Source organism: Vicia villosa, unplaced genomic scaffold (assembly GCF_029867415.1).
Source record: "Vicia villosa cultivar HV-30 ecotype Madison, WI unplaced genomic scaffold, Vvil1.0 ctg.003208F_1_1, whole genome shotgun sequence".
Taxonomy (NCBI): Eukaryota; Viridiplantae; Streptophyta; class Magnoliopsida; order Fabales; family Fabaceae; genus Vicia; species Vicia villosa.
The window spans coordinates 122,542-194,630 of record NW_026706142.1 but is presented as its reverse complement, the minus strand read 5'-3'; the positions used below and the strand labels follow the sequence as shown (position 1 = coordinate 194,630).

General features: G+C 36.9%; 1 protein-coding gene and 1 non-coding gene across 2 annotated transcripts; one reads left to right on the top strand and one right to left on the bottom strand.

Moving 5' to 3' along the window:
- Window positions 1-36,216: 36,216 nt before the first annotated feature.
- On the bottom strand, window positions 36,217-36,323 carry LOC131640580 (small nucleolar RNA R71). The gene has a single exon (XR_009295284.1). It is a non-coding gene; the product is annotated as a small nucleolar RNA R71 (small nucleolar RNA).
- Window positions 36,324-36,378: 55 nt separating this feature from the next.
- Window positions 36,379-37,973, top strand: LOC131640578 (uncharacterized). Its single transcript, XM_058910966.1, has 2 exons — window positions 36,379-36,646; window positions 37,156-37,973. The coding sequence occupies exons 1-2, from the start codon at window positions 36,379-36,381 to the stop codon at window positions 37,971-37,973; spliced, it is 1,086 nt and encodes a 361-aa protein (XP_058766949.1).
- The last annotated feature ends 34,116 nt before the right edge of the window (window positions 37,974-72,089 follow it).

The following is a 72,089-nucleotide window of genomic DNA, read 5'->3' as shown; positions in this document are numbered from 1 at the left end:
CTCACAAACGCCTGAAGGATAGAAAAACACTTAGAAAGGGGGGGTTGAATAAGTGTAGTTTTAAAACTCTTAAGATAAAAACAATTTGCACAATGATTTTTATCCTGGTTCGTTGTTAACTAAACTACTCTAGTCCACCCCCTTGGAGTGATTTACCTCACCCGAGGATTTAATCCACTAATCACACAAGATTACAATGGTTTTCCACTTAGATAACCTCTAAGTCTTCTAGAGTATTCTGATCACAACCTGATCACTCCAGGAACACAATGCTTAGATACCCTCTAAGACTTTCTAGAGAATCCGATCAAACTTGATCTCCTCTAGTTCTTTACAAATAAATGTAAACAAATTCTTACAAGAGTGTTACAATGCTTCTTAAAAGCTATAATCACAACTGTGATATTTCTCTTAAAGTTTAAGCTTAATCTCACTAAGATATTACAACAGTAATGAAGTGAGGTTGAAGATGAAGTTTGAGAGCTTTTTGAATTTAACAGCGTTTCTGTATGTTTGCGCAAAGTGTTGTGTTCAGCTTCTCATCAGAACTTCTATTTATAGGCGTTTAAGAAGATGACCGTTGGGAGCATTTATTGCGTTGCGTGATCCGTACAGCATTGCATTTAATGTTTCACTCTTTTGTCAACTACCTCGAGCCTTGCTTTTCCTGCATTAACTGACATTACCTCTAATAGCTTTTAACGTTTTTTTGTTAGTCAGTGTAGCCTGCCATCTTGTACTTGCTTCTGATCTGATGTTTGTATAAACAACGTTTGAATATCATCAGAGTCAAACAGCTTGGTGCAGAGCATCTTCTTGTCTTCTGACCTTGAAGTGCTTCTAGCGTGATACCATGAGAACTTCAGTGCTTCTGCTTCTGATCTCAAGTTCTTCTGATGCTTCAATAGACCATGTTCTGATTCTGCTTGACCATCTTCTGATGTCTTGCGAGAGCATGTTCTGATGTTGCATACTTGAACCTTCTGAATCAGTGCTTCTTGCGCTGATTTTGTGCATACTCTTTAAATGTTTCCTGAAATGGAAATTGCATAGTATTAGAGTACCACATTATCTCAAGCAAAATTCATATACATTGTTATCATCAAAACTAAGAATATTGATCAGAACAAATCTTGTTCTAACAATGTCATCTTGAATTAATTCAAAGGGAGGAAAAGGAGACAACCAATGATTACATGAAGTGATTAAGTCGATTGGTGAACCAAATCAAGCCGTGTGGATAAACTATTTATGAGAAAAATGTTGTGTCGAAGATCTTGCGTTCTTTGACGGCAAGATTTGATAACATTGTGGTGGCGATAGAGGAATAGAAATATCTAGCGACATTGACCAAATATGAACTTCAAATCTCTCTTGAGGCTCATGAAAAAATGATGGAGGAGAGAAATAACGATAAAAAAGGTGGAGATCGCTTTGTAAGCTCGGTTCAATGAGAAGAACAAAAAGTCGAAAGAAAAATGGCCTATGAGGAGTAAATGGATTTTTCATAACTTGGTGGAAAAAAGTCCCAAATTTCAAAGAATTCGACTTTTTAAAAGGGTGAGAGAAGCTGCAACAAAATGGTGGTCAAGGCAACTTTAAAGGCGGAAAAGGAAAGTTTGACATAAGCAAGGCACAATGTTATGATTGTCAAAAGTTCGGTCATTTCGCAAGAGAATGCAATGCGAAATAGAGGCAATCTCAAGGAGATGAAGCCAAGGTTTCTAGACAAGAGGTGGATGATGAAAATACACTCTTGGTCATGATCACGGAGTGTGAATCCAGTAGCAGTAGGCAGTCGGACAGCATCATCAGCAATTTCAGGAACGCTGCAGAAATGTTTGCGAATTTTTTTATGGTGAATGTTAGAGAAAGAGTCCAATGCAGTGAATAATGTTACTTTGATTCTCGTTGTTCTACGTATATGACTGGTAGGAAGCATTGGTTTATTGATTTTTCAAAATCAATCAAGCCACGGAGAATAAAGTAAAATTTGCGGATGACATCACTATAACGGCCAATGGGATCAATGATGTTTTGATCAAGAGAGGGGATGGTGGTCATTCCTTGATCAAAGATGTATTGTACATTCCTGTAATTAAATGTAACCTTCTAAGTATTGGCCAATTTCTTAAAAAATGTTACAAGATTTGCATGGAAGACAAGACTTTCCGTGTTATGGATGCAAACGGGGTTGTGGTCCTTAAGCCTCCTATGGTTGCTAATAGAAATTTCAAGATTGAGTTGAAGGTGATCGAGAATAGATGTCTTGCTACAACGGCAAGTCGATATGAGTGGTTGTGGCATTACCATCTTGAGCATCTCAATTTTTGAGATCTCAATGTGTTGCAAAGGAACATAATGGTAACTGGGTTTCCATCCATCAACATACCAAATGAGATTTATGAAGAGTGTGTGCAAGCAAAGAAACACAAGGGTAAATTCAACAAGGATGCATGTTGTAGAATCAAGCATCACCTTGAGGTGGTGTATGTGGGCCGATGTAAGTTGATTAATGTGGTGGCAATAGGTACTTTGTCACTTTTATCGACGATTATAGTAAAAATCTATGGAAATACCTAATAAAGAAAAAAGGATGAGGTATTTGAAGTGTTTATGAAGTTCAAGTCCATGGTTGAGTGACAAAGCGGTCACAAGCTCAAAGTTTTCAAAACGGGTGGTGAAGGCAAATATGTCTCAAATGACTTTGGGAAGTTTTGTGATGAATAAGGGATAATGCATGACGTAGTACCATCCTATACACCACATTAAAATGGTGTTTCCAAGAGAAAGAATCAATCGATTATGAACATGGAGATAAACATGTTAAAAGGGAAAAACTTGCCGAAAGAGTTATCGAGAGAAGTAGTTTCCACAGTTGCCTATTTGTTAAATAGGTGTCCTACGAAGAAACTTGAGAAGATAACACCAGAAGAAGCATGGTCTGGATTCAAGCCGAATCTAAAGCATTTGAGAGTTTTCGGTTTTGTGGATTATCGACATGTTCCGGGTCAACTTAGAAAGAAGTTGGATGACAAATGATGGATGATGATACTTGTGGGGTATCAACATATTAGAGGTTACAAGCTGTTTGATGTTGGAAACATAAGGACTGTGATTATCCAGGACATTTTGGTCGATAAATTAAAGCAGGTGGAACAGCCTGTAGTTGGTTACGCTCATTCGTTAACCGGTTACATGCAAGCTTTAACCGATTACAAGAAAATGTTAACTGGTTACACGCATGATTTTTTGGATTCTAGAGAATCTGAAATTACAGAATAGACATGAGTCGAAGCCATAACTGATGAAAATGTAAGACGACTGTGGTGGTCGTTTTCTTTAACTCCCCGTTTCACTTGGGAGGACGGCACGCTAAACCCTTCACGCGAAATTTGGAAGGAGAATGCGCCCGTGGTGGGATGAATTTTGTTTCAGTTCTTCCTACGATAACACACGAACTTTCTTATTGGTCCTACGAGTAGGAAAGGGAAAAAAAGATCTCAACTAAACCCTAGGAGTTTGCTAAGTGTGGGGATTCACCTAGACTAGAAATTCTGGAGTCCGGGAGGTCGGTTATACATAGAGAAGTGTTTAAACACCCTACATATCTGTAGTACTCTACAGGAACCTTCTCTGTGTCATTGTGATTGTGTTTGATGCTAATGATTGGGAAAGTTTCTCCTTTGTGTTAGGAGAAGGAATTGAATTGAATAAAAGAAAGACAGACAGATAGACAAACTGACTATTTTTGGTATTTTATTAGCTCGCTGAGATTCCTTGTGAACCTCATGCCTACATATCCCTAGTGGAAGTCAGAGCTTAATGTAGTTCGGGGAACTAACTAGGGAAATTAATTATTTTTGGTGCCTTGCTTGAAGCTCAAGGTTGAAGCTTTGAATTAAATCTCTGTTTACAGTAAAGAGACATGAAATCATCTTTACAGAGAGGTATTTGTACTATTCTACCACAAACATTTAAAGAGTGACAGAATAACTGAATTCATTTCATTCAAGAGGGGGACCTTACTTGTGTATGTGCAAGTATACCAGTCAAATGCCTCTTAAATGAAAGAAAGATGCTCATCCAAATTAGGGAAAGTTACCACATGTCTGGGTTTTACTGCCAGCTCATGCCTTTCAAAATCCTAAATGGGAGACTTGATTAAAATTGAAATTGAAATGTTTGTTTGTTTGAATTTGGTAGAGTAGTAAAAATATCTCTCTATAGAGATAAGCTATGTCTATCTACTGTATAAAAGATTTGACTTTAGCTGGCTTGTATGAGGCCCAAGCTTGAGGCTTTTTGATTGATTTATTAATATATTATTGACACTGGGAGATGACTCCACTGGGGATTAATTACAGGGTATTTTTGTGTTCTGTACAAAGCCCAGAATTGAGGCTGACTCTATTTGGAGAGTGTTTATTTGATGAATTTTTATTTGGTGTTCTGTACAAAGCCCAGAATTGAGGCTGACTCTACTTAGGGAGACTATATTTGTGTGCCTTGTACAAAGCCCAAGGTTGTGGCTGACTGCTGAAGATAACTGAATTTTTGAGACTATGAATGACTCTATTTTGTGTGCCTTGTACAAAGCCTAAGGTTGTGGCTGACTCTAGCTAGGGAAAACATTATTTTCTGCCTTGTACAAAGCCCAAGGTTGTGGCAGACTCTTTTAAATGAATGGAGTATGGATGACTCTATGGGGAAAAGATCCTAGGTGTTAGGAATCTTTGACACATGAAAGTATGGTTTAAATTGCCTTGTACAAAGCCCAAGGTTGTGGCTACTGAATGATGAAGAACTCACCGGGGGAGACTCTATTATCTGCCTTGTACAATGCCCAAGGTTGAGGCTGACTCTTGACATGGGAGTTTTATTGTTTGGTGCCTTGTATAAAGCCCAAGGTTGAGGCTAATTGTTTTTGTTGGTTTTGACTCTACTGAGGAGATTTTATTTATTAAAAGACTGTTTTTCTTTGGAAGCTAACCCTTTCCAGGGATTTTGACTCAGCTGGTGAATTTGTCTTTTAAAAGACTGACTTTATCATGTTTTTTGGAGGCTGACCCTTTCCAGGGGTTTTGACTCTTTTGGGGAAATTATCTCCTAAGAGAATGAATATTTGGTTTTGAAAGACTGATATTGGAGGCTAACCCTTTCCAGGGGTTTTTATTAAAATGATGGATTGATTTGGAAGCTAACCCTTTCCAGGGGTTTTTGTTAAAATGAAGGAATGTTTGGAGGCTAACCCTTTCCAGGGGTTTTTATTAAAATGATGAATGGCAGAAAGATTATCTAGTGGAGACTTCTTGTTTAAAGCCCAAGATGAAGGCTGACTCATGCTGAGGATAAGCAAATATGGATCCTAGACTCTGCTAAGGAAGATTGATGAAGATAAGGGTGACAGAGACTGTCCATGTCTCTCATTCCAAAAGGTGTACTCAATGCAAAATTGAGAGAAACTTGGCTCGTTAAAAGTCTGGTTTAAATTGGAAGAAAACTCACCAGGGTAAGCTAAAAGGTGACTAAAGACCTGTTCTTATGTTTATAAGAAACCTGATGGGTCCTTGTATACAAGCTCAAGAGGAAGCTGGAAATGCTTTTAAGAAGCCTGTGGGTCCTTGTACAAAGCCCAAGAGGAGGCTAGAAATGCTTTTAAGAAGCCTGTGGGTCCTTGTACAAAGCCCAAGAGGAGGCTAATCGAGGGTCCTTGTTATAGCACAAGAGAAAGCTATGTAGTTTTGAACTTATTTTGGCTCTAAGCAAATGGGTAAGAGGTTTCACCGGGAATAATTCCTCTTTGGGTGGATGTGTCCTATATTTTTGGATTCTAAGGTTTTTGCCAAGATGTTTCACCGGGAATAATTCATCTTGGGGGTTTGAACTACAGATCTCTAATTAGGAAAGAGCCTTCATCGGGAAGACATTCTCAATCCTAGGTCATATTCCTATAATATATATATAGTTTAACTGTCCTAAGGTTTATACTCAAACGTAGTTCTAAACTAATATATATGCACAGTTTATATTTTGACAGTAATTTAAATAAAGACTGTAAATTGAAAGCTTGTAAAGCCTAACCTGGATGGAGTGGAGGCCTTTGAAGAAGTATGTACAGAGCCTCAACAGTAATTGGTGGATAACAGTTGAATATATATATGATAAACAGTTAAGGGTTTTTGAAAACAGAAGAAGTGAAGATGGACAAAGGTCACATAGGTATCTGAAGAGTTTCACCGGGAATAATGCCCTTCAAATACCAGAAGAATGTTTTGAAAACAGAAAGAAGATTTTGAAAATACAGTTTTGAAAACAAGCTAAGAAGAGAAGGTGTTTGGGACTTACACTCTATTAGAGGCCTAGTACTTTATAGTACTGGTGTAAAATTAGTTTTGAAAAGGATTTGAAATAATATAAGGTTTTGTTGTTTGAAAACCTTAATTATTCGATTTATTCGGAGATTGAAAACAGTTTTGAAAATTGACAGAAAGTCAACTTAATTAAGGTAAAGAAAAAGGATCTATGCCTAATTAAGACCTAAGTAAATAGGGTTTTATCATAAAATTATTCACAAAGATAATTAGGTTAAAACAAAATGAATATATGCATTTAAAGTATTTAAGAAAACACTTAAAACACACTATTTTAAACCTAATAAAAATACATGAAATAAATAATATTTTTTATGATTTTTTGATTATTCACAAAATAGATATATTAAATAATAAGTGTGTGAAAAATGAGGTGAAAATAAATTAATTTGATAGGTTAAATAATTGGTTGAAGTTGTGAAGAAATCAAATGGGAAAAAGTGGTAAAAAATAGGGTTTTGTCACCAACCAGGTTTGAACCCACGCCCTTTATGTTACCAGTCCAAAACAACACCACTGAGCCAACGCGCGCTTAGTGACAATGACACGCACCCATTTGGTTATGTTTTAAAACAAGTGGTAAATTATTGAAAAATAAAAGAATCAAAAAGTCTGGGGCGAGGGGGATTCGAACCCCAGACCTTGGGCATGAGGAGACTAAGGGCGTATGTGAGGCCACTAGGGCAAACGATGAATTCGTTTGTAAAACGCATACTACTCAAAATAAAATAAACCCTGCCCTTGGATTTGAATTTTGCGCGCCACAGCCATGGTCGTCTTCTTCCTCAAGCTCTCAAATTCTCAAATTTCTAACTCTCTGGTTTCTCAACCATTTTAAATGATTCAAACATCAAACTTGCTCGTTTTCAAACGAGGAACATGATCATGATCTCAGAATTTATTTATTCTAAGTGTACTTAAAGAATTTCAGTATGAACACGAAGAACATATAAACCCTAAATTTAAAATTAAATGATGCACAAGATGAATAAATGAATGATGATAGAGGGTTTTCAATCCTCTGATGATGCTGAACAAGATAGAATCGAGCTTTATCACAAAGAGTGCTTAAATTAAAGAGGTGGAGTTCAGAAACTTACCTCTGAAAATGGAGGTCGTGAGGATGATAGAGAGCAACTGGGCTTGTATGAATGATCCCAAAAGCTTCCTTGGGACTCAGTGATGCTAACTGGATGCTTGTTGTGTCCTCAAACCTTCTGAATTGCTCTACTCGACTCCTTCAATTTGAGCTTCAAGTGAACATGGAGGATGATGAATCTGGAGTTACAGATGAGCTGCAGCCATCTGAACAGCTTCACTATGATCTGAGGAACGTGCCTGGATGCCTAACCTTGCTTGGAACCTCCTGAATTGTTCTGTGGTCCTCCAACTGCAAGTGCTCCAAATGAGAGGTGAAGATGATGATTCTCCACGCCCAGAAGTGTTCCAGAGGTTTGGATCACCTCTAAATGCCTCCCTCAATGTGTTTGAATACTTATTTTCAAAGAGAAAGCTTTGGTTTGAAGAATCCGAGTCTTCTTGCCAAAGGACCTTTGAAAAAACTAAGTATGAAGAAAGAAAAGAGAAAGCAAGAATTCTGTTGCTTTGGTGTGTTTTCTGAATGAGAAAGAGGCCTCTATTTATAGGCAAATGATGCTGAGCAATCGGAGATAGTAAGCTTGCTTAATGAAGTCACTTTGGTTTCTTAGCCATGAAGAAATTCAAAGAATATCCCAAGTGCAATGATGAGCTCTTTGATACCACTCCCTAGCCATCGGTTTTGCTTGATCTTAGGGGACAAATTTGCTGCAGAAATGAGCTCGAATTGGTTGGGAGAAGATTCCTTTGATGAATCACCAATTTGCCATAAATTCACAAATGTAATCATTACATAATCACATGTTCTTGTTTTTGAGAATATTCTCCAATCCTTATGCAATGATGGAAATTGATGTATAGCATGCTTGCAGATGTATTAGAGGTCGTGTAGCATCACTTAGTGAAGCAAAATGCACAAAATTGCAAAGTTCCAAATTGTACATGACCTATAATTTCACTTCATGAGGCCAACTTTGAACAAGCATAAATCTTAGCTCAAAATGAATTTGGAGAAGGTTGAACACAATTTGGAAAGCCCTAAACATCTACTTCAAATCATTAGTTTGGAGTTTCTTCAGAATCCTTTGGCAAATTTGTGAAAAATGAGGTCAAAGTTGGAAGAAAACTAGGTTAAAACACTTAGAAAAATTTCTAAGTGTTTATGACCTAAAACTCCAAAATTTCCAAAACTCTTAAATGATTGATCTTTTGAAAAAAGTTCCTTTGTAAGATGTTGTTTTATTTTGCAAGATCTACAACTTTCATGTTGGAAATTTTTTGAGTTGTGTAGGTGAAATTTTGAGTTCTCACCATGCCTTAAAAAACCCTAATTCCCGACTTTTTGCTCCTTGATGAATTTCTTTGAATTTCCTTGGTCAAATGACTTTATTATCCATATATTGATGATATTGATCCTTGAAAGTCATGGTTTGACCAAAAATCACAAAAGTCAATGGCGATCCCATACAGTTGACTTTTTCCAAATAAGGTGAGATTTTGGACTTTTGTGTAGAAACAAGATCTTCTCCTCAAATGAATGATGTAAAGGGATTATATTGAGGTAATAGAGACTCTTGGATCATGTCTTGAGTTTTAGATCCATGCCCTGATTAAAAGTCAACTATCTTGGGGAATTAGGTCAAAAACCCTAATTGTCGACCAGAGGACAATGATGACTGTAGACTTTGAATTGAGGTGTAATGTCTAGTGGATCTTGTCATATGAGTTATTTGAAGATGATTGATGTCTTTGAATGGTCCCCTAGGGCTTTTTAGGGTTTCCCAAAAGTGTTCCCTGATTTTAGTCCTTGATAAGGCTCCAAACCCTGGTCTGTTGATCCGAGTAATTCTGTACTTAGATGACTGGGTGTCTAATCAATCATAGGTGAAATAATGGAGCTCTTGAGTCTCATGATTGTGTTAGAGACTAATCCTCCTATTGATTGATCCTTTGCCTGAGTTTTCTTGTCTTTGAACATCCTCGATTGAATGTCAGACTGCTCTGGGTACTTGCTTTGACTTGATGAAAATCCTGAAGATGTGTCATCTCAGGGGGGTAAAAAATTAGGGTATGACAACGACCAACTAGGCAAAAAGGTGTGCCTCAAGGACTATAAGATTATGAGATTGTCATACCCCAAAATTTGCCCACTCAAGATCATTTGAAAATCAAAGTCTCAATACTCGACTGAGTATATACTCTCCTAATCAACTACCCTTCAAACTAGGGTTTTGTTCTTCTCAAAGAAAAGTCAGCTTCTGACACCTCAAGTGAACTTCGTGGATTCTTATATGCTTCAAAGAGATCCCATACCAAGTTTCAAGCCTCGATTCAAAAGATTGCTCATTCGATAGCCCAAACGATCAATAATCGACTAGTTGACCTAAAAGTCAAACTAGGGTCAAATCACAGTCAAAACTTCTGATTTTTGGTCAACATCCTCATTATGAAGTGTTATTCATCATTTGATCAAGTATTGATCATGATTCATCAAGGAAAGTTCAAAAATCAACAAAACCTAAAGTTCCTAAATTAGGGTTTTCTAGAAGAAAGTCAACCGAACTTTGACCGGCCATAACTTTCACATGGAGCATCAAAAATTTCCCATCCAAAGCTCAATTTGAAGGAGATTGAATTCTCTACAACTTTGGCTCTCACATGCCAGGTCCAAAAATGCTTCATTTGGAAGATATAAGCCAAAACATTACATGTCCTCCTAAAGGATCGCAAAAAAGACGTTTTGTCTCAAAGGACGGTAAATGAACATGGTAAGTTCAATGAAGGTGAAACCAAAAGTATCTTTTAGTAGACTCTTTGAGCTTTCTAAAATGTGCAAGAACACCTTCATGTGATAAAAAATGAGGGAGATACGATTGATACAAATTGGTCGATTTTCAAGAAAGGCGTGAAAACTTAAGTGAAGAACTTTGCATTTTTAAGTGATGGGCCATAATCTTTGCACCACCCACGAAATTTCAAGTTCATTAAAGGCCCATTTATCATTTGGTTATTTATTTTATTATTTTATTCATTTATTTTTGGATTTATTCATTTAAATTCACTATAAATCAAATAAAATCAAAATAAAATAAGATAAAATCACACCAAAACTTTCCATTTATGAAAATGTGTCCAAGTTCACCCAACAAGGCCAATTTGCACGTGAGAAAGTTGTGAAAAATAGATTGAAAACTTATTTGGAAAGTTTGCATATTCTTCTTAAAAAACAAATATTTTTCAATCAAACCAAATGATCTTTTCCAAGTTTGTAAACCCTAAAATGATCTCCTATATATTCCTAACAGTAGCAGCCTCATGGACGAAACCCTTGCCTCAAAGTGCCTCTCAAAAGTTCCAAAAAATCTCAAATAATACAAGTTTTCGTTTTCGGATTTATAGCATCCTTCAAGGCTAAGCAGTCATCCCAATCTCCTCTACAGGTAGTATGAAGTGATAATGGACCAATGATAAGGTCCCATAACATGCATAACGTTAATCTCATGTTCATATTACTCACATACTATTATTTTTCGTTTATCATGTTTTGACGTTTCTCCATTAAAACTAATGCTTTGTATGAGTTCATGGTATTGTTTAAGACAGGTTTGAGCCCTTTAACCGAAGCTATCACACGTGAATAAGGTTTGGCCATGGTTAGGGCATAACGAATCTCCCTCGTCGAATGCATATTTCCGTCCGTTTTTTGGACAAAATAACCCCATATTTGAATTCAGGACACGATTTTACATGGATCTGGGCTTTCACTTGTTTCAGTTAATATCGTTTATGCAGGTTTTGAGTTTCGAAGGATTTTTCGTAACAAAATCCGCAGCTAATTCCCTATGAGAATCCGCAGGAAAAAGGTAGGGGAAGATGAATAGTACCCCTGGAAAATTGACTAGCACGCGTGGCCAGTTCCGCTGTTGACTTTTCCCCATAACCATGTTTTTTTTTACTTATTTTCAGTGATGGTTATTTTTATTTCAATTAACACGTGCAGATGGGTTGGTTTGAGAAGGAAGTGGTAACCTTGGGGTGCTGGGTTCGATTCCCAGCGAGCCCCTTTTATTTTTCCAGATTTTTAACCTTTTCTTCCCTTGTTTTTTTCTTTTTATTTTCCAATTATCCAATATTAGCTAATTAACCATCTAATACTCAACTAATCCAAAATTAACATAAAAATTTTGATTAACAAATAACTGGTAGAATTAGGTTTTTGACAAAATATTTTTTTACCACTCATAATTTAATTATTATTGTCTCTTTTTTTTTTTTCTCACCATTTAAAAATAATTTAGTTGTTAATAAATATAACTTTTTTTTTTTTTTTTTTTTTTAATTTTTATTTAATAAGTCTAGGTTAGTTAATTTATCTAAATGACTTAATAATTAATTTTAAATTTAGGATTTTATTTTAACTAGTTAATTAACCATCAAATCTCAATTTTCTCCTGATTTCTTCTCTCATCTCAAAATCTCGTGTATGACGCATGTTTGATTTATTTTACTGCTCTTATTTTGACATTAGAATGTATATAGGACAAAAATGTAAATATCATAGTGAATATTTTTATGTTTCTGCACCTTTAAATTCCTGTATTTTTAATTATTATTATGCTTAGATGTATGTTAAATTAGGGTGTGTATGGCAAGATCGAATCAAACGTTAGCTCACTAAAAGATACAAGATAAACTATAATCGAATCCAACACACTTGCACGCACTCACCCTTAGGGTACGCCCCTCTTTGGTTGCCTTCGATTAAAAGGTCGAGCCCCTCGAAAGGTAGAGGTATCCATTGGCAAAGTCCCTCGATTAAAATCATTGCAAAGATCATAAGTCCCTCGATGACCCACGATGTTGCCTACGATAATATGACCTAGTCCCTCGGATGGTTGCCTACGAAACAATGATCGTCCCTTCGAATATTGCTAAAGGTACCTCTACTTGTTGCCTTCAAAACGACCTCGATGACCCGCACGTCCAATATAAACAAGGACTACCTACTTCTACATAGTATGGATAGTCCTAGGAACTTTAAAAAGCATAGAAAAAGACCAATTAGTTAGGGTAGTGCTCTTAATCTGCCTAGCTCAACAAAAATATCTTTTCAACACTCTTTCGACAAAACTAAGGCTACGCATTTACGCTAAAGTCCTTATGCCTCTTTTTCAACTCAAAACAAACAAACATGAGCTAAGCAAGTTAAGAGCCCGTAGATAACTACGGATGAAAAGGGTGCTTGCACCTTCCCTTTTCATAATCTACCCCCCGAGCCCGTTTCTTTTTAAAAGGTCTTTTTCTGTACTTTTTACCTTTCCTAAAATTGGACAAAATAAAAGTCGGTGGCGACTCATGCTTACTGCAACATTGTTGCTTATAAAAATAAAAGTCAGTTCACCGAGTTACAGAGATATTCCGCGACAATGAAATCAATGATGATGGTGATTCAGTCCATTTTACACTTATGGCTGAATCCAAGCTCGCTAACATGGAAGGGGCGTTTAGTGATCCAAAGTAGATTTGTGCTATGAAGGAGGAGCTGAAATCGATTGAGAAAAATAGTACTTGGGAGTTGGGTGATCTACCAAAAGGAAAAAAATTGATTGGTGTAAGATGGGTCTATAAGGTGAAGGAAAATCCCAAAGGTGAACTAATCAAGCATAAGGCTCGATTAGTTGCAAAGAGATTCTTGCAAAGAGAATGTATAGACTTTGATGAGGTATTTGCACCGGTTTCTAGGATCGAAACTATAAGACTAGTTGTTGGTATTTCGAATAGCAACAATTGGTCTATCTATCAAATGGATGTGAAGTTCACATTTTTGAACAGTCCGTTTGAAGAAGAAGTGTATGTAGAACAATCCCCTTGGTTTTATTGTGAAAAACCAAGAGGGAAGGTTCTACAATTTAAGAAAAGCACTATATGGTTTGAAGTAAGCTCCGAGAGCTTGGAACAAGAGAATACATGGTTTACTAGTTGAGGCTGGCTTCAAGAAATGAGTGTCTGAACATGGAGTTTATGTGAAGATGGATACGAGTGAAGGTGTGATCATTCATTGTCTATATGTAGATGACTTATTGATCACATGTAGAAACGAGAAGAGTATTTCTACATTCAAGAGTGAGCTTATGAAAGAATTCGAGATAAGTGACCTTGGTATCATGACATACTTCCTTGGCATAGAGTTCCACAAGTCCAAAAGAGGACTACTTATGTATCAAAAGAGATGTGCGCTTGAGATATTGAAGAAGTGTGATATGGAGCATTGTAATGCTGCCATTACATCAATTGAACCAAGGTTGTAGCTGTCCAAGAATGAGGATGAGCAGAATGTAGATCCTACTCAATATAGAAGGTTGATTGGATCATTACATTACTTGTGCAATACGCGGTCAGATTTGGCGTTTAGTGTCAGTATTGCGAGTAGATTCATGGAGAAATTAAATGTGTCTCACTTGGCAGTAGCCAAGAGAATCCTGAGATACATCAAAGGATCTATTGGCTGTGGAATTCTCTTTCCGACAGCAGATAGGGGTAGAAAATGCAATTTGCTTGGTTTTATCGATTTCTATTGGAAAAAAATTATCGGAAGTCTACAACTGGATACATCTTTATGTTAATCGGTTAAGGTTTGTGTTAACCGGTTACGCTCCCGACTTTTAGTTTTTTCTTGTACTTTAGTGAGTTGTTTTAGATTCCAATTGTTGTGTAACACTTTTATAAATGCCTTGAAGGCATCTTCATCTAAAAAGCTAGTGCAATTGTCCATTATCATCACCCTGAATTATCTCTCTCTAATTCTCTTCTCTCTTACTATCTTCTTCTCCACATACTTTAAAGACTTACTATTCATTAATTTTATGATTGTATGTTCAACAATTTTCACACCCTATAATACATTACCCTATGATTCATACATGTATTTGTCTAGTTCTCTTTTATAACATCAATCATGACACAAAACTAGTAAACAATATCAACTTTTATAGATGGGAACATTTTTGGCTAGGAGAAGACGATCTTGGGAGTGGTGGCCCTAGTAAGAAAATGATGGAAGCTTTGAAGAATCAACCTTTTCCCATTCGGTGGCTTTTCTCCGTTTCTCGACACACACTTGCTTCAATGTTTCAATTATATTCATTTCTTTTGATTATAAGAAATCTAGTTACTAACTCACACAATAACCATGTGTACCAATATAGATGGTGAAACTACTACGTTTTAGATTTTTGAAATGACTCTCTTAACATTAAATATCATTAATTCATCATATTAATATTTTTGGGTCAATTAGGCATATTAGTTATTTATAATTAATCTTTGAAATTGTTTGAATAAATTAATGTAACAAATAATTATTAATTTAAAAAAATGTTAACATAAAACATCAAATTATCAAATTTATAGGTCAAATTTGTAGGTGGAGTTATTAATGATGATTCTATTTTAAGCATTTTTTTGCATGTTTTTTTTTTTATCACAACAAAATCAATGTAATTCATTTATCAAAAGATGTTCAATACAATGAGGAGGCGACAATAACACACTACGTCGAGCCCAAGCATTTTTTTGCATGTTAAACTTTTATTTTGGTGTTACTCCACTCCATTACAAAGATGACTTTATGAGACGGTGGCATATCATGTGCTATTTTTGCCTTTGTCCACATGCCATAGTGCGTTAATTACCATAGAAGATATTAAAGTGTTAACAATGTTAGTGCGTTACCACAGAAGAAATTATATTTGCATGTTCGGAATCTTTTGCTTTGTTGATAGTTACAATTATTATGTTGATCAAATTGGTCAACTCATTACTATTATGGAAGTTGTTCTTGCTCAACCGAACTTGGGGTTGAGGATCATGCTAGCGATAGTAATGAACATAGATACGAATTATATGACAATGAAGGGTGAGAAAAGAGATGATAAGAAGGACGTAGGACCAATTTAAACTTGTTTTGGGATAATCCCTTATTCTTGTGCCAGGGTGGTAGTACTTAGTGTTTATTGATATTTATGGCAAATAATTGGTAGTTTTCAAAAATGTTACTTCCAGGGTCGGTTAGTAAATCCTAAGACATATTGTGCGTAAACTCTTAAAAAAGTATTTGGTTATTGTTGTAAAAATAGATATCGACAAGAAGTAAGAGAAAAGGCTAACAAGCTACTCTTCTAAAGTTTCCAGCTACTGAAACAATTTATAAAGTGTGAAAGCATAGAACTGAGAATATCTCTGGGCACAATATAAATAACATGAAGATAGAAGAGAAAATCATAGGTATTAGTGTATAAAGGGTGGCTAAATCATAAACTTAGGAAATATGTAACTAGGTTGATGGTGAATTAGCTTAGGATATTGTTTCCTTTCCTTGTCTTTTTGTATTGTTGATGGCTGGATCTGAGGTGATCGCCTTGTATATAGTATTTTTTGAATTAATAAAGTTTTCATTGATTAAAAAAAAGAGATCGAGTATAACTTTATAAAAAACAAAAATATAAGTTGCAAAGAAAAGAGACAAGGAGTTTCGACTGTGTCGAAATCTTTATAAAAGAGCAATGTAAATGGGAAAGTAAATTGCTGAGACGATAAATGAAAATTAAAGGGAAAGACTTTGCTTAAATATATAAAAACTGATGCGCAAAATCATACATGTTCGCTCACTGACTCGTTTCTGACTCTTGTTTGGGTACTTTGAGTTTTTTGGAGTTTTTGTAATGTTATTGCCACCATGAATTCTAACACTAGAATCTCTATATATACTACCACATAAGTATCTGCCTGCTGTAAGAACAAGATTGGTTATGCAGCTGGTCTTTAGTTTTCATGATAACTTTACATGTCATCTTAAAGAACAATTATGTACTCTAATGGTTTATGTCTAGTGTATAGATTTTCCTAAACAGATTCTGACTCTGGTAAGAAGGCGTGTGATGTCATCAGATTCTGAACTCAACACTTTGGAAGAATACCTGTAGTGTGTTACAAAGGAAGTCGAGATTCTAAATGCTACTTCTGCAACAGTTCTAAGGAACGTTAGTACAAGAGCTTCTGATTGTGCCTTTTGCAAAGAAACTTTGGAGGCCTTCTAAGGCTTTGCTTCTATTGTCCCAAGTTCAGAAGATGCTGAAGACAAGGTTCTCCTGAACAAATTTTGAAGATCTGAAGACATTACTTCTGTTGTCCCAAGTTCTGAAGATGCTGAAGACTAGGTTCTGTTGAACAGGTTCTGAGGATCTTAAAATATTACTTATGAAGACCAAGTGCTGAAGACTCTTAAGACAAGGTTCTGCTAAACAGGTTCTGAAGACTCGAAGACTTAGGTGAAGAAGACTCGAGTTTTATTCCTTCTACTACATGTTTCAATCAACATACAATCAGAAGCCTCTAAAGACATAGAAGACCAAGATCAAGAATGACTTGTGTGTGATGGTGAGCATAAAAGTACAAATGTAAACTGTGACCTCTACTCTTATAGGGTGGCATAAAAACAATCCTATATGTACTTGTTATCTACCATTCCCACCATGACCATTGGGGACTTTATAGCTAAATTTGTGATTCCCATTCTACCCTTCAAAGAATATATATTTTTAGCTATAAGAGGAAGAATTGGATGAATTTGAAATCAACTAACCAGTTCTACAAAACTACACCAAAGTGTTGCATAAACTCTTTTGAGATATCCTTTGTATAGTTTTATATTTTTAGCAAAGACTTTTTGTTCATATCTTGCTTTCAACACTTTTGTGTTGTTGTACTTAAACATTGTATAATCTGATTATTAGAAGCTTCTTTTTATACACACTTTATAATCAATGGTGGTTGATAGATGCTTTGGGGGACTAAGAGATAGTCAGAATTCTCAAGAAGACTTTGGCTGGAGTTAGAGTGGTTTGGCAATAAGGACCAGCTGAACTTATTGGGGTTGTTAACAAGGTTGATCAAAATTATTGTGGTTGTCTGTAATTGGTTGGATTATAGTGGATTAAGTCATTGTTGATAAGGCAAATCACCTTGGTGGATGGACGGGAGTAACTTCGTTAATAGTGAACCAAGATAAAAATAGCTATTTCATTTATTTTTGTTCACTTGCTAACTTTGTGTTTGAGTTGCGAAAAGATTACATTTGGTGCAACCTAATTCAAACCCCCCTTTCTTGTGTTTCTTACACCTTCACCTACAACGACTCTATTTCTAGTGATTTACACGTATCTTACTGCATGTTTTTTAATTCTCTAACTTGCTTCCATGCATTTTTACTGAATGGATAAGACTAAAAAACAATTATTCAATATGATCTCGTCGTTTCACTTCAACTTCCAATGTCGACCATCACCCTTGTCAGATCCATGAGAATACTATCTTCCATAGTCGGAAAAAATATGCTAAGTCCCAAGTCTTAGAGTTAACATAGAAATTTCGACACCCTAGGCCAACAATCATTCCTATCGAAACACAATCAACATCATCATTTCACTAAGTATTCTATTAGCTCCTTTCCCTTATGTCGAGTTTGTTAATTTGAAAATCCCATGATAACAGTAGGACCACCCATATGTTAGTGTGGTGGACTCTCAATGTTGGGGTTGAGGCACATGTTTATTTGAGACTTGACTCATAGCCTTCTATACTTATAGCATTCCATAACTTTCTAAGCATAAGGTATGCAATGGAGATTTTCCTATAATGGTGATAAGATATTGATGTTAATTCCTTTATTTTGTGCTAAGATATTTATTTTTTCCCTCTGCTTTCATTTTATAGTTTATAGTCTATGTAGAATGGTGATTCTAAAAAATATATACCATGTAGGGGAGGTTGTGATACCTCTTATTATAGACCAAGATTTTGCTGAAATGTGTTACTCCCAATTTAAGAAGCGTGTTGGGAATATGAATTGGAGTGGCTACTTTTGGGAGATTATAGGTTTTAGTAGCACTTCTAGTAGATATGATGCTTTAGGTGGATGAAGTGTGAGTAGTCATGAGAATAATTATGTAATAAGTTATGCTTTGTATTATTCATAATGCATTCATGATCTATTTGTGGCTCTCATGAGTGTTCTTCTAGTGATCATTATGAAGGATAGAAAAACACTTAGAAAGGGGGGGTTTGAATAAGTGTAGTCTAAAAACTTGAACGTTAAAAACAATATGCACAGTTATTTTTATCCTGGTTCGTTGTTAACTAAACTACTCCAGTCCACCCCCACGGAGTGATTTACCTCACCTGAGGATTTAATCCACTAATCGCAACAGATTACAATGGTTTTCCACTTAGTCCGCGACTAAGTCTTCTAGAGTATCCTGATCACAACCTGATCACTCCAGGAACAAATTCTTAGACACAAGCTAAGACTTTCTTAGAGTATCCTGACCACCACGTGATCACTCTAATTACAACTGCTTAGACACAAGCTAAGACTTCCTAGAGTATCCTGATCAACACTTGATCACTCTAGTTACTTACAAATTAATGTAATCAAATAAGAGTATTACAAATGCTTCTGAAAAGCTATAATCACAACAGTGATATTTCTCTTAACGTTTAAGCTTAATCTCACTAATATATTACAACAGCAATGTAGTGAGCTTTGATGAAGATGAAGTTTCTGAGCTTTGAGTTTGAACAGCATTTCAGCAAGTCTTTCATAATAATTTCGTTCAGAATTGGTAACCTTGCTTCTCATCAGAACTTCATATTTATAGGCGTTTGAGAAGATGACCGTTGAGCGCATTTAATGCTTTGCGTGTTCCGTACAGCTTTGCATTTAATGTTTCACGCTTTTGTCAACTACCTCGAGCCTTGTTCACGCTGCGTCTACTGACGTTGCCTTTAATAGCTTCCAACGTTCCTTTTGTCAGTCAGTGTAGCCTGCCACCTGTACTTTCTTCTGATATGATGTTTGTGAATAAAATATTTGAATATCATCAGAGTCAAACAGCTTGGTGCATAGCATCTTCTTGTCTTCTGACCTTGAAGTGCTTCTGAGCGTGATACCATGAGAACTTCAGTGCTTCTGCTTCTGATCTCAAGTTCTTCTGATGCTTCCATAGACCCATGTTCTGATTCTGCCTTGACCATCTTCTGATGTCTTGCCAGACCATGTTCTGATGTTGCATGCTGAACCTTCTGAGACAAAGCTTCTGAGCGCTGATTTGTGCATACTCTTTATATATTTCCTGAAAGGGAAATTGCAATGTATTAAAGTACCACATTATCTCACACAAAATTCATATCCTTGTTATCATCAAAACTAAGAATAGTGATCAGAACAAATCTTGTTCTAACAATCTCCCCCTTTTTGATGATGACAAAAACATATATAAATGATATGAATTTGCGATCAGAAAGAGCAGACGGCTAAAGACAAATTACACAGCTATAGCATAAGCATGTGAATATGTCTCCCCCTGAGATTAACAATCTCCCCCTGAGATGAATAATCTCCCCCTGAAATAAATACTCGAAGAACTTTAATAATAAAAGACTTCCCTGATTATTTCGGTAGAGACGATCACATAAGCTTCTGTCTTCTGATAATTCATAGCTTCTGACTTCTGCTTCCATTGGACAGCTTCAGAACTTGAATTTCTTTAGATCCCTAGAACACTCACAGCTTCTGATTCCTGCTTCCATTTAGGACAGCTTCAGAACTTGAATTTCTTTGATCTTCAGAACATTCACAGCTTCTGATTCATGCTTCCATTTAGGACAGCTTCAGAACTTGAATTTCTTTGATCTTCAGAACATTCACAGCTTCTGATTCATGCTTCCATTTAGGACAACTTCAGAACTTGAGTTTTCTGGATCTTTAGAACATTCACAGCTTCTGATTTCTGCTTCCCTCGGATAGCTTCAGAGCTTTGAATTTCTTCTTACATCACTTCATGCTAGATTGTATCAGAACATTGTTGAATGTACCAGAGCATCATCAGAGCATCTCTACATCCTGAAATGTTACAGAACAAAACTAAACGACAAAAGTCAGCATGAATGAGTTAGAACATAAAATGTGTATCAGAACACAAAATATATATCAGAGCCATATAAGCCATATAGAATATATCAGATCCAATAGACAATGTATCAGAGCAAATAGACAATGATTTGGATCATATTCAATTATCAGAATTTCTGATCATTCTTCCTTTTTGCTTCTGATTCTGAAGCTTCCTAGCACTCAGCTTGCTTCAAGAATCCAAGAGCTTGATTCATTTTGTTGCTTCTTATGTTGATCTTGAATCTTTGATTCCTGCAACAACACAACTTAAAAACATATAACTTTGCAAGTTCTGTTAGTAAAGCAACTAATTAAATCAAATCATTTATCACATATTTCTCCCCCTTTTTGTCATATCATCAAAAACATAAAAGATTCAGATAAAAACAAAAAGAAACACACGGAAGAAAAAGGATGATTTTCATTGAAGTTCACACAGACAAGTACAGAAGTACACACAGAGAAGGAAGACAAGATGCACAAAACAGATGCAGCAAAAGCAAAAACAAAACAACACAGACTCAATCTAAGACGACCCTAGCCTTGACAGGATCTTGGCCAGCATCTCTTGAACCCCATTGTTGTGCTCATTCTGCTTCTCTATGAAAGCTCTAAACTCATCCTGGTTCTTCTGAAGAACTTCCAGAGTCCTTGCAAGACGGGAAGGTTCATCAGAAGAAGCTTCACAGCTTCTATCCACAGGGATAGCATTGTGATCTGTAGCTTCCATAGATAGATCATTTGCAGAGATTTCCTCAACAGGAACTGATTCAGCAACATGATCTTCTACATCTGCTTCTTGCATAGAAGCATCTCCATATTCTGCAGCAGGAATTTCCGAATCTCCATTCTCAAGTGCCTGAAGAATGGCAGCAAGATTCCTGGGAGCAGAAGGACCTTCAACTTCTGGTGGGTCAACAACTTCTGGAATGACCAAGATTGGGTCTTTCTCAGAAGGGTTTGCCCTCAGAAAGTCAAAGAGGGTCTTGAAATCCCCAAGTAGAACAGGATATTGAGGTATCCAGACTACAATCTCCCTACAATGATTGGCTTCCAATGCAGCAGCGAGTCTTGCTACTTCCAATTCATCCACAAAGGGCTTCTCGTCAGTAGCAACACAATTTCTGAGAGGATGGTAGTATATACCATTATCATCCTCCAGAAGGTAACCAGGATAACCAGGGGCATCAGCCACTAGTCTTTTCTGTACTCCCATTGCTTCTACTTGAAAATCCTTGCGAAATCTTCTCCAGAGATTTCTTGTAGAAACATCATCCAGACCATTTAGAAATGCATCCTTCAGAAGATCTAGACTGCTAATCACCTCATGTCTGAAAAGTTCCAGGTAGGTATAGGGTTCAGGTTCAGGCGGATTGAAGGTGAATTTGTAGTCAGGGTAGAGAAGACAGTAAGGTTTGGATTTTCTGGTAGGTAAGGGATGGGATATAGAAGGCGGAGGTGCGGTGGATGAGGAAGAAAGGATATCTGAGAGAATGATTGATGAGGATGGAATATCAGAAAGGATAGGTTGAGAAGAGGATGGAGTATTTGTAAAGGGAATTGGTGAGAAAGATTTATCAGAAGGAGTTGGGGGAAGAATACTTAAAGGTGTCGGGTTTAGAATGGGAGAGGAGACGGATGATGGAGAAGGATTTGGTAAGGTGAAGTTTACTTTTGGTTCAGATGGAGGTGATTGGAAAGATGGTTTAGGGACAGAAGGAGGTGGAGTAAAAACCTGCCTGGAGGTTCGTACAGAAGAAGAAGATCTGGTTCTGCGAAAGGAATATCTAATCCTTTTATCTCTTCGTTCTTCAGAGTCCACCTTGTCAGGATCATAAGTGACTCTCAACTTCTTGGCTTTCTTAGCCTCATCTTCTTGGGATTTTCTTTTTAGCCTAGCCTTTAGTTCCTTCTGATCCTTCTTCAGAAGATCAGCCTTGGACGGAAGTACTCTGCCTCGGATCCAAGCAGGATCAATATCTGATTGCTTCCTAACACAATCTTCCAGGTAAAGCTTGACAACCTGATGCAGTTCTTTTTGAAACAAAGAGGCAAAACCTTCAACAGCAACTCTTCTTGACAGAATGTCAGGAAAGCTTGTGCACACAGAAGGTACATTTTGAATGAGTTCCAGTCTGAACAAATCCACACCATTGAAAATGGGACCTTGAACTACTCCAAGAAAATGGGACGCATTGAGTTTTCTGATGGAGTCCAGCACTTTGCTTTCAATTAGAATGTCTGAAATCATTCTTCCAAACGGAATAGTCGTTCTTGAAATATGAGGGTACTTCGCCCTTTCGTCTTCCCTTGACTCAAAGATAGAAGTCTTCAGATTCTCAAACAGAATATGGGAGATGTTGATCTCAGTCTTTTTGCCAATGCAGAAAAGAGTGTACTTGTGATCTGGACTGATGTAGGAGGAGGAGAGCATCCTTTTTCTATGGTGAAGGGAACCCAGAATAATCTCAGCCCATACTTTATAAAACGGCCTTAAGGTGCCTGTGTTATTAGAGTCAATTCCAAAAGTCTGAGAGATTTGTTGTTCAACTTTAGACCAATCAACTGATGCATGTCGAAAACCAGTCCAACCTTCTTCATCATTCAGATTGTACAGCTTCCTGATGAGCTTTTCAGTGATAACCACTTCATGCCCTAGCACGAATGAAATGATGGCAGTTGGGGTAACCGTTGCATGTACCCAGAAATCCTTCACAAGTTCAGGATAAATTGGACCAACCAATCTATCAAGATACTTAGACCATCCTTGCTCAAAGATTCTTGCATCACACTTAAAGCCATTTGCTTTTAGGTTGTTGATGTCCACAGCAGATTCACATAGAACTTCCAGTTCTTTCGTGGGTATTAAGCATGTTTTCAATGGAGCATACTCATATTTGCGTAGAAGGATCTGTGTAGAGGTGAGCCTTTCTTTTGAGTTCGATGAACAAGAAGATGAGTTCATGATGATTATGCTTTGAGATCAAATCAAAAACTAGGGTTTTAAAAAAAATGCAACGAAGGGGATGCACAAGAGAGAGAAAGAGAGAAAAAGAGGGAATGAAGATGAAGCGGGTTATTTAAATGATTTGAAAATAAAGAAATCATTATGCATTTAATGAGAATTTACATTAGGAGAGAGAACATGGTAAATGAAATGATTTAACACAGTTACCTAGGTCGGCGTCTTTTCAACTGCACGCTTTGTACTAACCGCACAGACATGTGTTCATCATCAGATAATGGATGACAGCTATAGAATATGAATAGACTTTACGCCTTTTGATTCTGATCACTGCTTTTGATTGTCATTCTTAAGAAATGATCTGGTTCTGATAGGATCATCTTTCTTCCCAAGAATCACATCTTCTGAATGAGCTGAGGCAAGTCTAGGTGATCTTCTGATAGTTGGTTCTTCAGAAATCCTAAGATTCTCTAAAGATGCAGCAACTTGATCTTCTGATCCATTGCTTCTGAGACTGCCAGCTTCTGCAGCTTTGCTTCTTGATTCTTCAACTTCTGATATATCATTATCAAAATCTGCAAAATTCTCAAACTGCTTTGGTTTTTCAAGACCAAGTTTATCATCAAACCTGATATTGATTGATTCTTCTACAATCAATGTTTCAGTATTGTATACTCTGTAGCCTTTAGAGCGTTCAGAATATCCAAGAAGGAAACATTTTTGTGCTTTAGAATCAAACTTACCAAGATGATCTTTAGTATTCAGAATAAAACATTCACATCCAAAAGGATGGAAACATGAAATGTTGGGCTTTCTGTTCTTCCACAATTCATAAGGAGTCTTATTTAGAATAGGTCTGATAGAGATTCTATTCTGAATATAACACGCAGTGTTTGTTGCTTCTGCCCAGAAATGCTTGGCCATATTGGTTTCATTGATCATGGTTCTGGCCATTTCTTGTAGAGTCATATTCTTTCGCTCTACAACTCCATTTTTCTGTGGAGTTATAGGACAAGAGAAATAATGGGCAATACCATTTTCTTTGAAGAACTCCTCAAAGAATCTGTTCTCAAATTCGCCACCATGATCACTTCTGACCTTTATGATCTTGCACTCCTTCTCAGATTGAATCTGAGTGCAGAATTCAAGGAACACTGAATGAGACTCATCCTTGTGTTTCAAGAACTTTACCCATGTCCAGCGGCTATAATCATCAACGATGACTAATCCATATTTCTTCCCTCTGACAGATGCTGTTTTGACTGGGCCAAACAGATCAATGTGCAAGAGTTCTAACGGCCTTGAGGTAGAAACAACATTCTTAGACTTGAATGCAGGTCTGGAGAACTTGCCCTTCTGACATGCTTCACAAAGAGCATCTGATTTGTATTTCAGATTTGGGAGTCCTCTGACCAGATTTAGTTTGTTAATCTGAGAAATCTTTCTCAAACTAGCATGTCCTATTCTTCTGTGCCAGACCCATTGCTCTTCAGAAACAGACATAAGACAAGTCACCTTCTACTTCTCAAGATCAGAAAGATCAATCTTATAAATATTGTTCTTCCTCTTGCCTGTAAATAGGATTGAGCCATCCTTCTGACTTACAGCCTTGCAAGACTTTTGATTAAAGATTATGTCATAACCATTGTCACTTAATTGACTTATGGACAATAAGTTATGCGTTAATCCTTCTACAAGAAGTACATTAGTTATGGAAGGAGAGTTACCAAGACTTATGGTTCCAGAGCCAATGATTTTGCCCTTTTGATCTCCTCCAAACTTGACTTCTCCACCTGGTTTAAGCACCAGGTCTTGGAATGTAGACCTTCTTCCCGTCATGTGTCGCGAGCACCCAGAGTCCAGGTACCATGGCATTTTGCTTTCTGTCCTCTTTGCCGCCAAGGATATCTGCAACATAAATTATCTTCTCCTTAGGTACCCACAATTTCTTGGGTCCTTTCTTGTTAGTTCTCCTCAAGTTCTGATTGAACTTGGGTTTAGAATTTTATTTAACAGGAGGAACAGTATGATACTTCTTATTCTTAGTTCCATGATATTTCTTAGGTTGTGTCACATGCTTCTTGGTGTGTGTTATGTGAAAACTTTGTGCATGTGATGTGTGCTTAATATCATGGGAGTGGCCAAATTTAAATTGGTTATACAGAGGCTTGTATGATATTTTCATATCATCCATAGATTCAAGCGTGTATGGGATTTCACCCTCATAACCAATGCCAACTCTTTTGTTCCCAGACACAACATATATCATAGAAGCTAGCTGACCTCTGCCAATACTTCTAGATAAGAACTTCTTGAAACTTAAATCATATTCTTTCAGAATATGATTCAGACTGGGAGTGGATTTTTCTGAATCAGAAGGAGATCCAACATTATTGGATAATTTTAAAACTTTTTCTTTTAATTCAGAATTTTCCAACTCAAGCTTCTTAGTTTCAAATTCAAATTGCTTTTTCAGCTTTTTGTATTTGATACTAAGATGAGATTTTAATTCAAGAAGCTCTGTTAGACTGGAAACTAACTCTTCTCTAGATAGTTCAGAAAATACCTCTTCAGAATCTGATTCTGATGTAGATTCTGATCCATCATCTTCTGTCTCCATCAGCACAAAGTTTGCCTACTCTCCTTCAGAGTCTGATCCTGATTCTGATTCAGAATCATCCCATGTTGCCATAAGACCTTTCTTCTTATGAAACTTCTTCTTGGGATTCTCCTTCTGAAGTTTCGGACACTCATTCTTGTAATGTCCAGGCTCATTGCACTCATAGCAGACAGCCTTCTTCTTGTCAGATCTTCTGTCACCAGAAGATTCTCCTCGTTCAAATTTCTTTGAACTTCTGAAGCCTCTGAACTTCCTTTGCTTGCTCTTCCAGAGTTGGTTTATCTTCTTCTCTAGCCTGAAAAGCGTTAGTGCATTTTTTAATATTAGATTTTAATGCAATAGACTTACCTTTCTTCTGAGGTTCATTAGCGTCAAGTTCAATCTCATGACTCCTCAGGGCACTGATCAGCTCTTCCAAAGAAACTTCATTCAGATTCTTCGCAATCTTGAATGCAGTCACCATTGGGCCCCATCTTCTGGGTAAGCTTCTGATGATCTTCTTTACATGATCAGCCTTGGTGTAGCCTTTATCCAGAACTCTCAATCCAGCAGTTAGAGTTTGAAATCTTGAGAACATCTTCTCAATATCTTCATCATCCTCCATCTTGAAGGCTTCATACTTTTGGATTAGAGCAAGAGCTTTAGTCTCCTTGACTTGAGCATTTCCTTCATGAGTCATTTTCAAGGACTCATATATGTCATGGGCCGTTTCCCTGTTAGATATCTTCTCATACTCAGCATGAGAGATAGCATTCAGCAAAACAGTCCTGCATTTGTGATGATTTTTGAAATCTTTCTTTTGATCATCAGTCATTTCGCTTCTCGTGAGCCTTACACCAGTAGCTTTAACAGGATGTTTGTAACCATCCAACAGAAGATCCCATAGATCAGCATCCAGACCAAGAAAGTAACTTTCCAGTTTATCTTTCCAATATTCAAAGTTTTCACCATCGAATATTGGTGGTCTAGTATAACCATTGTTACCATTGTATTGCTCAGCAGAGCCAGATGTAGATGCAGTTGAATTTGATTGAGATTCACCAGCCATCTTTTACTGAAGCGTTTTTCTCTTCCTAAATCTTTTCTAAAAACGGTTAAGTGCTTGCACCTTAGAACCGGTGCTCTGATACCAATTGAAGGATAGAAAAACACTTAGAAAGGGGGGGTTTGAATAAGTGTAGTCTAAAAACTTGAACGATAAAAACAATATGCACAGTTATTTTTATCCTGGTTCGTTGTTAACTAAACTACTCCAGTCCACCCCCACGGAGTGATTTACCTCACCTGAGGATTTAATCCACTAATCGCAACAGATTACAATGGTTTTCCACTTAGTTCGCGACTAAGTCTTCTAGAGTATCCTGATCACAACCTGATCACTCCAGGAACTAATGCTTAGACACAAGCTAAGACTTTATTAGAGTATCCTGACCACCACGTGATCACTCTAATTACAACTGCTTAGACACAAGCTAAGACTTCCTAGAGTATCCTGATCAACACTTGATCACTCTAGTTACTTACAAATTAATGTAATCAAATAAGAGTATTACAAATGCTTCTGAAAAGCTATAATCACAACAGTGATATTTCTCTTAACGTTTAAGCTTAATCTCACTAATATATTACAACAGCAATGTAGTGAGCTTTGATGAAGATGAAGTTTCTGAGCTTTGAGTTTGAACAGCGTTTCAGCAAGTCTTTCAGAATAATTTCGTTCAGAATTGGTAACCTTGCTTCTCATCAGAACTTCATATTTATAGGCGTTTGAGAAGATGACCGTTGAGCGCATTTAATGCTTTGCGTGTTCCGTACAGCTTTGCATTTAATGTTTCACGCTTTTGTCAACTACCTCGAGCCTTGTTCACGCTGCGTCTACTGACGTTGCCTTTAATAGCTTCCAACGTTCCTTTTGTCAGTCAGCGTAGCCTGCCACCTGTACTTTCTTCTGATATGATGTTTGTGAATAAAATATTTGAATATCATCAGAGTCAAACAGCTTGGTGCATAGCATCTTCTTGTCTTCTGACCTTGAAGTGCTTCTGAGCGTGATACCATGAGAACTTCAGTGCTTCTGCTTCTGATCTCAAGTTCTTCTGATGCTTCCATAGACCCATGTTCTGATTCTGCCTTGACCATCTTCTGATGTCTTGCCAGACCATGTTCTGATGTTGCATGCTGAACCTTCTGAGACAAAGCTTCTGAGCGCTGATTTGTGCATACTCTTTATATATTTCCTGAAAGGGAAATTGCAATGTATTAGAGTACCACATTATCTAACACAAAATTCATATCCTTGTTATCATCAAAACTAAGAATATTGATCAGAACAAATCTTGTTCTAACACATTAAAACTATAATCTGTAGTATTATGATTAGTCTATTGTGAATTCATTCCGATTTAGTCGTGAGGTTTCATCTATTTGAACAAGATTTTACTGTAGAACCTATTAAGGTTGGGAAACAAGTCGTGATGAAATACCCTAAAAGGTATTTTTAAGGCCTTTCATATGGAAGACTTTGTTATTCGGGATGTGGGATTTCGGATTTCCTTTACCAAATTTGAGTATGTGGTGCTTAAGGTGGTTAATTTGGCGCCTTTACAACTTCACCCAAATAGTTTGGCTTTTGTCTATTCCTTTGTCTGTAAGGGAACCTAGGTGTCTTTTAGTGGTTGTGGTCGATTTTCCCATTTCAATCATCTTATAAACATTTTAAAATAAATTTTTTTCCATGTGTAGGTGTTAAAAGAAAGTCCACTGATTTGCAGGGGGAGAGGGGATAGAAGGATATCTTCTTCATGTATCTTGGCTTGGTCAAGTTGTTGTTGACAAATATAATTCATTTTCTATTGCTTAGAGCAAGCTTACCAAAGACAAGGAAGAGCTTTAGGCTTATAAAGAAAAGATAAAATTTACTACAAACATATTGATGGTTTTCAAGTTAATTTAGTGAGGGTTAAGAAGAAGGTGGAGAATGAGATCAACTCTCGTGCCGAGGTAAAGAAAGCGAAAAACGAAAATCTACATTATTGGAAATTTTATAGCAACAGATAAAAACTATATATATTAATTTGATTTCCCTTGGAAATATTACTATTGTCATTGTTATTATTTTTGTTGAATTTGAAACTATTGTTCTATAGGAAAAGGGGGGAGGAAATGAATGTATGTATTTTATTTTTGTTGGTTAATTTTTTGTTAAATCTAAAGTGAAATGTACGAATATTTTTTATATTTTAAAATTAGGATTAAGAAATTTTAAGTAATTAAAATCTACTACAATTTTTTTATTAAAATATGGTATATATCTCAAAATCTACATATTAACCATTTGATAATACCCACATAGGTCATGGACGACACGTGTATCATATTTATCAAATGAGTGATGAGTCATGAGGAGTATCATCCATATTGGGTCAAGAGCAATATATAAATGAGAGAGACATTACATATTCACCTAAAACTTTAAGGCCATTAGATCTATGGCTATTATCACTTATAAAGTGTCCAACCTCCACTTTTTCAAGCAATATGAGACTTCTAACTCACACTTGTATCACAATATTACCCCCCCCCCCCCCTCAATTATGAGTCCATCTACTTTGCTCCCCCTCAAGCGAAAGCTCTTTTATTGACATACACTTGTACCACTATTGATATCCTTACCACATCATAGACACTTCAATGGGGCACACAACCTGACCACCATTGTCTTAGAAAGACTTTATAATATCCATTTTCATCCCTAGGTACGACTGCTCCATCGATTTTATGATATCTTAGAAGATGGCTCTCTTAAATTTTTCAAGGATGATAAGCTTTTTCCAATGTGGGTAAAGTTTTCGTAGTTTTTTTCTTCTTAAGTACAAGGCAGGAGGATATTAATTTAATGCGTTTATATATAATTATGTTGTAATGAATGAGGAGTACTAATTATTCATTGTGCTCTTTTATGTTTATTGGTGTTTTAACATTTTTTATTTGTTCTTCACACATTTGATTAGATTTTACACCGCTTCTTGCATTAATATGGATGTTGTGTTTGCTAAGTATTTTTTTTGCATATTGCTTGATTTCATTAATTTCTATGTGTTTTTCATGTGTCATGTGATTTCATTAAATTATAATTATTTTTGTGTGTGTCTATGAATACCTCCTTTTATTACTATATTTTACATTCATTATTACATCTTGCATTCTTTCTTTTATCTTATGATATTATATGTATCACTGTCTAGTAAAGCGTAAAAAGTTATTCATGGGTCAAATATATTATTCTTACCATTTATTTATAGTGAATCCAAGAATAAAATGATACTCAATGATGAACTTGTGTGTTTTGAAATATTTTATATGAATATGCATGTCCAAGAGTAGGCTCCTTAGATAACTTGTTACCATCGAGAAACAATGTGCTTTCTTTTGTTGGTTCATGTTTCCCATCTAACACAAGAGAAGGGAAGGAATGAATTATTATAATAAGATCTTTCAAAATTTTAAACAAATTAAAGCATTTTTTAGGTTGATTTTAAGAATGGACTATAGTAAGAGAATGATAGCAAAAAATAAAAGACATTAATATAATAGATAAGGGAAAAAGAAGGAACACATCAGAGTTATATTAGTTTGGTCTAAAACCACAAGGCCTACTCAAGTCCCCAAGGATCGCACCTTGATAATTCCGCTACCATAAAGCTTTTAACATATGAACAACCCACAACCTTCTTACGCTAAGATTTTATCTGAGGTTCATCTTGCAATATTTATATCTTTTTAGAGTTCAAGAGAACATCCCTTTCTTGGTTCACAATTACATATTAGAAAAATAAAGTAACAGTTGCGCAAAAAATATCTACTAAGTAATTACTCTCTCAACATTAATATTATATTTGAAGTGAGTATGAAACTCAGGAGCAAGGTAAGAGTAGAGAAGAAGGTGTTCTCCCCCCAAAACTCGTATGTTTTAAAGGAAAGTTTTGTTGGATGAGAGACATAATCAATTACTAGGTCTTTATAATCGATTACTAAGAAAAAAATTTGCCTCATGATCAATTACACAAGTGTTATGATTTATTAAAGGCCGAATTTATATTCATAATCAATTTTACTTTGTATTTAAAATGTTTGGCTTAATCCAAAGTGATTTTACAGAAAATGTTTAAAAATAGATGAAGTTTTGAAATACATTATTTGCATGTTTATATGATCATAATACTTAGAGAGTAGAACAATTAAGTTTACATTAAGATCTTATCAAGATAAGAAATTGAGCACAAGATCAGTTGACAAGCTTTTAGCAGATAAGTGTGTTTCTTGATATTATCCATTTGAATTTGATTTTTTTGAGTCAATTGAAATTCTGGTATCAGATATATGACGTCGAATGAGATGTCACGATATAATATCTGTTAATGGAACAAGCTAACAACAGTAATCATAATCAATGATGATAATAGTGCAGAAAGTAAAGAACACAGCGATATGTTAACCTAGTTCGGAAAAACCTTCCTACTTTGGGGGCTACAAAGCTAGGGACGAAACCAATATCCGATAGTATCAATTCAGAGTTAAACTCCCGCGTTTACAACTCTTCACTTAATCACTACCCTTTCTATGACTTCTACCTAAGACTCACCTAGGTATGAGGCCCTCCTCAAATCCCTTCAGTCACAACACCCTGTGACAAAATAACAGATGCAATAAAATAGAAGACACACAATCCTCAATGCTTAAAAGCTTATGACGACAAAATACTCTCTGTGCTTAGCAGCTTCGAAGATCACACAACATTCCACACCTACAGGTTTGTGAATATACACATATGGAACTTACAAAAATAAGGATTCCTATAACCCTAAAACACAAAATATCAGTTCCACCTAAAACTAGGTTACAACCCTTCTATTTATAAGTTTAACATTGACTAGAATGGGCTTCAAAACGCAACAAAGAGGCTACCAAAAATCTGATACTTGTTCTCCAATAAAATAGGTCTTCAATCCAAACTTTCCTATATTGTCTCCAATAATAGAAAGTGTGGAAATCTCTTGATTGAATCAATCTTGGAAAACACATCAGCTAATTAATTATTCCAAATATTCTGTAGCTGAAACACGAGATTCCTCTAGCAATAAAAACGCTTGATTCACTTGACAGATCAGCTTATGGAGTCAGGATGTCATACCATACATATTGTGACATCTTGTTTGACATGTAGAAGTCTGAATGCTAGGTCATCTTGCATTTCTTTAAACAAGATCTTCCTTAGTATGTTTTACCAAAATACATGCCAACCTTAGAGAAATTACATCAATCATCATCCTACTTTTTTTTATTTAAGTTGATCTTTTTTCTTATTTTGGTGATGTTAATGATATCTTGATTTGACCCCCTTTGTCATTATCAAAACTTGTTTGTCATGTTTTACACATAGAGCCACATGTCAAACCTTTGGTTCTTTTGGGAAAGAATGAGTTGTCTCCATGGAATTAATGCTATACCAGAGAGATTTCAAGTTCTTCTTGTATCGATTCAATATTTTAGAGGTGGGGAAGATGTCATGCCAGATCCACCATTGGTGGTGTTAGATAAAATAACATATTTGTATGCTCTTGTTTACAAGTGGGAATTGATATTTTATTACCTCATTGGTTTCATAGAGACATGGAATATGAAATCCTTTGTTTCAAGGAATCTGCGACAAAGTAAAAATTAAATACCTTTAAAGTGTCCAATGTCCTTATTATCTTTTGACCTTTCTTGTATTGTTCTATATTTTGATTTTATCTTTGTGTTGTGATAAGACATATATTTCCTTCAATAATATATTTCTTTGATTGAATTTTATTTGAAGTTATTATTTTTATGAATGGTTATTTCAGCCTAGTTTCTTTATTTTTTTCATTTCTTTGTTGGTTTTTTAGCCTTACTATACCCTTTTTCAAGAGGGTCAGAGTGATAGTACTTATATCTAAGCTCGTTTATGGAACAATTTAAGCTTAATCATACTCCTTTTCAAAAAACAGGTTGAGTATTTGTAAACACATTTGATCCCACTTAAGGGGGAGTCTTGAAAGACTCAAACCCTTTTTGTAGGGAGGATTTTGACGTGGTCCTACACTTTCTAGTATACTTGGTGTGTAGATGATTGCAGTGAACCTCACTTTGGGAGAGTATCATAAGAATCATGTGAGAATAAGATTTGGTTCTGCATCTGGTATTTAGTTTTGATGATAACAATACATTGTTTCTTAGAGAATAATTTTGAATCCTAATGGTTTTGTCTAGTGTGTAGCTGAATGCTAACAGATTCTGACTCTGAAGAAATGATGTGTGACATCATTAATTTCTGAACTCAACACACTCTGACTTAGAAGAGATATCAAAGTGCACGTTACAAGGAAAAGTCAAGTTTTGGAATGCTTATGAAAGAATACTCATCAAATGGCTTCTGACTCTGACTCTGATAAAGGAGCTTCTGAAGATTTTCAAGCTCTGATATTCTGTGTTGCACAAGTTTTGAAGATTCTGAAGACCAAGTTCTGAAGACAAGGTTCTAAAAGATTGTCTTGCTGTTTTTTTATCCTTCTAAGCATGCTTCACCAACACGCATTCTGAAGCCCCAGAGAATTAGAAGATAAGATAAAAAAGGTTTTACGCGAGAAAATAATACACAATACAAGATCAAATATTCCTTCCACTATACTGATTTTTTGGATTAAGGACAATACTATTGTACCATTTTGTCTCCCACCTTCACAAACAGTTATGCAATAATACAACTGGAGTTTCAGAATTCCTCTTCCACCCTCCAACGAATCTTTTATATGCATATATAAAGAAGCCATTGGAAGGATGAAATAAGAACTTTTGAACAGTTTTAACAAGTTACTGAACGTGAAATTTGCATCTTGAGAAACATATGAGAAAGAGAAAACACTACACACAAAAGGGCTTTTGTTCTTACTTGTGTGAAAATCATTGTATTCATTTTGTGTAATTTGTTTACTGAACACACTAAATCGCACTATGTTTCTGGCTCGAATATCACATGTTTTCCTTAGTTTTTACTATCTTTCTCTCGTATTATGCTTGTATTTCCTTTGTTTTCAGAATTCTTGACCTTTCGGAGCCTCTAGTAAATAAACGAGCCAAAACGCCAAGAAAATAGGTTTTTTCACGAAGAATTATGCTTATGGCGTTCTGCACCGCGCCGGCTATAGGGGACGCGATGACGTGGCCCACTTCATGATGGAGCCAACTGCCACGATCACACGATCATGTCCGTTACTCCTCACCGCGCCCGTGGCCTTCACAAAAAGACTCCCGCCCAAAAGGAGTTGAGAGGCACTCCTGTCTTTACGCTGATCCAGAATCCACTATATATAGTTAGTTTTTCATTTTCGTTTTTTATCCAAGCTTAGTACTAACTTAAGCCATATACCATCAGTATCTGTAAAGTAGTAACCTCTTCACATCGGGGAGTTACTACGGTGTAGATTGAGTTGTAATCGAGTTTTGGAGTACTTTGGTTGAAATTTATCATACCAGCCTTCACTTTGTTTCAAGATTCAATCTCCGATCGGAGTAAGGTTCAATTTACTTGCTTTATTTATTTTCCTGCTCTTACCATAGTCTACACGTTTTATAGACTCTAAACGCACTTACCATAGTCTACACGTTTTATAGACTCTAAACGCACTTACCATAGTCTACACGTTCTATAGACTCTAAGCGCACTTACCATAGTCTACATGTGTTATAGACTCGCAATTACTATGTCTGGCTAAATCATAAGGGTTTGAATGTAATGATTGTGATCATGTCTGTGTTCTAATTGTAGTGTTAGTGAAAATACTCTGGGGATGTTTTACTTTTAACTTGAGTCAAATTATGCTTTAAAATGTTTATTGGGTAAGATCGAAAGCCGTCCATATCAAAGATAGACTTGATTATTATTTAACCAAGCAAAAGAAGCGAAAGCGATTTGGTTGGTTAAATAGGAATCATTAACTCTTTTTAGAAAACGATTTTGAAACTATTTTCGGACGCGTTTGTAGGTTTGAAATCTGACTCTTGGTCAAAAGCCAAGAGTCTCTTTAAGTTAATCTTTCCAAGTAAAATCACTTTTCTATTAAGTCAAAACTATCAATTTCTTAAAAATAGATTTACTGCTTTAACGCGAAAGGCACCCTTTATATGTGACAATAAAGGAAGTTAAATTAAAGAGTAAATTCGGTTCTTAGTAGCCAAAAGCTACAAGTTCCTGTTAAATTGGTTCTTTGCTACAAATAGAGACTACTGCCCCATGAGTCGTTTCACTGATGCATGTCTAGAATATAGTCTGGTTTCATGATTTACATTCCAACCTATCGCTTTAAACTGTTATTCACTTCGCTCACTTACCTTGTTGCACTGCACTCACAACAATATTCCTGTTCACCTTAGATAAGCACCTTAACAATAGTGTTGATAGATTGACGATTGGTCTCTGTGGTTCGATAATCTTATATTACTTCGATAGGCTGTGCACTTGCAGTACTATATTTAGGCTATACGTTACAGACCCATCAAGTTTTTGGCGCCGTTGTCGGGGACTAACTTTGTCAAATTTCGTACTCTATTGTTATCCCGTTTAGACTAAGGCTATTCTAGCCGGTAGATGCGTAGAAATCATAGCACCGGTAACCTATTAAATCCTTTAGTGGAACCCGAACGTTACACCCGAGCACGTTCGTTTATCCTTAAATTAAGGAAAGCTATGGCTGAAGATCGTATCCAAAGACCGCTTAAAGAGTTTGCTCAACCATCTAATGAGGAGCCCAGTTCCAGTATCATAAACCCCGCTATAACAACCAACAATTTTGAACTTAAGCCCTCATTACTTCAACTGGTTCAACAAAACCAATTCGCTGGTCTCGCTACAGAGAATCCAAATCAACACCTAAAAGTGTTTATCCAGTTAGCTGACACCCTTAAGGAAAATGGAGCCACACCTGAAGCCATCCTCTTAAGATTGTTTCCTTTCTCCCTTAGAGGTAAAGCCCATGAATGGTTAGACGCCCTTCCAGCCAACTCAATAATAACTTCTGAAGACCTTAGGAGAGCCTTTCTTACCAGATATTTCCCACTAAGTAAGACTGATGTCCTTAGGAATCTGATCACCAGTTTCACTCAAAACCAAGGAGAATCACTTTTTGATGCCTGAGAAAGATATAAAGAACTTTTGAGAGCCTGTCCGCACCATGGCCTAGAGCAATGGTTAATCATACACACCTTTTATAATGGACTCCATTACAACACGAAAATGTCTATTGACGCTGCCGCTGGCGGAGCGTTAATGAACAAACCTTATCCCGACGCTTGTGCCCTAATAGAGGACATGGCCCAAAACCACGCCCAATGGGGGATAGAACGAGCAACGGTAGAGAAAAAGGAGAGCCATGGAGGAAAGCATGAGATAAGTTGCATGGACATGATGAATGCTAAGATGGACGCTCTGGCCTTGAAAGTCGAAAACATGTCTCAAAACCCTACCATAGTGGCAGTAATCCAATCGGAGTGCGAGCTCTGTGGTATTCAAGGGCATCAAATAGTTGATTGTAACCTTTTGAACAATTTTGGCTCAGACCAAGTCAACTATATCCAAGGAAATCCTTTCTCGAACACATACAATCCTGGATGGAGGAATCACCCGAATTTCTCCTTTTTAAGAACAACAATCCCATCCAAAATTCCGGATCTTCGAGACCCCAAGGATTCCAAACACAAAACCAACCTATGCAAGTTGTGCCCCCAAGACCGAACCTTAAAGAAACCATAGACACCTTTATCCAGAGTCAAACTCAGCAAAATAAGGAGTTTATGAACCAACACATTCACACGAACAAGTTAGTTACTCAACTGGAAACCAAGTTTGACCAGATGATGACCCACACCAAAATGCTTGAAACCCAGATTTCACAAGTAGCTCAAACTACCTCTGCACAAGTTGTACCTGGAGGATAATTCCCTGGACAAACCCAACCTAACCCCAAAGGGACAACAAATTCTATCACCCTAAGAAGTGGAACAACTTATGAAGGACCGAAAAATCCTAACCTAAGCTCATCAGAAAAACCTAAGGAAGATGCTGAACCAAAAGGCCAGGTAGAGGAACCAGAGAAATCCGAAAAGCAATCAGAACCAGAGGTAGAGAATCACACACCACAACCTTACAAGCCACCCATTCCATTTCCACAAAGATTGAAAAACACTAAAACAGAAAACCAATTCCAAAAGTTCATTAAGGTAATAGAGAAACTCCACGTAGAAATCCCTTTTACCGAAGCAATAACCCAGATATCATCATATGCTAAGTTCTTGAAGGATATTTTGTCCAACAAAGGACGACTCAACGATCCCAAACCTTTAGAATGTCATTCCATATCCGAGAATAAACTTGCCAAGAAAGATAAAGATCCTGGAAGTTTTTCTATCCCTTGCTTCCTAGGAAATCATATGATAGACAAAGCATTTCTAGACCTAGGAGCGAGCGTAAGTCTGATGCCCTTGGCTGTCTGTAAGAGGTTAAAACTAGGAGAGCTTCAACCTACTAAGATGTCGTTACAACTAGCTGATAGATCCGTTAAATACCCCATGGGTATTCTGGAAGACATACCTGTCAAAATTGGTCAGTTATACATTCCGACTGATTTCGTAGTTATGGATATCAAAGAAGATGATGACATCCCAATCCTTCTAGGAAGATCATTCTTATCGACCGCTGGAGCTATAATAGATGTTAAGAAAGGGAAGCTGACTTTTGAGGTAGGAGATGAAACGATCGAGTTCATTCTATCAAAATTCCTAATGGCACCAGTGATCGAAGATGCATGTTATGCCATCGACGTCATCGATTAGTGCGTAAATGAGCTCAATGATTCCTTAATCAGATTACCTTCTACCCCCATTTTAGAGGATGACTGATTCAAGAGTATGGAACCTTACATTAACAACCTTTTTGAATGCTTAGCACTTACCTCTGACCCTATGCCGTGCACCAAGAAACCTACCATAGAACTTAAGGAACTACCCAAGAATCTAAGATATGATTTTTTGGATGAGGAGATGAATCGACCTGTCATAATAAGCTCTACCCTGAACCAAATCGAAACAAACCAACTCTTAGATACCTTGCGAAGATATCCCTCAGCTTTAGGATACAAAGTCTCTGATTTAAAAGGAATAAGTCCGTCCGTATGCATGCATCGGATTCTGCTAGAGGAAAATGCGAAACCCTCGAGAGAGCATCAGAGAAGAATAAACCCTATCATGAGAGAAGTAGTAACGAAAGAGGTCCTTAAGTTATTAGAAGTTGGCATCATTTACCAGATTTCAGATAGTGAGTGGGTAAGCCCCGTCCATGTGGTACCAAAGAAAGGAGGTATCACTGTTGTGGAAAATGAGAAAGGTGAGCGTGTAGCAAAGCGGACCGAAGGAGGATGGCGCATGTGTATAGATTACAGAAAACTGAACAAGGCGACTAGGAAAGACCATTTCCCTCTTCCATTTATAGATCAGATGCTTGAGCGTCTAGCTAGACACTCATATTTCTGTTATCTTGATGGATACTATGGTTTTTTCCAAATCCCCATTCACCTAGAGGATCAAGAGAAAACTACATTTACTTGCCCTTATGGAACATTCGCTTACAGACGAATGCCCTTTGGGCTATGTAATGCGCCCGCTACTTTCCAACGCTGTATGACGTCGATTTTTGCAGACTATCTCGATGGAATTATGGAGGTATTTATGGACGATTTTTCGGTGTGTGGATTTGACTTTAACCACTGCTTATCGAATTTAGAGAAAATCTTAGAAAGATGTGTGGAAGTAAACCTTGTGCTGAATTGGGAGAAGTGTCATTTCATGGTGAACGAAGGGATAGTTTTAGGACACATCATCTCCGAGAGAGGCATAGAAGTTGACAAGGCCAAGATAGAAGTTATAGAAGACCTAAACCCACCTAAGACCGTTAGGGAGGTAAGGAGTTTTCTAGGTCACGCTGGATTCTACCGACGCTTCATCAAGAATTTTTCTGGAATAACTAAACCTTTAACAAACCTGTTGATGAAAGATGTCGAGTTTGAATTTGATCAAAAATGTCTTGAGGCCTTTGAAGTTTTAAAGCAAGCACTGATTTCAGCGCCCATCATAAAACCCCCTGATTGGACGCAACCCTTTGAAATCATGTGTGATGCAAGCGATTTTGCTGTAGGAGCCGTATTAGGGCAAAGAAAAGATAAGAAACTGCATGTCATCTACTATGCTAGTAGAACCCTAGACGCTGCCCAGCTTAATTATACAACCACAGAAATGGAATTGCTAGCCGTTGTGTTTGCTATCGATAAGTTCCGGTCCTATTTAGTAGGAGCCAAGATAATAGTATACACTGACCACGTTGCAATCCGATACCTGTTAAGTAAGAAAGATGCTAAGCCTAGATTGCTCAGATGGGTTCTCCTACTCCAAGAATTTAACGTTGATATTAAAGATAAAAAGGGAACAGAGAACTTAGTAGCTGACCACCTCTCTAGGTTAGAACATCTTAAACCTGAACTGATACTGTAGATGATCACTCCACCTACGAAAGACTAGTAGCTGGGATGAACACTGTTGAGAAGGACACCCTACATACCCCTGGAAAAGAAACCTTTGAGGAGATCTCAACTTTGAGTAGCGCGCCATGGTATGCAGATATTGTAAACTATCTGGCCGCTGATATCATACCCCCTGACCTAAGTTACCAACAGAAGAAGAAGTTTTTCAGCGATGTTAAACACTTATTTTGGGATGAACCCCTCCTATTTAAAAGAGGAATAGATAATATCTTCGGACGATGTGTGCCAGAAGAGGAAGTAGGCAACGTCATTGAACATTGCCATGCTGCACCTTATGGTGGACATGCAAGCACGTCTAAGACATGCGCCAAGATCTTCCAAGCTGGTCTTTATTGGCCTACAGTTTGGCGCAATGTCCATACTTACATTTCAAAATGTGACCGATGCCAACGCACTGGGAACATCTCAAGACGTGACGAAATGCCTTTGAGTAACATCCAAGAAGTAGAATTATTCGATGTTTGGGGTATTGATTTCATGGGACCTTTCCCTTCCTCAATGGGTCACAAGTACATCCTAGTAGCCGTTGACTATGTCTCAAAGTGGATCGAAGCTGTTGCATCGCCCACAAATGATACCAAGGTAGTTGTCAAACTGTTCAAGAATATCATTTTCCCTAGGTTTGGAACTCCGAGGTTAGTCATAAGTGATGGAGGATCACACTTTATATCTAAGATATTTGACAAACTTCTAAGTAAGTACGGAGTCAAACATAGAGTAGCAACACCATATCACCCGCAAACCAGTGGCCAAGTGGAAGTGTCGAATAGGGAGATTAAGAAGATCTTAGAGAAAATTGTATCGTTGTCTATAAAAGATTGGTCTGCAAAACTTAGAGATGCTCTATGGGCCTACCAAACGGCCTATAAAACCCCTATTGGAACAACCCCATATCAATTGGTCTACGGAAATTCATGTCATTTACCTTTTGAATTTGAACATAAGGCCTATTGGGCAATTAAAACCTTGAACTTAGATTACTTGAAAGCCGGAGAGAAACGTATTCTAGATATTCATAAGTTGGAAGAACTACACTTAAATGCGTATGAGAATGCCATCATTTACCAGGAAAGAACCAAGATATGGCATGACAAGAAGATCATAAAGAAAGATTTCAACATTGGCGACCCAGTCCTCCTATTCAATTCAATACTACGTCTCTTCCCTGGTAAGCTTCGCTCACGATGGACAGGTCCATTTGATGTTTCGAAAGTTCTACGGTCAGGAGCAGTAGAAATTAAGAACGATTCATGTGCACCGTTTGTGGTAAATGGACAAAGCTGTACAAAGGGGGCGATCTTCCCGTTGGTTACTCTAGTCATATTCTGATAGACCCTCCGATACCTACATGAAGTAAGATCTAACCGTCAAGCTAATGACGTTAAACGAGCGCTGCGTGGGAGGCAACCCATGGTTTATTTTCACTTTTATTTTATTTTTAGTACACACACACACACACACACACACAGATATATATATATATATATATATATATATATATATATATATATATATATATATATATATATATATTATCTGAACTAACTCCTCGTGTTTTCTGATTTTTAGGATGAATTACCTCGACGGTATGGTTGTGATTTTTAGAGATGAGACGCAGAGAGCCTGATTTGCTACTTTAGCTGCTAGACCTATGGTACCCACTAGGTACCCCGATCAGAGCTACATGGGAGCACTCGGGATTGAGCCAAGTATCAGGTATCTGTGCAACCAACTTGGCTAGAATGATTATGATGACGATGTCCACAAGACCTACAAGAACCTTACTTTAGTGTTCCTCATCTCCTTAGACTATAACCCATGGGTGGGTGAAGGAGATGACCGAGGATGGATTAACTTCTAGATGTTTGGCACCGAGTACACCCTAACCATCAAGGAGTTTGGGGATCTACTTGGTTTCCAAACTGGACCGACTGCCATTACTGAGATGCCACTGAATTACTTTCTGAGCAGGGATATTGACAAGTTTTGGCAGGATATTACTGATGGAGCTAGCCTTAACCCTACTGAAGGATAGAAAAACACTTAGAAGGGGGGGGGGGGTTGAATAAGTGTAGTCTAAAAACTTGAACGATAAAAACAATATGCACAGTTATTTTTATCCTGGTTCGTTGTTAACTAAACTACTCCAGTCCACCCCCACGGAGTGATTTACCTCACCTGAGGATTTAATCCACTAATCGCAACAGATTACAATGGTTTTCCACTTAGTCCGCGACTAAGTCTTCTAGAGTATCCTGATCACAACCTGATCACTCTAGGAACAAATGCTTAGACACAAGCTAAGACTTTCTTAGAGTATCCTAACCACCACGTGATCACTCTAATTACAACTGCTTAGACACAAGCTAAGACTTCTTAGAGTATCCTGATCAACACTTGATCACTCTAGTTACTTACAAATTAATGTAATCAATTCTAAGAGTATTACAAATGCTTCTGAAAAGCTATAATCACAACAGTGATATTTCTCTTAACGTTTAAGCTTAATCTCACTAATATATTACAACAGTAATGTAGTGAGCTTTGATGAAGATGAAGTTTCTGAGCTTTTAATTTGAACAGCGTTTCAGCAAGTCTTTCAGAATAATTTTGTTCAGAATTGGTAACCTTGCTTCTCATCAGAACTTCATATTTATAAACGTTTGAGAAGATGACCGTTGGGTGCATTTAATGCTTTGCGTATTCCGTACAGCATTGCATTTAATGTTTCACGCTTTTGTCAACTACCTCGAGCCTTGTTCACGCTGTGTCTACTGACGTTGCCTTTAATAGCTTCCAACGTTCCTTTTGTCAGTCAGCGTAGTCTGCCACCTGTACTTTCTTCTGATCTGATGTTTGTGTATAAAATATTTGAATATCATCAGAGTCAAACAGCTTGGTGCATAGCATCTTCTTGTCTTCTGACCTTGAAGTGCTCCTGAGTGTGATACCATGAGAACTTCAGTGCTTCTGCTTCTGATCTCAAGTTCTTCTAATGCTTCCATAGACCCATGTTGTGATTCTGCCTTGACCATCTTCTGATGTCTTGCCAGACCATGTTCTGATGTTGCATGCTGAACCTTCTGAGACAAAGCTTCTGAGCGCTGATTTGTGCATACTCTTTATATATTTCCTGAAAGGGAAATTGCAATGTATTAGAGTACCACATTATCTCACACAAAATTCATATCCTTGTTATCATCAAAACTAAGAATATTGATCAGAATAAATCTTGTTCTAACAATCTCCCCGTTTTTGATGATGACAAAAACATATATAAATGATATGAATTTGCGATCAGAAAGAGCAGACGGCTAAAGACAAATTACACAGCTATAGCATAAGCATGTGAATATGTCTCCCCCTGAGATTAACAATCTCCCCCTGAGATGAATAATCCCCCCCTGAAATAAATACTCGAAGAACTTTAATAATAAAAGACTTCCCTGATTATTTCGGTAGAGACGATCACATAAGCTTCTGTCTTCTGATAATTCATAGCTTCTGACTTCTGCTTCCATTGGACAACTTCAGAACTTGAATTTCTTTAGATCCCTAGAACACTCACAGCTTCTGATTCCTGCTTCCATTTAGGACAGCTTCAGAACTTGAATTTCTTTGATCTTTAGAACATTCACAGCTTCTGATTCCTGCTTCCACTTAGGACAGCTTCAGAACTTGAATTTCTTTGATCTTCAGAACATTCACAGCTTCTGATTCCTGCTTCCCTCGGATAGCTTCAGAGCTTTGAATTTCTTCTTACATCACTTCATGCTAGATTGTATCAGAACATTGTTGAATGTACCAGAGCATCATCAGAGCATCTCTACATCCTGAAATGTTGCAGAACAAAACTAAACGATAAAAGTCAGCATGAATGAGTTAGAACATAAAATGTGTATCAGAACACAAAATATGTATCAGAGCCATATAAGCCATATAGAATATATCAGATCCAATAGACAATGTATCAGAGCAAATAGACAATGATTTGGATCATATTCTATTATCAGAATTTCTGATCATTCTTCCTTCTTGCTTCTGATTCTGAAGCTTCATAGCACTCAGCTTGCTTCAAGAATCCAAGAGCTATTTCTGATCATTCTTCCTTCTTGCTTCTGATTCTGAAGCTTCCTAGCACTCAGCTTGCTTCAAGAATCCAAGAGCTTGATTCATTTTGTTGCTTCTTATGTTGATCTTGAATCTTTGATTCCTGCAACAACACAACTTAAAAACATAGAACTTTGCAAGTTCTGTTAGTAAAGCAACTGATTAAATCAAATCATTTATCACATATTTCTCCCCCTTTTTTTTCATATCATCAAAAACATAAAAGATTCAGAAGTACAAACAGAGAAGGAAGACAAGATGCACAAAACAGATGCAGCAAAAGCAAAAACAAAACAACACAGACTCAATCTAAGACGACCCTAGCCTTGACAAGATCTTGGCCAGCATCTCTTGAACCCCATTGTTGTGCTCATTCTGCTTCTCTATGAAAGCTCTAAACTCAGCATTGACTGAGCTTTGCTCTTCCTGGTTCTTCTGAAGAACTTCCAAAGTCCTTGCAAGACGGGAAGGTTCATCAGAAGAAGCTTCACAGCTTCTATCCACAGGGATGGCATTCTGATCCGCGGCTTCCATAGTCAGATCATTTACAGGATTTTCCTCAACAGGAATGGTTTCATCAACATGATCTTCAACATCTGCTTCTTGCATAGAAGTATCTCCATATTCTGCAGCAGGAATTTCCGAATCTCCATTCTCAAGTGCCTAAAGAATGGCAGCAAGATTCCTGGGAGCAGAAGGACCTTCAACTTCTGGTGGGTCAACAACTTCTGGAATGACCAAGCTTGGGTCTTTCTCAGAAGGGTTTTCCCTCAGAAAGTCAAAGAGGGTCTTGAAATCTCCAAGAAGAACAAGATAATCAGGAATCCAGATAACAATATCCCTGCATGGATTAGCTTCTAATGCAGCAGCCAGCCTTGCTTGTTCCAATTCATCCAAAAAGGGCTTCTCTTCCAAAAGATGTCTTCCTCTGAGACGAACAAACCAGAAGTCTTCATAGCTTCTCAGAATTCCACGAGGCCGTGGGGCAGCTTCTATACAGGCTTCCTGAAGTTCTAAAAACAGAGCATCTGATTCTCTGCGTAAGATCCTCCAGAAGTTCCGCATAGCAACATCATTCAAGCCAGAACTTTCAGCAATTCTGATAGTATCAAAGATACTTCTGAGATTCCTCTTTACTTTTTCAAAAAATTCACCAATAGGGTAGATGGGGTGGGATTTTAATTGGGTTTTTGAAAAGGCAGGGTTGGGGATGAAGTACGGTTGAGGTTCTCTATTCAACCTATAAGAAGATTCTGCTTCAGTATCCGAATCTAACACTACCACTTCAGCTTCAGGACGAGGCTTGGGAGTGTAGTTGCAATCACGGAGCAGTTGTTCATGTGATGCAGAGGTTGGAAGAATAGAGTCACTATGGTTATTTAGAGAGGTAGAAGGAATAGGTTCAAAGGTGGCATGGGGAGGAGGTTGAGAGATGGAGATATTTGTGTGTGGTGGAAAGAGAGTTTGAATTGGTGGTATATCTAGAACATGATCAACAGCAGCTTGGTCAGAAACAAAGTTAGTTGAGGGTGAAGGAGAAGGGATGGAGGCATCTGGAATTGGTGAAAGAGGAGGAGAATTTGGTTTGGTTGTGGGAGAAGATGGAAGTGTAAGAACACGGACAGATACAGGTGATTCTGATGTGGCTTTTTCTGGTTCAGGGGTAGGGGCAACCGCTATTGGTGTAACTTCTGAAAAATCAGCAGGAGCAGAATCAGGTTCAGAAATGCATATACCTTTGGATGCTCTCTGAAAAGCTTCGACCACAGCCTCAGTCCTCTTTTGTTTCTTATTCTTAGGCTCTTCAACAATCTTTGCTTTGCCTTTAGATATCTCTTTCCTTCTGACATTTGCCAGACTTTCTTGTTGATTCACAGCCTCTTGAGCAGCATTTTCTTCATCTGACTCTTGAAGAATCATCTTCCTTTTTCTGGTTTTCTTCTTCTCAACAGCTTCAACAATCTCAGCATTGTTGATTGACTTCTTCTTCTTTTTCTCAGCTTCCTTCCTTTTCTTCTCAAAATCAACAGACACAGCCTTAGCAACCTTTGCAATGACCTCTTCAGAAGGATGATCAAACTTTCTTTTAGTCCTTTCCTCCTTCTTGCGATTTACTATGATTGGAGCACCCTTCTCTTGATCTTTGAGACTTTTATTTTCTTCTTGAGACTTCAGATACCTAGTTCTGACTTCAGGTACCTCACTGTTGAAGAAAGTTTCAAATTCAGCTAGAACTGGTGCTCTTCTGATTCTTGTTCCCTCAAGAGGTTGGGGAGTCTTACTGATAGCCTTAATCACTTTCATCTTCTTTAAGGTGAAGGCATTCAGACAGGCCCCAGTTGTGACAGCAAGGTTCTTGATAGTGCCTTCAGTTTCCAGTTGCTCAACAATCTTGGAATGAACCAGAAGATTGGTGATAATTCTGCCAAACGGAACGGTGGTACAATTTTTCTCTCTGAAGGCATTTCTGGACTCCTTCACAGCCTTCCACATGTGGTTGAAGATAATGTAAATGGCATCAACCTTCTTCTTGGTGGCAATGCAATACAGAATGTATCTCTGCTCATTATTGATGAAATCACAGGCATGTGTCCCTTTCCTGTGATAGAAACACCCAAGAAGAATCTTGGTCCAGATTTTGAAGAGATCTCTCAAGTCCTTGACACTTTTTGTTTCATTAACATCCGGATAGAGAGTAGACAAAACATCTCCCCAATTTGCCCTTTGATCAATTTCAAAATCCCCTTCAGGGTTTTTCAGATCAAACATCACTCTTAAGATGTTTTCAGTTACAACCACAAACTTTCCATGGACGAAGGATAATATTGCTTTTGGAGCAACCACTGCATGTATCCAGAATTCCTTGACAAGATCTGGGTAGACAGGACCACAGAACTCAGCAAACAACGAAGTCCATCCTTGAAAAATGATATCTTCTTTGAGGTGAAATTCATGTTCTTCAAGATTATCAAAATCAACCATAAGTTCACATAGAACTTCAAGTTTGTCTTTTGGAATGGAGCATGCAACAACAGGAGTGAGTTCCTGATTTACTTCATTTTGAATATGGAGAAGAGTAGATGAATCAACATTTTGTGAAGAAGAGCCAGCCATTTAAGCAGAATAAACAAATGTGATGAACAAGAAAAAAAACTGGGTTTTCGGTTAGGGTTCAAAAGAGAGTATGCAAGAAGAAAGAGAGACAAGGAGCGAAAAAGGATATATGATACGATTTGAAAAGAATATAGAGAGACGGATTTGAAAAAAAATGAACAGTTCCAGAATCAAAAGAAATCAATTTCATTAAATGATGAGAGACGTTAGGTGAGAGAACGTGGTAAATGAAATGATTTAATACAGTTACCTAGGTCGGCGTCTTTTCAACTGCACGCTTTGTACAAACCGTACAAACACGTGTTTACCATCAGATAATAGATGACCGCTGTAAAAATTTGAATAGTCTTTACGCCTGCTGATTTTGATCACTGCTTCTGATTTGATCAACTTTCTCTTCTGGAATCACTTCTTCTGAAGTGTGCTAATGTAAATCTGAATGATCTTCTGATTCATTACTTCTGATATACACAGCTTCTGGAGATTTGCTTCTCGGTTCTGCTGCTTCTGATATATCAATATCAAAATCTGCAAAATTCTCAAACTGCTTTGGTTTTTCAAGACCAAGCTTATCATCAAACCTGATATTGATTGATTCTTCTACAATCAATGTTTCAGTATTGTATACTCTGTAGCCTTTAGAGCGTTCAGAATATCCAAGAAGGAAACACTTTTGTGTTTTAGAATCAAACTTACCAAGATGATCTTTAGTATTCAGAATAAAACATACACATCCAAAAGGATGGAAATATGAAATGATGGGCTTTCTGTTCTTCCACAATTCATAAGGAGTCTTATTTAGAATAGGTCTGATAGAGATTCTATTCTGAATATAGCATGTAGTGTTAATTGCTTCTGCCCAGAAATGCTTAGCCATATTGGTTTCATTGATCATGGTTCTGGCCATTTCTTGTAGAGTCCTATTCTTTCTCTTTACAACTCCATTTTGCTGTGGAGTTCTGGGGCAAGAGAAATCATGGGCAATACCATTTTCTTTGAAGAACTCCTCAAAGAATCTGTTCTCATATTCTTCACCATGATCACTTCTGACCTTTATGATTTTACACTCTTTCTCAGATTGAATCTGAGTGCAGAATTCAAAGAACACTGAATGAGACTCATCCTTGTGTTTCAAGAACTTTACCCAAGTCCAGCGGCTATAATCATCAACGATGACTAATCCATATTTCTTCCTTCTGACAGATGCTGTTTTGACTGGGCCAAACAGATCAATGTGCAAGAGTTCTAACGGCCTTGAGGTAGAAACAACATTCTTAGACTTGAATGCAGGTCTGGAGAACTTGCCCTTCTGACATGCTTCACAAAGAGCATCTGATTTGTATTTCAGATTTGGGAGTCCCCTGACCAGATTTAGTTTGTTAATCTGAGAAATCTTTCTCAAACTAGCATGTCCTAATCTTCTGTGCCAGACCCATTGCTCTTCAGAAACAGACATAAGACAAGTCACCTTCTGCTTCTCAAGATCAGAAAGATCAATCTTATAAATGTTGTTCTTCCTCTTGCCTGTAAATAGGATTGAGCCATCCTTCTGACTTACAGCCTTGCAAGACTTTTGATTGAAGATTATATCATAACCATTGTCACTTAATTGACTAATGGACAATAAGTTATGCGTTAATTCTTCTACAAGAAGTACATTAGTTATGGAAGGAGAGATACCAAGACTTATGGTTCCAGAGCCAATGATTTTGCCCTTCTGATCTCCTCCAAACTTGACTTCTCCACCTGGTTTAAGCACCAGGTCTTGGAATGTAGACCTTCTTCCCGTCATGTGTCGCGAGCACCCAGAGTCCAGGTACCATGACATTTTGCTTTCTGTCCTCTTTGCCGCCAAGGATATCTGCAACAGAAATTATCTTCTCCTTAGGTACCCACAATTTCTTGGGTCCTTTCTTGTTAGTTCTCCTCAAGTTCTGATTGAACTTGGGTTTAGCAAAATATTTAGCAGGAGGAACAACATGATATTCTTTAGGTTTGTCAGCATGATATTTCTTAGGATGTGTCACATGCTTCTTGGTGTGTGTTATGTGAAAAATTTGTGCATATGATGTGTGCTTAATATCATGGGAGTGGCCAAATTTAAATTGGTTATACAGAGGCTTGTATGATATTTTCATATCATCCACAGATTCAAGCTTGTATGGGATTTCACCCTCATAACCAATGCCAACTCTCTTGTTCCCAGACACAGCATATATCATAGAAGCTAGCTGACTTCTGCCAATACTTCTAGATAAGAACTTCCTGAAACTTAAATCATATTCTTTCAGAATATGATTCAGACTGGGAGTGGATTTTTCTGAATCAGAAGGAGATCCAACATTATTGGATAATTTTAAAACTTTTTCTTTTAATTCAGAATTTTCCAACTCAAGCTTCTTAGTTTCAAATTCAAATTGCTTTTTCAGCTTTTTGTATTTGATACTAAGATGAGCTTTTAATTCAAGAAGCTCTGTTAGACCGGAAACTAACTCTTCTCTAGATAGTTCAGAAAATACCTCTTCAGAATCTGATTCTAATGTAGATTCTGATCCATCATCTTCTGTCGCCATCAGCGCAAAGTTTGCCTGCTCTCCTTCAGAGTCTGATCCTGATTCTGATTCAGAATCATCCCATGTTGCCATAAGACCTTTCTTCTTATGAAACTTCTTCTTGGGATTCTCCTTCTGAAGTTTCGGACACTCATTCTTGTAATGTCCAGGCTCATTGCACTCATAGCAGACAGCCTTCTTCTTGTCAGATCTTCTGTCACCAGAAGATTCTCCTCGTTCAAATTTCTTTGAACTTCTGAAGCCTCTGAACTTCCTTTGCTTGCTCTTCCAGAGTTGGTTTACCCTTCTGGAGATCATGGACAGTTCATCTTCTTCTTTAGATTCTGATTCTTCAGGATCTTCTTCTCTAGCCTGAAAAGCGTTAGTGCATTTTTTAATATTAGATTTTAATGCAATAGACTTACCTTTCTTCTGAGGCTCGTTTGCGTCCAGCTCAATTTCATGGCTTCTCAAGGCACTAATAAGCTCTTCCAAAAAAACTTCATTCAGATTCTTGGCAATCTTGAATGCTGTTACCATTGGACCCTATCTTCTGGGTAAGCTTCTGATAATCTTCTTTACATGATCAGCCTTGGTGTAGCCTTTATCCAGAACTCTCAATCCAGCAGTTAGAGTTTGAAATCTTGAGAACATCTTCTCAATATCTTCATCATCCTCCATCTTGAAGGCTTCATATTTCTGGATTAGAGCAAGAGCTTTAGTCTCCTTGACTTGAGCATTTCCTTCATGAGTCATTTTCAAGGACTCATATATGTCATGGGCCGTTTCCCTGTTAGATATCTTCTCATACTCAGCATGAGAGATAGCATTCATCAAAACAGTCCTGCATTTGTGATGATTTTTGAAATATTTCTTTTGATCATTAGTCATTTTGCTTCTCGTGAGCCTTACACCAGTAGCTTTAACAGGATGTTTGTAACCATCCAACAGAAGATCCCATAGATCAGCATCCAGACCAAGAAAGTAACTTTCCAGTTTATCTTTCCAATATTCAAAGTTTTCACCATCGAATATTGGTGGTCTAGTATAACCATTGTTACCACGGTATTGCTCAGCAGAGCCAGATGTAGATGCAGTTGGATTTGATTGAGATTCACCAGCCATCTTTTACTGAAGCGTTTTTCTCTTCCTGAATCTTTTCTAAACACGGTTAAGTGCTTGCACCTTAGAACCAGGCTCTGATACCAATTGAAGGATAGAAAAACACTTAGAAAGGGGGGTTTGAATAAGTGTAGTCTAAAAACTTGAACGATAAAAACAATATGCACAGTTATTTTTATCCTGGTTCGTTGTTAACTAAACTACTCCAGTCCACCCCCACGGAGTGATTTACCTCACCTGAGGATTTAATCCACTAATCGCAACAGATTACAATGGTTTTCCACTTAGTCCGCGACTAAGTCTTCTAGAGTATCCTGATCACAACCTGATCACTCCAGGAACAAATGCTTAGACACAAGCTAAGACTTTCTTAGAGTATCCTGACCACCACGTGATCACTCTAATTACAACTGCTTAGACACAAGCTAAGACTTCCTAGAGTATCCTGATCAACACTTGATCACTCTAGTTACTTACAAATTAATGTAATCAATTCTAAGAGTATTACAAATGCTTCTGAAAAGCTATAATCACAACAGTGATATTTCTCTTAACGTTTAAGATTAATCTCACTAATATATTACAACAGCAATGTAGTGAGCTTTGATGAAGATGAAGTTTCTGAGCTTTTAATTTGAACAGCGTTTCAGCAAGTCTTTCAGAATAATTTCGTTCAGAATTGGTAACCTTGCTTCTCATCAGAACTTCATATTTATAGGCGTTTGAGAAGATGACCGTTGGGTGCATTTAATGCTTTGCGTATTCCGTACAGCATTGCATTTAATGTTTCACGCTTTTGTCAACTACCTCGAGCCTTGTTCACGCTGTGTCTACTGACGTTGCCTTTAATAGCTTCCAACGTTCCTTTTGTCAGTCAGCGTAGTCTGCCACCTGTACTTTCTTCTGATCTGATGTTTGTGAATAAAATATTTGAATATCATCAGAGTCAAACAGCTTGGTGCATAACATCTTCTTGTCTTCTGACCTTGAAGTGCTCCTGAGCGTGATACCATGAGAACTTCAGTGCTTCTGCTTCTGATCTCAAGTTCTTCTGATGCTTCCATAGACCCATGTTCTGATTCTGCCTTGACCATCTTCTGATGTCTTGCCAGACCATGTTCTGATGTTGCATGCTGAACCTTCTGAGACAAAGCTTCTGAGCGCTGATTTGTGCATACTCTTTATATATTTCCTGAAAGGGAAATTGCAATGTATTAGAGTACCACATTATCTCACACAAAATTCATATCCTTGTTATCATCAAAACTAAGAATATTGATCAGAACAAATCTTGTTCTAACACCTTCTGCCCAGCTGTCGAGGAAGATCCATAACCCAGCTTTCCGGTACTTTGAGATGATCCTTTGCCACACTTTCTTTGGGAGAAGCTATGGTGACCACCTAGTCACTGCTGAGGAGGTCTTGTTCCTATATTGTGCTAGCCAGTCCAGACCCATCTCTAGTGGAGGTTTTCTGATAGAGAGCTGTCATACCCCAAAATTTGCCTCCCACACTTCACTCACTATGAGTCAATGCTCAAGGGATGCATTAAGGAGCTCTCTTACACAAGGTTCCTTTGAAACTAGGGTTTGGGTACTCTCCTAAGGTAATGGGATAAGTGAAGACCCAGTGAAGTTCCCCCATGGTTCATTATGCTCTAAGGTGCTTACATAATAAAGTTCAAGATTCAATTCCAAAGCTTTGCTCACTCAATGGTCCAGATGATCCACAATCAACTAGTTTGACCCAAAAGTCAACCATAGTCAAAGCACAATCTAAAGCTCTCAACTTTGGGTCAACATCAAGTGAATTAAAGTATATCCATCATTTGATTAAAGATTGATCATGATTCCATTAATAGAAACTCAGAAATGAACAAGTGCAAAAAGGTTCAAATTAGGGTTTCTTTAGGAGAAAGTCAACCCAACTTTGACTGGGCATAACTTTCACATGGAACATCAAAAATTCCCCACTCAAAGCCTATTTGGAAGGAAATTGGACTCTCTACAACATTGTCTCTCACAAGCCAAGGCTAGAAATGCTTCATTTGAGAGGTACAATGCAAAAGATTACAGGTCCTTTTCAAGCATCCTTCAAAAGCAGTTTTTGTCAAAGAAGATATGATCAAGATAAAAGCTCCAAATGAAAAATATGTTCCAAAGTGGCATATAGAGGACCTCTTGAGGTTTCCAAAAAGTCTTAGAACTCCCTCATAGCTTAAAAATTGAGTGAGATATGCTTGATCAAAGTTGAGCAATTTTTGGAGGCAAAATGTGAAATAAGAAGGTTCAAATTGGAAATTTTTGCAAATGGGCCTATGATATTATGATTAAATCTTGGTCCACAAGTCATTAGCATGCCCAAAACCATATGCCACGAAATTTAACTTAATTATTTGATTTAATATGATTTTTATTTCATTTTTAAATGATTTAATTAAAAGAAAAATCAAATATTTTGTTAAAAGGTGCATATTGATCACATTCAATCAGCATTTATGCCAAAAATACAATATATTTTCGTGACTAATTGATTGGGAAGAGTGAACACAAAATTGGACAAAAATAGCAAGATTATATTCAAAAAAATAATATCAATTTTCTCAAATGGCAAGATAGGATTCAAGGGAGTTTTGGGCTATTTGTTTGACCTAATTTCATCCCTCTATAAGTACCTGACACAAGGCATAGGAATAAGGGTTCGAAAATCTGGAGAGAGAAGCATATTCAAGAGCAAAAAGTCTTCAAAAAAACTCAAGGTCGATTTTGGATATTGAAGGCGTTTCAAAGGATTCTGAGGATTGCTTCACGTCCATTGGTGTTTGCTGAAGCTGTTTGGATACTCGCACGACATCAACAACCCCAGATTGATCTCCATTTAGCCAAGGTAAGTTATTCTGAAACTTGAATCGATGGCCATGATTTATGCATCTCCATGTTAATTTGTTTGCGTATTATGGTTTGCTTGTGTGTTGCGAACGTGTATGTGCTTTTAATTGAAATTCTGGGCAAGATTGGGGCTGATCGCCATTGATGAACAAGTTAGGGTTCATAAAATAAATTTGGGGGTTTTCTGTTTAAGGTAAAATCAGGGGAAATTATGGGCATAACTAAACTTAGGGGACTTGGACGAAGCGAAGGGTACGTTCGCGAAGAATTTATCTGCATGTATGGGGTTTTTAGGGTGTTGGTCAATTCTGCTACGAAGAGCGTTGGTAGCAAAGTCGTAGCAAATATTATAGTTTTTTTTGCAGGTCCCTTGGGGAAGACGATGAGCTGGCACTCTACCAATGGCTCATTCAAATTTACGCGCGCGTTTCCATGTGCGTTTCTTGACTTCGTATATGTTGTTGAGGGCGCGCGTCTTAAACGAATAAGTGTGTTTGGTCTGGTGGTTAGTCTATACGTTTGTGAGGGGGAGGTCATGGGTTCGAGCCTCCCCTCCAGCATATTTTTTTTTAGTGAAAACTCTCTCTGATCCCATGTTGCGCCTGCCACATAGATCCACCATACACTTCAAAATCCAACCATTAAATCATCACTCAGCCAAATCCAAAGGCCCTAGAATTGATACCTATGTCATGAACCCTAATAACAACCGTATTGAATCATAACCCTAATAAACTAACAATTTTAATTATTTATTTGTTTTAATTAAAATACTTTTAAATATATTTATTAATATAATAATAATTGTTTTTTTTAATAAATTAGTATATGATATTTATATTAAAAATTCTAATTTATTGTTCGTTCCGATTAAATCAATTAATCGCTATGGTCAATAATAATTTTAATTAAAATGATTATTCAATTAAAACATAATTAATTTCTATTTGGTTAAATGGTTTCGACTATCTTATTAGTCGCGATGATAAATCTTTCTATTTTCCTTATTCTAATTCGTTATTCTTTTTAATCGAATCAATCGATTACGAGGAGTAACGATACAAACTAATTTCATTAAAATGTCTAAAATATATTCTTATTCGTTATTAGTAATAATTAAATCAATTGATTAAAATTGGTAACGATACACTTACTAATCTGTTAACTATGGTGATCGAATCTATTGATCATTGCGGTTAATAGTACAAAATTAAATCAGGGTTGTACGCCCAAACCTTAAAATATTTCTCAAACCCTTTCAAAATCACAATATCAAACTACGAATTATCATAACTACAATAGGCCATTCAAAAAGCCTCTAAAAACCATCTCAAATCAAATTTCAACTCTAAGGGCGTACAACCCTTCCCGAACTACGTAGACTCTGATCCTCCCTAAGGAGGTACGTAGGCACTTGGCAACAAGGCGAGTCCCCTTCCTCTAAATTCTAATCCTGTCAATATAATTAGCCCTATTATTGATTTCTGTTACCCTTTTTTACAAACCTTGCCATAAACCCTTATCTTTGCAATGTTAGCCTTTAGGAAAGAGTTGAGGGTGCCTAATACCTTCCCTCAACCTGATTATAATAACTTATCCCGAATCTTTAAAACTGCGTAGGGTTTCCTATTCACCCTTCAGAATAGGTGGCGACTCTAAACCTTCATTTTTAGGGCAGGTTGCTACAGCTGGCGACTCTGCTGGGGAAACACTATAGGTTAATTATTATGCTCCTAAGGCTTGAGAGGGTTTAGGTTTGTGGCTAATGGTTTAGGTTTATGGCGCATTTTAGGGTTTGGCAAATTTGCCATTTTTAGGGTTTGGGGGAAGGTTTATCTTTATAATAAATATTTAATTATTTGTTTATTTATTTATTATTTTTTGGTTTTCATTAAATGTTTTATTTGTCATGTTTGCCTTAAAATGTTTAATTATATATTATATGCACTGCTGTTCATTTTTATGATTGTGTTAAAACCTAAGTGTGGGAGTTATCCTTGAGACCAGGGGGGACTTGAATCGCCTACGAGTCTCATTGATAACTCCACTCGGAGTGGGTTGAATATTCGAAAATGTCCAAAACGAGGCTTGACTTTGTTGAGGGCAGGACTGGATAGTGTAACATCCCGATTTTTATTAATATTTTTATTAATTATATTAGTAATTATATTATTTGGTGTTTTTAATAATTATTTGCTTAAATTAGTCATTTGTTATGTTTATTGAAATTTTTGCATTTTGGGACGATTTATTCGATATTAACTCGGGATAGCGGATCGATATTTAATAAAAAAAAATTAATATTTTTAGTATTAGAAATATTAATCAGTTAATAGTTAGCGTTTTGAGAATTTTCCGAGTAATTAAGATTAGACCGGAAATATGAGACATTGAGTTATTAGAGGATTTTATCCGTATTTATTTTATTATATTATTTTATGTTACTTTGTGTGTTAATTATTTATTTAATTGTTATGTGATATAATAATTAATTTAATTAATTAATTTTGGGTATAATTGTGTTTATTTGGTTTAATGAGTTAATTGAGTTATTAAAGATTATATCTAATTGGGCCTATTTATTAGAAATAGAAGTAATTGGATGTTATTTCCTTAAGCCCATTAAGAGGAAATAAGATAGTAAGGGTTTGAGTGGGAGATATCATTTCATTTTGCTGAATTTTTTTTAAGAGAAGAGAAAGGGGAGAAAGGAGGCTAAGAGAGGAGAAGAGCAAAAGCTAGGTTTGAAGAAATTGAAGAGGTAAGGGGGAGAATCCCTATTATTATGGGTTAATATGATTGGGTCAATGGGTAGATTAACATGATTAGGTGTTTGTGTTAGAAATAGAAATTGGATTTAAAAAAAATATGATGAAATTCTATGTGCCTTAGCCAATGACAGTTTCGTTTCTACGCTTTCTGCTTTCTGTGCCTTGTTCTTGTTGTTGTTTCATGATATGTTCTATTGTTCTCTATTGTTTATATATAATAGAATAAGATTATGGAGATGAATAAATCCCACTTAATGCTACATACCATTTTCAATTCATGTGAATACAATGTGTGTACTATTATGTTAATTTTTTTATGGTGTTTCATATATGTGTTCTATGTTGTTCATGTTGTAGGCTATTCATGAAGAGACATATATAATAGAATTGAGACACCCAGTTAAAAGTTATTGTTTTTCGTTTCAGCTACTCATGGTGTCCTGCTAATTGTTTTTTTTCTTTTCTATGTCATAGTTAGGTGTAGTCATTGTTCCTTTACTGTTCCAAACGTGTGCCATGATTTCTTTTCTATGTTCTCATACTAGTATCTATGATATATATGTATATGCATGTATAGTGGATATGAGATGTTATTGTGAAATAGAAGTAACCATGGGATAGAAGTTAAATCAAAACAGTCTCGTTTGATCGAAATAGTTGAATTAAGCGGTATAATTAGTTGTTCGAAATTTGATGAAAATTTACGTGGTAGCTAAGTTTAATTAGTAGATTAATATGGTTGTGTTATTTTGTTAAAAATTTGATATTTACGAACCGACCGAAGTAGTGTGGATTTAAATATTATTTTATATTAAATATTAGTTTTGGAATAGAAAATGAATTAGTAAATTGGAACTAATGTAGTGTAATTATTAATTGGGTGAGTTTCTTAATAGTTGAATTAATTGCAATGAGTTTAATTGATTAGAATATACTTGAAGTTGGATCAATTATTCGGTTTGTCGGTAAATTACGGTATTTTGAGGATTCGTCAGTAATTGTGTTTTGGTTTGAATATTTATGTTAAGAATAACATATGTATATGCCATGATGTTGTGCTAATATTGATTCTCTGTGAGTAGTTGGTTAATATTAATTCTAATGATTAATTGCTTGATGTTGAAAGTGTGTGTTCATGTATAATTGACAAAAATGAGAATTAACATGAGATAGTATGGTTACTAGTGTTAATTGGATTGTGTGAATCGTAATTGATTAATTGGCCTCTTATATGTGAATGATGTGTGTGTGTTGTGAATGTTGTGTACAATTGGTGGATAATTCATATAGTTGAATTATTGTGATATGCGGAAAGTTAAGATGGTAGAGATGATCTTAATTGCATATATTTGTGACATTGTACATACATTCATATCATAGTGTGCCTTGAAACACAGGTGGATTTGTTTTGAAACACAAGCGAGCTTGGATTCTAGAGTGAATCGGAAGCCGTAAACTATATGTTTACAATTGGTGGACTTTGGTCTTGTCCGGATAGGAAGTGTGGCTTAGATTCTAGATATATGAATCGGAGGCCGGTGAAACTTAGAATTTCACATTGGTACCACATGCATGGTGTCACATGTTTCATTGAGTCACATGTTTCATTGAGTCACATGTTTCATTGAGTCACATGTTTCATTGAGTCACATTAGAGTTATGTGATAGTTGATTATGTGCATTATGTTGTTATGATGTGTGCATGAATGTGATAATTGACTATGTGCATTATGTTGTTGTGATAAGTGTACGAGTGAACAATTGATTATGTGCATTGATGTTGTGATGCTATGTGTATGAGTTTGGTAATTGATTATGTACACTTGGTGTTGTAGCGATATTTGTATTAGTTGATAATTGAGAATGGGTGATGTTTGAATACGTAATTGGTTAAATGCGGGAATATGTGATAATTATGATTATGTGTATAATTGAGAATATAGTATTGAGATATTATACTCTTATACTTGGTGTATGCTTAATATATGTGAATTATGATTAACATTAATTTTATGATTAGGCAAGTGTAATGCATTCCTATAATTGTTGATTTAACCATTGTACCTCATTATACTTTCTTCATAATGGTTTGTATTCTCACCCTTCTGTTTTAATGTTGCCCTCGTTTGGCGACATGCAGGTTTGACGATTAGTAGCTGGCGTGTGATCTAGTCGGAGTTTCGTCCGAGTTGCTTGGTAATTAAGTAGCGAGTCAATGCTCTGGTCATGTAACACTGGGTAGCTTAGATGTCGAACTCATGTTCTATTTGCTTATGTATTTTGTTATAACTTGTGAACCTGTTTAATTGGTTACTTGTTGTTGAGAGGCTTTAGGCCAAATATTATGATCATGGTATGGGACATGTATCATTTATATGAAACACATGAGTATTAATTCCGCTGTTAATGCATATTCTAGATGAATTATGATTATATGTCAGGTGTTATTTGAAATGACCAGGTGTATTGTATTTTATGGATAAATGTTGTCGGTTTTAAAATTTTTTTTTAGGTTTTGAAAACATCGATGTGACGCCCTTTTGAGTTTTATGCATGCTTATTCTCTGATTATATGCTTATTATTTTATGGGGTAAAAAGGGGTGTTACATTAGTGGTATAAGAGCATGGCCGACCAGTTGGTCAAGGTTATTATTGTCTTTTATCCTGTTGTATTTGATTCGTGTATCTGACACGGTCGATACTGTTTTGTCTGGTTGTTTGGTTGTTTAGGACGATGGCTGCAGGAAGGAATGTTGACATTAATGTTGAGGCAATGATGAGGTGGACTGGTGCGATTGGACAAGCGCCGAAAGAGAATGTCGGTTATGGAAGAAAGGATGAGTTCCGTGCTTTTCGAGACTTTCAAAGGTGCAACCCGTCGATCTTTGAAGGAGGGTATGGACCGGACAAAGCGCACGCATGGATGAGAGAAATTGAGAAGATCTTTCAAGTCATGAGGTGCACTGATGTACAGAAAGTTCGGTTTGGTACTCACATGCTGACGAAAGGAGTTGACAATTGGTGGAGTAATATTGTGCGTAGATTTGAAAGAGAAGGTATTGAAGTTACTTGGACTCTTTTTCGTGATGCATTTTTAGGAGACTATTTTCCAGAAGATGCGCGTGGAAAGAAAGAAATGAAGCTTCTAAAGTTGAAACAAGGAAGAGGAAACAATCTGGTTTTGGCAAGAATCCAAGTGGGGGAGGAACTTCTACTCCTTTTAAGTGCTTCAGATGTGGTGTTGAAGGTCATCGTGCTGCTGAGTGTAAGAGAGAGGTTGCTACTTGTTCCAAGTGTGGCAGGCCAGGCCACAGAGCTGCTAATTGTAGAGTTGGTTCGAGGGTGACTTGCTACAACTGTGGAGAGCAAGGGCACATTAGTACCAGATGTGATAAGCCAAAGAAAGAGCAAACGAAAGGAAAAGTGTTTGTGTTGCCTGGTGCTGAGACCACTGCTAAGGATAGGCTAATCTGAGATACGTGCTTTATTATTGATAATGGTGCAACGTATTCTTTCGTTTCTTTGGATTGTGGTGTGAGATTGGATCTTGTTTTATCTGTTATGCATGGAAGTGTAGTTATTGATACAACTGCTGTGGCTTTGTTTCTATTTCTTATACGTGTTTGAATTATCCGTTGAGCATCTTTGGTAGATATTTTGAGAATTCATTTAGGTTGTTTTTCCGTTTGACCAAGTTGATGAATTTTGGTATGGATTGTTTGGAGGTTAATCAAGTAATTGTAAATTTAAGGGGAGATTGTGGATCTCGGTGTTGTAAGTGATTTCGAGTGCAAGTTCTGAAGGAACACTATTATAGTTTAGTTACGGTGGTTTATGTTTCATTATGATTGTCGACTGTCTATTGACAAATTAAGGACTTGATCACCCTTAATCTATTGTTGATAGGAGGCGATATCGTATTGAACGAGATAGACTTGTCTTACTAACTTAGTAGCATGTAAATCAACTAAGGAGAAGTTGAAGAGTAGATTTGAGGAATTGTTTGAGAAGAGGTTCATTGTCTAAGTGTATAGTCGTAGAGTTACCCTGTTCGTCGAGTAAGAAGAAAGAAGGTTCTATGAGGTAATGTTTCTTGAGGATATTTGATTCAAAGAGCGACGATGATCATGTTTAACATTTAAGGATTGTGTTATCGGTGCTGAAAGAGAAGAAGGTTATGTAAAGCTTTCTGAATGTGAGTTTTGGTTGGAAGAAGTGAATTTTCTTGTATATGGGATTTCGAGTTGAGGTGTGTTGATGCAGATATCGATACGTGGTAGCTTATGCTTCAAGGTAACTTAAAGTTCATAAGGGGAATTATTCGATGTATGTATTGGAGTTGGTTGCCTTTGTGTTTGTTTTGGAATGTAAGAGGCACTGTTTGTGTGGATCAAGGTTTGATGTGTTGAGTGATCACAAGAGTTGAATATGAGGTAAACAAGACGAGTAGAATTTCGAAGGATTTTAATCTTGGGTTTGAATTACCATCCTGGTAAAGTGAAGGTTGTGGCCGATGCATTGAGTAGGAAATAATTTTATAAGTTATGTTAAGGATTCAAGAATTAGAAATCGTTGGAACGATTTAGAGGGTTGAGTTTGGTTGTGAAGCGACGTCTTCGTGTGTTAAGTTGATATGTTGAAGCCTACTTGGAATATTTTGACAAGATTTGAGAAGGCTAGAAATTGAAAATTTTTTCAATTGGTTGACAAGATGATATTGATTAATCAAGGAAAAAGTAGTAACTTTTGGATTGTCGAGAATGGTGTCATGAGATGTTGTGATCGAGTTTGTATTCCTGATGGTAGAATTCGGACAAAGAGAATTTTGGATGAGGGTATCGTAATGATTTGAGTATTAATCATGGTGTTAATGATGTATCAAGATTTGAGGAAATGTTTAGTGGCAAAGTATGAAGAGGGATATAGCGGAATTGTGTATTTGAGTTGGACTTGTCAGAAATCGTTTAGTTGGTGCAACAGTTATCTATTTTCGAGTTGCTGAGAACATCGAGTATTTGTGAAGTGATGTGGGTCATTGTGGATAAGTTAACGAGATGCACTTATTTTATTTCAGTGAGGATGAATTATTCGATGGAGAGACTTGCTAAGTTATACATCGAAAGCATTGTGTATTTGCATGGTAGTCCATTAGAGTATTGGAGTGGCATCCTTGGAAGCTTGTATGGTTGAAGATGTGGAACGTTTTGTATTGGTATGAATCGAGAGAGAGTAAGTGTGGTTTCGGTGTCGAAATGGTTGTGTCTATTGAATTTTCGAGGACGAAAATATTCTAAGTGGGGGAGAGTTGTAACATCCCGATTTTTATTAATATTTTTATTAATTATATTAGTAATTATATTATTTGGTGTTTTTAATAATTATTTGCTTAAATTAGTCATTTGTTATGTTTATTGAAATTTTTGCATTGTGGGACGATTTAGTCGATATTAACTCGGGATAGCGGATCGATATTTAATAAAAAATTTTAATATTTTTAGTATTAGAAATATTAATCAGTTAATATTTAGCGTTTTGAGAATTTTCCGAGTAATTAAGATTAGACCGGAAATATGAGACATTGAGTTATTAGAGGATTTTATCCGTATTTATTTTATTATATTATTTTATGTTACTTTGTGTGTTAATTATTTATTTAATTGTTATGTGATATAATAATTAATTTAATTAATTAATTTTGTGTATAATTGTGTTTATTTGGTTTAATGAGTTAATTGAGTTATTAAAGATTATATCTAATTGGGCCTATTTATTAGAAATAGAAGTAATTGGATGTTATTTCCTTAAGCCCATTAAGAGGAAATAAGATAGTAAGGGTTTGAGTGGGAGATATCATTTCATTTTGCTGAATTTTTTTTAAGAGAAGAGAAAGGGGAGAAAGGAGGCTAAGAGAGGAGAAGAGCAAAAGCTAGGTTTGAAGAAATTGAAGAGGTAAGGGGGAGAATCCCTATTATTATGGGTTAGTATGATTGGGTCAATGGGTAGATTAACATGATTAGGTGTTTGTGTTAGAAATAGAAATTGGATTTAAAAAAAATATGATGAAATTCTATGTGCCTTAGCCAATGACAGTTTCGTTTCTACGCTTTCTGCTTTCTGTGCCTTGTTCTTGTTGTTGTTTCATGATATGTTCTATTGTTCTCCATTGTTCATTTATAATAGAATAAGATTATGGAGATGAATAAACCCCACTTAATGCTACATACCATTTTCAATTCATGTGAATACAATGTGTGTACTATTATGTTAATTTTTTTTATGGTGTTTCATATATGTGTTCTATGTTGTTCATGTTGTAGGCTATTCATGAAGAGACATATATAATAGAATTGAGACACCCAGTTAAAAGTTATTGTTTTTCGTTTCAGCTACTCATGGTGTCCTGCTAATTGTTTTTTTTTCTTTTCTATGTCATAGTTAGGTGTAGTCATTGTTCCTTTACTGTTCCAAACGTGTGCCATGATTTCTTTTCTATGTTCTCATACTAGTATCTATGATATATATGTATATGCATGTATAGTGGATATGAGATGTTATTGTGAAATAGAAGTAACCATGGGATAGAAGTTAAATCAAAACAGTCTCGTTTGATCGAAATAGTTGAATTAAGCGGTATAATTAGTTGTTCGAAATTTGATGAAAATTTACGTGGTAGCTAAGTTTAATTAGTAGATTAATATGGTTGTGTTATTTTGTTAAAAATTTTATATTTACGAACCGACCGAAGTAGTGTGGATTTAAATATTATTTTATATTAAATATTAGTTTTGGAATAGAAAATGAATTAGTAAATTGGAACTAATGTAGTGTAATTATTAATTGGGTGAGTTTCTTAATAGTTGAATTAATTGCAATGAGTTTAATTGATTAGAATATACTTGAAGTTGGATCAATTATTCGGTTTGTCGGTAAATTACGGTATTTTGAGGATTCGTCAGTAATTGTGTTTTGGTTTGAATATTTATGTTAAGAATAACATATGTATATGCCATGATGTTGTGCTAATATTGATTCTCTGTGAGTAGTTGGTTAATATTAATTCTAATGATTAATTGCTTGATGTTGAAAGTGTGTGTTCATGTATAATTGACAAAAATGAGAATTAACATGAGATAGTATGGTTACTAGTGTTAATTGGATTGTGTGAATCGTAATTGATTAATTGGCCTCTTATATGTGAATGATGTGTGTGTGTTGTGAATGTTGTGTACAATTGGTGGATAATTCATATAGTTGAATTATTGTGATATGCGGAAAGTTAAGATGGTAGAGATGATCTTAATTGCATATATTTGTGACATTGTACATACATTCATATCATAGTGTGCCTTGAAACACATGTGGATTTGCTTTGAAACACAGCGAGCTTGGATTCTAGAGTGAATCGGAAGCCGTAAACTATATGTTTACAATTGGTGGACTTTGGTCTTGTCCGGATCGGAAGTGTGGCTTAGATTCTAGATATATGAATCGGAGGCCGGTGAAACTTAGAATTTCACATTGGTACCACATGCATGGTGTCACATGTTTCATTGAGTCACATGTTTCATTGAGTCACATGTTTCATTGAGTCACATGTTTCATTGAGTCACATTAGAGTTATGTGATAGTTGATTATGTGCATTATGTTGTTATGATGTGTGCATGAATGTGATAATTGACTATGTGCATTATGTTGTTGTGATAAGTGTACGAGTGAACAATTGATTATGTGCATTGATGTTGTGATGCTATGTGTATGAGTTTGGTAATTGATTATGTACACTTGGTGTTGTAGGGATATTTGTATTAGTTGATAATTGAGAATGGGTGATGTTTGAATACGTAATTGGTTAAATGCGGGAATATGTGATAATTATGATTATGTGTATAATTGAGAATATAGTATTGAGATATTATACTCTTATACTTGGTGTATGCTTAATATATGTGAATTATGATTAGCATTAATTTTATGATTAGGCAAGTGTAATGCATTCCTATAATTGTTGATTTAACCATTGTACCTCATTATACTTTCTTCATAATGGTTTGTATTCTCACCCTTCTGTTTTAATGTTGCCCTCGTTTGGCGACATGCAGGTTTGACGATTAGTAGCTGGCGTGTGATCTAGTCGGAGTTTCGTCCGAGTTGCTTGGTAATTAAGTAGCGAGTCAATGCTCTGGTCATGTAACACTGGGTAGCTTAGATGTCGAACTCATTTTCTATTTGCTTATGTATTTTGTTATAACTTGTGAACCTGTTTAATTGGTTACTTGTTGTTGAGAGGCTTTAGGCCAAATATTATGATCATGGTATGGGACATGTATCATTTATATGAAACACATGATTATTAATTCCGCTGTTAATGCATATTCTAGATGAATTATGATTATATGTCAGGTGTTATTTGAAATGACCAGGTGTATTGTATTTTATGGATAAATGTTGTTGGTTTTAAAAGCTTTTTTTTAGTTTTTGAAAACATCGATGTGACGCCCTTTTGAGTTTTATGCATGCTTATTCTCTGATTATATGCTTATTATTTTATGGGGTAAAAAGGGGTGTTACAGATAGTCAGCTGATCTCTCCGAGAACCTACCCCAAAAATTCGAACCTCATTGGATAAAATGAGTTGTTCTAAAATCTGAAGAGACAAAAAGTCTCGGAGGCTACGAACGACCCCGTGAGACCTTCTAGAACCCCCTATAAAAAGGTTGGCTCCCTAGAGCCTCTACGTCGAACCTATGAACTTAGATTTCTTGAAATATCATAATCTGATTTGTGTTTTTTTTTGTGTTATTTATGCTTGGGTTTGTTTTTGGTTTGCTTGGTATTATATTTTTGTGTTTGCATGCATCATTCCCCATTTGCATCTTCATCATGTCTTATCCACACAAAAAATATACATATAAAAAATATATACATTATGTAAAAAATATATTTTATTGGTGAATATGTAGGAAGGATGAGTACTAAGAAGACAATTGTCCACCTTACAGTTTCTACTCCAGATATCAAGAGATTGAGAATAATCAAAGAGAAATTACCATCAGGCGCTTTGGATAGGTTTGTGATCCGCTATGGGGATATCTTGGATTTGCTAAAGGTAAAAGTGCAAGAAGAGGCTATCACCACCTTGGTTCAATTCTATGATCCGCCGCTTAGATGTTTCACTTTTCAGGACTTTCAGTTGGCTCTGACTTTGGAAGAGATGGATGCTATGTTAGGATTCTCAAAAATTAAAAAGGAATTTTACACAGGTGTGGGTAAAGAAGTTGACTTTCCGGATTTGGCAAAGGCTTTGGGAGTGTCCGCTACGGAATTGAAATCTAACTATAAAACTGATGGAGATGTGCATGGGATCAAAAGATCTTACTTAGAAAATCAAGCTTTAATATATGCTCAAAAGAAACAATGGGACATTTGTGGACATCTATTAGCTCTCTTGATCTTTGGTGTTGTTTTATTACCGAAGAATGTTGATTATATTGATCCTACCGCAATCCATGCTTTCACATCTTTTAGGATTTTTGACAAAGATCCAACTCCAACTATCCTCGCTAATATTTATTATGCTATCCATACGAAGTATGAAAATAAGAAAGGAATGCTATTTTGTTGTGTCCATTGGCTATATTCTTGGTTGACTTCTCATCTCTACAAAGCTAGTAGTTTTATCAAAGATTTAACTAGATATGATTGGTCTCAAAAATTGAGGGCTCTTAAAGCGGATTCTATTCCATGGTATGCGAAGAAATTAAATTCTGACAAGGTTATTTACAAGTGTGGGGAGTACAACAATGTGCCATTAATGAGAACTCTTGGTTGTATTAATTATAACCCCGTTCTAGCATTACGTCATTTGGGCCATTCTATGGATGGTGAGCCTTCCGAACAAAAAGTAGAAAAATTAATTTTGCATGACAATGGGAAAGGTGAACCAAGAACATTGAAGAAAATAATTCAAGCTTGGAAGCATGTTTAAAGAAAAGACTTTGGGCCAAAGAATGTTATTGCTAGAGAACTGTACGTTAAATGGGTTCAAGAAAGAGTTGGAAAGATTTTGCTCCCTTTTGTGGTAGATCCCGCATACAAGCCTGATTCTCCTAATCCTGTTCCTCTATCCATCGAAGACATAGAAGGGATCAGGGCTGCCCTAGAGTGTCCCGAAAGGAAAAAGAAAAGTTAGAGCTTGATTTGCATCAACTTACCAACGAAAGGAGCCAACTACGCTTTGACCTTAAGGAAAAGAACCAAGAACTTCAAGCAATGAAGGAAGAGAATGATAGACAAAGGGGTAAACGGAAACATGCAACCGAAGGAGTTCTAAGTGCTAATTTCAATCTAGAAGCACATAATGAGAGGTTGGAACAAGCGGATATAGAAATTGCAAGATGGAGAAGGCGCTATGAGAAAGCTTCTCATGATAAAGCGGAATCCGAGAAAAATCTAGAAACCGTGGTCTTTGAATTAACTGATAGAACTAAAGATCAAGAGGTGGAAATAAGAAATCTAAAGTTTAATCTTCAAGAAGCTCGCAATTTTGGACAACAAGAGCGCACAAGAAGATTAACTACGGAGGAAGCACTTTTACAGCGCACCGGTGAATACGATAGAGCACTTCAAGCTATGGCATCACTTAGGCAAGTGTTCATAAGGCAAAGAGAGATATATGAGGCAGCCATGGATGAAAGAGATCATTGGAGAAGACTTTACACAATTGTTTCTACGGCGAATGAACATGTAAGCATGGTTCCTAAGATGCTTGAAGACTACGAAAAATGTCGTGATAATTATGATAAGCTAGTCTTCTTGTGTAATGATTTAATACAAGACATTCCAAAGAGTTTGGCAAAGGCGGAATCATCTCCTATTATCCTTCCTAAAGAAGTCAAGGAGTTCATGGAGCTTTGTAGAGACATGGTGGACAAGTTCAAAGAAGACATCCAAAGGCGTTCTTAGTTTTATTCTATTTTCCTTGTTGCATTTTTTATTATTAAGTATTTTTAATTTCCAATTTCAGTTTCTATTTGTGAACCAACAATGGAGTAGTATTTCTTTTTAATAAAGTGTGTTTCTTTTCCGTTATTCATTGTTTCTATAATATTCACCAAAGGAGTATTTCTCTAAAATATATATATATATATATATATATATATATATATATATATATATATATATATATATATATATATATATGTATAAAAAAAAGAGGCTATTACATATGTATATAAAAAAAAATACATAAAAAAAAAATAAGAGAAAAGGAGAATAATAATGGTATATAAATATATATATATATATATATATATATATATATATATATATATATATATATATATATATATATATATGTATATTATAATAATGTAGATAAGACGCGAACATAGCATAATCATAACATTCATAGCATGCATATCATATTTATTTTCAAAGCATAAAGAAAAACTATCTTCATCTCCAGTCACGCCATTGCAACTCGACCGCTAATCCAGACAAGATCCCAAAAGAAGAAGGCAATGGAACAATTGGAACAGAATCAAGCCGCCCTTCGCGAGGAAATGACCCAACTGAAAGGCACTGTTGAGGATCTCAAGGGAGGAATGACCCAAATGCTGAGCTTCATGAAAGACCTCAAGGATAAGCAAGACAAAGCTAAGGAGGTTCAGGATCAGTATGAAGAGATGCCAAATGATGGCAACCCATTGTTAGGATATGTTTGAGGCCATGACCCTCACAAGGCAAAGGCTCATTCCTTTAAGAAGGTCGCTACGACCCATGAAGAGGGAGAAGCCTCTCAAGAAGGATTTATTCCTGCTGCTCAGAAGGAAGGGACGTCTCGCATAGTTCGCATTCCTATCAGCAATCCTCTTAGGGATGAGGACTACTTGGATCTACAGTATGGGGACACAGATGACGCAAACCAAGTCCCTCAACCCAAGCTGACCTCCACTAATTCTGGGGAGGATTCTAAGGATAATGGACAAATCAAGGCATTGGAAGAAAGACTGAAAGCTGTAGAAGGATATGATGCCTTCGACGTGGATACTTTTGAAATGAGTTTAGTCCCAGATCTGACTATTCCACACAAGTTCAAAGTTCCAAACCTTGAAAAATACAAGGGGCTCACATGTCCGAGGAATCACTTGCGCATGTATGTGCGAAAGATGGCTGCTTATGCTCATGATCAAAAGCTGATGATTCATTTCTTCCAAGACAACTTAAGCGGAGCATCTGTTGACTGGTACATGCAATTAGAGAAGTCCTACATCCGAAGCTGGAATGACCTTGCTAATACATTCCTGAAACAATACAAGTACAATTTGGACATGGCGCCTAACCGAATGCAACTCCAAATTTGTCGCAAAAGAAAGAGGAATCGTTCAAGGAGTACGCCCAGAGGTGGAGGGAAATGGCTTCACAAGTCCAACCTCCCTTGTTGAAGAAAGAGCTGGTAGACATGTTTATGGCTACGTTGCAAGGACCATACTACGATAAGATGGTCGGAAGCGTATCTTCAGGGTTTTCAGACTTAGTGGTTATCGGTGAAAGGATCGAGAACGGAATTAAGAATGGGAAGATACAAGGGGCATCGTCTGGATCTTATCAGTCAAAGAGGCCTACTCCCACCTTCCTTAAGAAGAAGGAAGGAGAGACTAATGCAGTGGTGCATCAGGAAGCCAGGCCTCCCATGTCGTTCCCACCGCAACAAAACCGGTTTCAAGGGCCTCAAAGGAGATTCGATCCTCTACCTACTTCCAAAAAGGAGATACTGAGATATTTGATAAGCGAGTACTTAGTGGAAATCAAGCCATTGGCGCCTCCTCCTCCAGGCAAAATCACACCCAATTACAAACCCAATGAGAGGTGTGAATATCATGCCAATTCTCCCGGTCATACATTGGAGAAATGTTGGGCTTTCAAGCACATAGTTCAAGACCTGATAGAGTCAGGGGCAATCGCCTTCGACAAACCCAATGTGAAAACAAATCCCATGCCACACCATGATGGCGCAGTCAATGCAATAGAAGTCGTCAATGAGCAAGAGTTGGTTCAACAAAGGAACTCCCCCATAGATGCACTTAAGAGGTATCTTCTTATAAAGGGGTTTATCCTAGAACATAACGAGGCTTTCAAAGACACTTTGCAGAGGCTCATGGACCAAGGGTTGATCCAGTTGAAGGAACATCCTGAAGAGGAGTATGTAGCTATGGTGGAAAGGAACGAGCCTTTAATGATACCCACTCAAGGGACAAGAAAGACATTAATCATCCCGTGCTCTAAACCACCATTGATGATACCTACGCAAGAGCACACTAGGATCATCCAAACCAAAGAACCATATCCTTTGGGCAAAATGAAAGCAGTACCATGGGAGTACGAGGCTGATACCAATACTGCTGTGTCGAACATTGTTAGACCTGGGGGCATGACCCGTAGTGGGCGCATATTCAAAACTGCACAAGCACAACCAACGTCTAATGAAAATTTGACGCAATCTGGTGACCAAGCTGTTATGAGACCGAATAACGAGGCCGAGCCCAAGGATAAAGAAGCTACTAACAAGGATGCTGAGGAGTTTCTTGCTTTAATCAAGAAGAGTGACTATAGGGTGGTAGATCAGTTGCAACAGACACCATCTAAAATATCACTCTTATCACTACTGATACACTCCGAGAGGCATCGAGATGCCTTGATGAAGATTCTGAATGCCGCCCATGTAACTAAGGACATCACAGTCAATCAATTCGATGGGATGGTGGCTAATCTAATTGCTGGGGCATGCTTGGGTTTCAGTGATCATGAGTTACCTCCACAAGGAAAGGCGCACAACAAAGCCTTGCATATCTCCATACAATGTGGAAAAGCTCATCTAGCCAGAGTTCTGATCGACACTGGGTCATCACTAAACGTAATGCCAAAGGCTACACTGGATAAAATAGCTTTGGAGGGTCTTGTGGTTAGACCAAGTCGTCTGGTAGTTAAAGCTTTTGATGGATCGCAGAGTCCAGTATTTGGAGAAGTAGATCTTCCTGTCATAGTTGGTCCTCACACCTTCTGCATCAATTTCCAAGTGATAGAGATTGAACCAGCTTACACCTGCCTACTAGGGCGTCCTTGGATTCACGCAGCTGGGGCAGTCACCTCCACCCTCCATCAGAAATTAAAATTTGTGGATGGGAATTCCATAGTGACCGTTAATGGAGAAGAGGATATATTTGTCAGCAACCTGGATTCGTACAGACATATCGAGGCTGGAGAAGGAGCATTGGGTACTGCATTCCAGGCATTGGAGATTGCAACTGCTGTCACACTACCTGTGGAGAAAGTGCGAAGGGCGGTAACATCCTGGAGAGATTTACAAGACTTGAATGTAGAAGGCTGGGGCAAAGTACCAGAGATCTTAGAGAAGAAGGATCGCCTAGGGCTGGGGTACCAACCATCAAAGATCACAAGCTCTGTGAAAGAGGAGCAGCAATTCCCTCTGATAATGCAGACTTTCGTAACAGGTGGATATGAACATGTGGCTATGGTATCCAACGAGGATTCTAAGGAGGGAACGTCCAACTTCATCCGAGAAATAAGACCAGGAGAACAGCTCCAGAATTGGACAAGCCTGGAGATACCGGAGATAGTTTTTATTTCAAAGTAATTTGCTTTTGCGTGTTTTATTTCCCTTTCAAAAAAAGAAAAACAATAACGCTCATGCCTCGCCCGAAGCATAGAGTTGGTTTTTAAGGGCCCCCATTTACTTTCAAAGTTAAAGTTTATTAATAAAATTTGTCTTTGCATTTGGTTTTGAAAATATCATCTTTTCTCGCATTTTATTTCTTTTCCTTTCAAAATGACAAATAAAATTTCTTGCACAAAAAAGCACGTTCATATCTGCATACTAAAAGCAAAACATAAAACGTGTGCAGATATCTTTCTAACACTACCGATAATAATACTGCTGAAACTCTATACAAACTCGAGGCTCTTGCTAATCAGTCCGAAGAAGGGGATGAGGAAGACGATGAACTTCCGGAGGAGTTGTCAAAGTTAATGGATAAGGAATCCAAAAGCATGCTCCCTCCTCAAGAGGCCATTGAAACCATAAATTTGGGTACAGACGAAGAACCCAAGAACATCAAGATTGGGGCAACACCGAACGAGGACGTGAAAGCAACACTAATCAAGCTCCTCCACGAGTATGCAGAAATATTTGCTTGGTCATATCGCGACATGCCGGGGCTGGATACAGACATCGCGGTACACAGGTTACCTCTCAAAGAGGGATGTGCACCTGTCAGGCAAAAGCGCAGAAGGGTTCGACCGGATATGGACAGTAAAATCAGGGAAGAAGTACTCAAACAGTTTGACGCCGGGTTTCTTGCTGTTGTTGACTATCCACCATGGATCGCCAACATAGTACCAGTTCCTAAGAAAGACGGGAAGGTGCGCATGTGTGTGGATTACAGGGATCTAAACAAAGCAAGTCCAAAAGATGATTTTCCACTACCACACATAGATGTCTTGGTGGATAATACAGCGCAAGCTTCGGTGTTCTCCTTCATGGATGGGTTCTCCGGATATAACCAGATCAAGATGGCTCCCGAGGATATGGAAAAGACAACCTTCATGACATCCTGGGGCACCTTCTGTTACAAAGTAATGCCTTTTGGGTTGCGAAACGAAGGGGAAACATATCAAAGAGCCAGGGTCACACTATTCCATGATATGATTCACAAGCAGGTCGAAATATATGTAGACGATATGATTGCCAAGTCTTGCACAAAAGAAGAGCATATCACACA

What these genes read in the sequence shown, in the direction of transcription:
- LOC131640578 (XM_058910966.1), top strand. Translation starts at nt 36,379, where the DNA reads ATGTCTATTGACGCTGCCGCTGGCGGAGCGTTAATGAACAAACCTTAT. An exon ending in ATCGGAGTGCGAGCTCTGTG is followed by an intron (nt 36,647 to 37,155) that starts GTATTCAAGGGC and finishes CAACTTATGAAG; the next exon opens with GACCGAAAAATCCTAACCTA.